Source organism: Triticum urartu, chromosome 3 (genome assembly GCF_003073215.2).
Source record: "Triticum urartu cultivar G1812 chromosome 3, Tu2.1, whole genome shotgun sequence".
NCBI classification, from domain to species: domain Eukaryota; kingdom Viridiplantae; phylum Streptophyta; class Magnoliopsida; order Poales; family Poaceae; genus Triticum; species Triticum urartu.
This window is the reverse complement of record NC_053024.1, coordinates 722929500-723001588: the sequence shown is the minus strand read 5'-3', so window position 1 is coordinate 723001588 and position 72089 is coordinate 722929500. Positions and strand designations below refer to the sequence as shown.

At 45.1% G+C, this 72089-nt stretch overlaps 1 protein-coding gene and 1 pseudogene across 1 annotated transcript; both read left to right on the top strand.

The window, feature by feature from the left end:
• The first annotated feature begins 17366 nt into the window (after positions 1 to 17366).
• Positions 17367 to 19568, top strand: LOC125546223 (annotated as a pseudogene).
• An 18417-nt stretch (positions 19569 to 37985) lies between these two features.
• LOC125549430 lies at positions 37986 to 39797 on the top strand. Its single transcript, XM_048712845.1, has 2 exons — positions 37986 to 38204; positions 38437 to 39797. Exon 2 carries the CDS (start codon positions 38470 to 38472, stop codon positions 39637 to 39639), a length of 1170 nt encoding a protein of 389 aa, XP_048568802.1. The 5' UTR covers positions 37986 to 38204; positions 38437 to 38469; the 3' UTR covers positions 39640 to 39797.
• The last annotated feature ends 32292 nt before the right edge of the window (positions 39798 to 72089 follow it).

The following is a 72089-nucleotide window of genomic DNA, read 5'->3' as shown; positions in this document are numbered from 1 at the left end:
ATCACAAGCACAAGATGATGATGGCCATATCATATCACTTATATTAATTGCATGTGATGTTTATCTTTTATGCATCTTATCTTGCTTTGTTTGATGGTAGCATTATAAGATGATCTCTCACTAAATTTCAAGATAAAAGTGTTCTCCCTGAGTATGCACCGTTGCCAAAGTTCGTCGTGCCCAGACACCACGTGATGATCGGGTGTGATAAGCTCTACGTCCATCTACAACGGGTGCAAGCCAGTTTTGCACACGTAGAATACTCAGGTTAAACTTGACGAGCCTAGCATATGCAGATATGGCCTCCGAACAGTGAGACTGAAAGGTCGAGCGTGAATCATATAGTAGATATGATCAACATATTGATGTTCACCATTGAAAGCTACTCCATTTCACATGATGATCAGTTATGGTTTAGTTGATTTGGATCACGTGATCACTTAGAAGATTAGAGGGATGTCTTTCTAAGTGGGAGTTCTTAAGTAATATGATTAATTGAACATAAATTTATCATGAACTTAGTCCTGGTAGTATTAGCATATCTATGTTGTATATCAATAGCTTGCGTTTAGCTCCCCTGTTTTATTTTTGATATGTTCCTAGAGAAAACTAAGTTGAAAGATATTAGTAGCAATGATGCGGATTGGATCCGTGATCTGAGGTTTATCCACATTGCTGCACAGAAGAATTATGTCCTTGATGCACCGCTAGGTGAAAAACCTATTGCAGGAGCAGATACAGATGTTATGAACGTTTGGCTAGCTCAATATGATGACTACTTGATAGTTTAGTGCACCATGCTTAAACGGCTTAGAATCGGGACTTCAAAGACGTTTTGAACGTCATGGACCATATGAGATGTTCCAGGAGTTGAAGTTAATATTTCAAGCAAATACCCGAGTTGAGAGATATGAAGTCTCCAACAAGTTCTATAGCTAAAAGATGGAGGAGAATAGCTCAAGCAGTGAGCATGTGCTCAGATTGTCTGGGTACTACAATCGCTTGAATCAAGTGGGAGTTAATCTTCCAGATAAAAATAGTGATTGACAGAATTCTCTAGTCACCATCACCAAGTTAGTAGAACTTAGTGATGAACTATAATATGCAAGGGATGACGAAAACAATTCCCAAGCTCTTCGCGATGCAAAAACCGGTGAAGGTAGAAATCGAGAAAAACATCAAGTGTTGATGATTGACAAGACCACTAGTTTCAAGAGAAAGCGCAAAGGGAAGAAGGGGAACTTCAAGAAGAACGGCAAACAAGTTGTTGCTCAAGTGAAGAAACCCAAATCTGAACCTAAACCTGAGACTAAGTGCTTCTACTGCAAAGGGACTGGTCACTAGAAGCGGAACTACCCCAAGTATTTGGTGGATAAGAAGGATGGCAAAGTGAACAAAGTTATATTTGATATACATGTTATTGATATGTACTTTACTAGTGTTTATAGCAACCCCTCGGTATTTCATACTGGTTCAGTTGCTAAGAGTAGTAACTCGAAACGGGAGTTGCAGAATGAACAGAGACTAGTTAAGGGTGAAGTGACGATGTGTGTTGGAAGTGGTTCCAAGATTGATATGATCATCATCGCACACTCCCTATACTTTCGGGATTAGTGTTGAACCTAAATAAGTGTTATTTGGTGTTTGCGTTGAGCATGAATATGATTTGATCATGTTTATTGCAATATGGTTATTCATTTAAGTAAGAGAATAAATTGTTGTTCTGTTTACATGAATAAAACCTTATATGGTTACACACCCAATGAAAATGGTTCGTTGGATCTCGATCGTAGTGATACACATATTCATAATATTAAAACCAAAAGATGCAAAGTTAATAATGATAGTGCAACATATTTGTGGCACTGTCGTTTAGGTCATATTGGTGTAAAGCGCATGAAGAAACTCCATGCTGATGGACTTTTTGAATCACTTGATTATGAATCACTTGATGCTTGCGAACCATGCCTCATGGGCAAGATGACTAAGACTCCGTTCTCCGTAACAATGGAGCGAGCAACTAACTTATTGGAAATAATACATACTGATGTTTGCGGTCCGATGAGTGTTAAGGCTCACGGCAAGTATCGTTATTTTCTGACCTTCACAGATGATTTAAGCAGATATGAGTATATCTACTTGATGAAACACAAGTATGAAATATTTGAAAAGTTCAAAGAATTTCAGAGTGAAGTGGAGAATCATTGTAACAAAAATAAAAGTTTTTATGATATGATCGCAGAAGTAAAATATTTGAGTTACGAGTTTGGCCTTCAGTTAAAACAATGTGAAATAGTTTCACTACTCACGCCACCTGGAACACCACAGCGTAATGGTGTGTCCGAACATCATAACCGTACTTTATTTGATTTAGTGCAAATCTATGATGTCTCTTACCGATTTACCACTATCATTTTGGGGTTATGCATTAGAGACAACTGCATTCACATTAAAAAGGGCACCATCTAAATCCGTTGAGACGACACCGTATGAACTATGGTTTGGCAAGAAACCTAAGCTGTCGTTTCTTAAAGTTTGAGGTTGCAATGCTTATGTGAAAAAGTTTCAACCTGATAAGCTCAAACCCAAATCGGAGAAGTGCGTCTTCATAGGATACCCAAAATAAAAATGTTGGGTACACCTTCTATCATAGATCCGAAGGCAAGATATTCGTTGCTGAGAATGGATCCTTTCTAGAGAAGGAGTTTCTCTCGAAAGAAGTGAGTGGGAGGAAAGTAGAACTTGATGAGGTAACTGTACCTGCTCCCTTATTGGAAAGTAGTTCATCACAGAAATCTGTTCCTGTGACTACTACACCAATTAGTGAGGAAGCTAATGATGAAGATCATGTAACTTCAGATCAAGTTACTACCGAAACCTCGTAGGTAAACCAGAGTGAGATCCGCACCAGAGTGGTACGGTAATCCTGTTCTGGAGGTCATGTTACTTGACCATGACGAACCTACGAACTATGAGGAAGCGATGATGAGCCCAGATTCCGCGAAATGGCTTGAGGCCATGAAATCTGAGATGAGATCCATGTATGAGAACGAAGTATGGACTTTGATTGACTTGCCCGTTGATCGGCGAGCCATTGAGATTAAATGGATCTTCAAGAGGAAGACGGATGCTGATAGTAGTGTTACTATCTACAAAGCTAGAATTGTCGCAAAAAGGTTTTCGATAAGTTCAAGGTGTTGACTACGATGAGAGTTTCTCACTCGTATCTATGCTTAAGTCTGTCCAAATCATGTTAGCAATTGCCGCATTTTATGAAATCTGGCAAATGGGTAAACAAAACTGCATTCCTTAATGGAGTTATTAAAGAAGAGTTGTATATGATGCAACCAGAAGGTTTTGTTGATCCTAAAGGTGTTAACAAAATGTGCAAGCTCCAGCGATCCATCTATGGACTGGTGCAAGCATCTCGGAGTTGGAGTATATGCTTTGATGAGTTGATCAAAGCATATAGTTTTATACAGACTTGCGGTGAAGCCTGTATTTACAAGAAAGTGAATGAGAGCACTACAACATTTCTGATAAGTATATGTGAATGACATATTGTTGATCGGAAATGATGTAGAATTATTCTACAAAGCATAAAGGAGTGTTTGAAAGGAGTGTTTCAAAGTAAGACCTCGGTGAAGCTGCTTACATATTGAGCATCAAGATCTATAGAGATAGATCAAGACGCTTGATAAGTTTTTCAATGAGTACATACCTTGACAAGATTTGGAAGTAGTTCAAAATGGAACAGTCAAAGAAGGAGTTCTTTCCTGTGTTACAAAGGTGTGAAGTTGAGTAAGACTCAAAACCCGACCACGGCAGAAGATAGAGAGAGAATGAAAGTCATTCCCTATGCCTCAGCCATAGGTTCTATAAAGTATGCCATGCTCTGTACCAGACCTATTGTATACTCTGCCCTGAGTTTGGCAAGGGAGTACAATAGTGATCTAGGAGTAGATCACTGGACAGCGGTCAAAATTATCCTTAGTGGAATAAGGATATGTTTCTCGATTATGGAGGTGACAAAAGGTTCGTCGTAAAGGGTTACGTCGATGCAAGTTTTGACACTGATCCAGATGACTCTAAGTCTCAATCTGGATACATATTGAAAGTGGGAGCAATTAGCTAGATTAGCTCCATGCAGAGCATTGTTGACATAGAAATTTGCAAAATACTTACGGATCTGAATGTGGCAGACCCGTTGACTAAACTTCTCTCACAAGCAAAACATGATCACACCTCAGTACTCTTTGGGTGTTAATCACATAAGCGAGTGAACTACATTATTGACTCTAGTAAACCCTTTGGGTGTTGGTCACATATCGATGTGAACTATGGGTGTTAATCACATGGTGATGTGAACTATTGATGTTAAATCACATGGCGATGTGAACTAGATTATTGACTCTAATGCAAGTGGGAGACTGAAGGAAATATGCCCTAGAGGCAATAATAAAGTTATTATTTATTTCCTTATATCATGATAAATGTTTATTATTCATGCTAGAATTGTATTAACCGGAAACATAATACATGTGAGAATACATAGACAAAAAGAGTGTCACTAGTATGCCTCTATTTGACTAGCTCATTGATCAAAGATGGTTATGTTTCCTAACCATAGACATGAGTTGTCATTTGATTAACAGGATCACATCATTAGGAGAATGATGTGATTGACTTGACCCATTCCGTTAGCATAGCACTTGATCATTTAGTTTGTTGCTATTGCTTTCTTCATGACTTATACATGTTCCTATGACTATGAGATTATGCAACTCCCGTTTACCGGAGGAACACTTTGTGTGCCACCAAACATCACAACGTAACTGGGTGATTATAAAGGTGCTCTATAGGTGTCTCCAAAGGTACTTGTTGGGTTGGCGTATTTCGAGATTAGGATTTGTCACTCCGATTGTCGGAGAGGTATCTCTGGGCCCACTCGGTAATGCACATCACTATAAGCCTTGCAAGCATTGCAACTAATGAGTTAGTTGCAGGATGATGTATTACGGAACGAGTAAAGAGACTTGCCGGTAACGAGATTGAACTAGGTATTGAGAAACCGACGATCGAATCTCGGGCAAGTAACATACCGATGAAAAAGGGAACAACGTATGTTGTTAGGCGGTCTGACCGATAAAGATCTTCGTAGAATATGTAGGAGCCAATATGGGCATCCAGGTCCCGCTATTGGTTATTGACCAGAGAGGTGTCACGGTCATGTCTACATAGTTCTCGAACCCGTAGGGTCCGCACGCTTAACGTTCGTTGACGATATAGTACTATGAGTTATGTATGTTGGTGACCGAATGTTGTTCGGAGTTTTGGATGAGATCACAGATATGACGAGGAACTCCGGAATGGTCCGGAAGTAAAGATCGATATGTGGATAGTAGTGTTTGATCTCCGGAAGGGGTTCCGGATGTTTCCCGAAATGTTTGGGCACGAGAACACTTTATCTAGGCCAAAGGGGAAAGCCCACGAAGCTTTTGGAAAGTGCAAAAGGAAGTTTTGCGGAGACCAGAGGCTAGATGCCAGGAACCCTGGCGTCTAGGGGGTAGACGCCGGGAACCCTGGCGTCTAGCCCTGGAGTCCGAGAAGGACTCTTGCCTTTCGGGTGAAACCGACTTTGAGGAGGCTTTTACTCCAAGTTTCGACCCCAGGGCTCAACATATAAATAGAGGGGTAGGGCTAGCACCAAAGACACATCAAGAAACACCAAGTCGTGTGCCGGCAACCCCGTCCCCTCTAGTTTATCCTACGTCATAGTTTTTGTAGTGCTTAGGCGAAGCCCTGCGAAGATTGTTCTTCACCAACACCGTCACCATGCCGTCGTGCTGTCGGAACTCATCTACTACTTCGCCCCTCTTGCTGGATCGAGAAGGCGAGGACGTCACCGAGCCGAACGTGTGCAGAAGTCGGAGGTGCCGTGCTTTCGGTACTTGGATCGGTCGGATCGTGAAGACGTACAACTACATCAACCGCGTTGATATAACGCTTCCGCGAATGGTCAATGAGGGTACGTAGACAACACTCTCCCCTCTCGTTGCTATGCATCACCATGATCTTCTGTGTGCGTAGGAAATTTTTGAAATTACTACGTTCCCCAACAATCAGGTGTTGGGGATACATGGAAGCATAATATCTCACCCAAAACTAGCAAATCCTACATCCAGTTGTATCCATCCTTCAACACATAAGCAAGAAACCTTCAGAAATCGTTTACGTCAACCTTCGAAAAGCATCCGTTATACAAGTTATGGCAATACTCCCGAACTCCCGCCCCAGTACTGGGTGGCGTCGAGGTTATCTCACCAACAACTGCATAAAAGAGATTTTCGATGTCGGCGAAACTCAGGTATTCCAGAATCTCAATGATAAAATTGTGATGACAACACCTCGGAGCTCAACTCCCCGGGACACTGCCACAACCCCTAAATGTCAGGAGGCACCAAGAACAATGTTCTCATCACAAATCGATCGGAACGATTCCAAGATACCCGCGTGATCCTAAATTTTTTTAGTGAAATTTGAGAAGAGAAGAGTCAAAACTCTACGTCAGGATGCCTCACCAGAGCGATGAAGGGACTGAGGAGTAAAAAGAATTCTACTCTCTGATATATATAATCCTAAATAACTCAAAACATTTTTCAAGACTCAACAACGCCAGCGATTCGATCAAGCAGGGGGCTCCTAAGGTCAGGGAAGGCTCTGATTACCAACTTGTAACGCCCACGATGCGGCTATATATCCCACGTGTCGAAGCATGACTTAGAGGCATAACCGCATTGTAAGCAATGTCGCAAGTGAGGTAATCTTCACACAACCCATGTAATACATAAGGGGAAGAGATACGTAGTTGGCTTACAATCGCCACTTCACACAATTACATGAATAAAGCATTACATCAACCAGATACAATCAAGGTCTGACTACGGAACCAAAATAAAAGAAGACTACCCCAAATGCTACATAGATCCCCGATTGTCCCAATTGGGCTCCACTACTGATCAACGGGAAACAGAACAACACAATGAACACGATCTTCATCAAGCTCCTCTTTGAGCTTGGTTGCGTCACCTGCACGGTATCATCGGCACCTGCAAACTGGTTTTGGAAGTATCTGTGAGTCACGGGGACTCAGCAATCTCACACCCTCGCGATCAAGACTATTTAAGCTTATAGGTAGGGTAAAAGGTATGAGGTGGAGCTGCAGCAAGCGACTAGCGTATTTGGTGGCTAACATATGCGCAAAAGAGAGTGAGAAGAGAAGGCAACGGCACGAGCAGTAAACTATGGTCAAGAAGTGATCCTAGAACAACCTACGCCAAGCATAACTCTAACACCGTGTTCACTTCCCGGACCCCGCCGAGAAGAGACCATCATGGCTACACACGCGGTTGATGTATTTTAATTAAGATAAACTTCAGGTTTTCTACAACCGGACATTAACAAATTCCCATCTGCCCATAACCGCGGGCACGGCTTTTGAAAGTTCAAATCCCTACAGGGGTGTCCCAACTTAGCCCATCACAAGCTCTCACGGTCAACGAAGGATATTCCTTCTCCCAAGAAGACCCGATCAGGCTCGGAATCCCGGTTACAAGACATCCTCGACAATGGTAAAACAAGTCCAGCAAAGCCGCCCGAATGTGCCGACAAATCCCGATAGGAGCTGCACATATCTCGTTCTCAGGGCACACTCAGATGAGACATCCTACAAGTAAAACCAACCCTCAAGTTGCCCCGAGGTGGCCCCGCAGTCTACTCGGTTCGGACCAACACTTAGAGAAGCACTGGCCCGGGGGGGTTAAAATAAAGATGACCCTTGAGTCTGCAGAACCCAAGGGAAATAAAAGGCTAGGTGGTGAATGGTAAAACCAATGTTGGGCCTTGCTGGAGGAGTTTTATTCAAGGCGAACTGTCAAGGGGTTCCCATTATAACCCAACCGTGTAAGGAACGCAAAATTCGGGAACATAACACCGATATGACGGAAACTAGGGCAGCAAGGGTGGAACAAAACACCAGGCATAAGGTCGAGCCTTCCACCCTTTACCAAGTATATAGATGCATTCATTAAATAAGAGATATTGCGATATCCCAACAAAATATCCATGTTCCAAACAAGGAACAAGCTCCAATCTTCACCTTCAACTAACAATGCTATAAGAGGGACCGAGCAAAGTGGTAACATAGCCAAACAACAGTTTGCTAGGACAAGGTGGGTTAGAGGCTTGACATGGCAAATGGGAGGCATGATAAGCAAGTGGTAGGTATCGTAGCATAGGCATAGCAAAAGAGCGAGCATCTAGCAAGCAAAGATAGAAGTGATTTCGAGGGTATGGTCGTCTTGCCTGAGATCCCGCAAGGAAGAAGAACGAGTCCATGAAGAAGACAAACAGACGTAGTCGAACGAATCCACACAACACGACGTTATCGGAACCAACCCGAAGAAGCAACACCGGAAAGAAGCAAACAATCATGGTAAACAATCATCACATAAACATGGCATGATGCGCAAACAAGTATGATGCATGTCCGGTTTAATGAGGCATGGCATGGCAAAGTGCACAAACAACCCTACAAATTAAGTGGAGCTCAATATGCAACTCCGTTGCATATTGACGAAACACCACGTGACTTATTTAGTTCAATCTTTTTTATGTACCCAACAATATTAAATGTTGTTAAACATGGCAAGAGGGTGAAGCAAAGTAAAATTACCTGTCTAGTCAAGTTTAAATGAGGCCGGAAGCAACGAACAACAATTCCGGTAAATCCCCATATGCATATTTTAGGTTTGGTATTGTTCTGCCCTAAACATAATTTTAGAGTTATTAGACATGCAAAGTAAGGTCACCATGTTAAACTAGGCATTTTCCACCCCATTTACATATAAAGTTTATTAAATTCTGAGTTACGGTTATTTAGTTATGAATTAAAGCATTTTAACAAGTTATTTAAGCAAATTTAAACAAACAGCGGTTTAAACATTTTAAACATGGATGAAAGTTGGATATTATTAAACTAGACAAAATTCTAGACATTTTACATATAAATTTTGTTTTAATCCGATGCACGGTTAATTAGTTAGGATATGCATGAAGTGCAAGGGTGTTTCTGCAAAACTGACAGTCTCTGGATAAATTAGCTAAATCCGACCAAGGGAAAAAACATGATACGGACCGCATCTGAGAAGGAAGCCCAACAGGGAAAGGAAAAAAAGGGGGGGCGCTGGGGTGGCCTCACCCAGTGGGCTGAGGTCCAGTCGGTTGGTGGAGAGGTCCAGGCAGGCCGCGCGCCGCTGGGCCTGGCAGCTGGGCCGATTGGTGGACCTCACGCGAGACAAGGCCCAGGTGCGGGTCTTCTGCAGTCAACACGATGACGAGGGAGCGCTCGTCCTCGACTGAAACGAAGCACAGGCGAGGCATTGATGGATCTGGGCGGTGAAGGCCGCTCCCGCCGACGGACTTGACGGATCGAGATCGGGGAAGGCCCTGGAGACCACGGCGGGACTTGGCGGCCTCTTGTGACTCTGGCAGCTCCAGGTGAAGGGCGACGAGGAGGAGGAAGGGGCGCGCCGGTTGCTGCTGCTACTGGCCGGCGAAGGCGAGCTCCGGCGGACGAGGTCGCCGACCGACAGCAGGGTCGACGGAGACGCCTGGGTACGAGGGCTCCGGTCTCGTGGAAAAGGCACACAGGCACAAGGGGAAGGCAGCGGCGACGAGAGGCCGGCGGCGGCGCTCCTGTTCTCATCGGGATCGAGCGAGGAATAGCAGCACGGTGATGCAGATCGGCCGGAGTGGCGCTCGGGCCCTAGATGGGCTCGGGCGGGCCTTGCGCGAGCCTGAGTGGGCCACGGCGGCGCGGGGAGACAGGGGAAAAGCGAGGAGAGGCCACGTGGCCGCCGGCGAGTGGCCACGGGCGGCTGCGGGCGGTGGCTGAGCCAATCTGGGCGCGCCAAGTGGCGGGTGTGAGGTGGAGGGCGCCGGAAAATGAGGAGGGGGTGGTTGGATCTGGTTAGCAGCGCGGGCTTTGAGGTTGATGTGGTGGCTGGAGGTTTGGGGAGGGGCTAGGCTAGGTTTAGACCCGATTTGGAAGGGGAAGGGGTCTATTTATAGTAGGTGGGCTAGGATTAGGGTTTGGAGATGGGCTTGCTCCGTTTTGGACCCTCGGATTGCGATCGTGTGGTCCGAAGCGGAGGGAAACTAGGTGGTCTGAGAGCAGAGAAGAGAAGAAGAGGCCCGGCGGTAGTCCCGGATATCGAAAACGTCCGACGATTTGACCGACTATATTGTCTCTATAGTTTAACGGTTGGACTATCAAACGAGTTCCGAATGCGATGAAACTTGACAGGCGGTCTATCTACACTATAATAAGACCACACGCCAACTTTCAACCCAATCCGAGAACATTTTCCGGCCACTTATAAAATACTATTTCGGACATGCCGCGGGCGCGTGCAAGTGTGGTCGGGCTCAGAACGAACAACGGAAAGAACGAGGAGACCGGGACGGATGCAAGTTTTGAAAATGTGATGATGAAATGCACATGACGACATGACAAGATGCAACACGCAAGCGAATGACAAGACAACAACAGCGAATAACTGGAAGACACTTGGCATATCGGTCTCGGGGCGTCACATTCTTCCTTCGTAGGCCACCTTCATCTCATCAACATTGGCCCTCCTCTCCTTGGCCACCACCCACCTTTCCTATTGCCAACCTCCTCTCTCTAGTCTTTCTCCTCACCTCCATTTCTTTGGCTCTCAAGGTCTTCTTTGCCTTAGCCATATACCTTCCTTATTGCCATGATATTGTCCAATGACTCTTTGTAGTCATTGTCTCCTCCCTTCTTCATCTTGTCCTTGCCTTTCATCCTACCATCGGCCCTCTTCTTAGCATCCGAGTTTGGAGTGGGGATTTTTTCGTCCATGGCACTTGATGCATCATTATCGATGTCACCTTGTGTTGCATTTCCACCGATCTCTTTGACTTCTTATTTGGAATTTCATTGTATTTGCGGTTCTTCCACTTCTAAACATCTCCACTCTCTGTCCAACAGTGGTGCAAATTGAATCTCTTGCCTTTCCTTGAACATTTTCCCTTGCATTTTCCTCGGCCCTTAAACAATTCTTGAGCAATGTTGAGCTACATACCACAAGTGAGAAAAGAAGTTAGCCACCAATCCATACATGATATGAAAAAATAATGGACGAATGCAAACAAACAATCATCTTATCGTTGGTATTTGTGCCCCTCGGGTTCATACAGTCAACTTGTGCCAGGCATACCAAACACTATTGGCATTCCGATGATATTGTTTGCCATCGACGTTGGTGCAAAATTTCCAATAGATACATGCCACTAGTATTGCGTGCCATGAAGTACTTAGAGATACACTTCCTATAACTTGGCATTGGTTGCTCGACACGGATGAGCGGTTCAAAACCAACCTTCTTTCACACGTCACAGAACATTTTTTTCCTCTTTGGTAGTGTAATTCCCACCTCTCCCCTTGGAACTGCATCAACAAAGTACTCTTCTTCCATGTCAAGAACGTGCTTTTCTTGCAATGCATATTCTTGAAAGGGAATTTCTTGGGATATAAAATCTTTTTATAGAAAATTTTGAGATGCAACACAAGTATATTGCAAAAAGGATTTTGCACTACATACATCAAATTTGAATAAAATACACTCACATCACATCATAATTGCCTACAAAATGTATCCCATTAAAATCAATGGGAAAAACGGAAAATATTTTTTTACCTCCTAGGCATTTCACCGCACACGTTGGGGACACCTAGTGGCGGGGCTAAGTTTAGAAAATGGGTGTACAAAGTTCAATATTAGTATTATCCCAGTTAATTAGAATGGACTAATATATACACAATACTAGCATTAAGATTGCAGCCGTGTGTTTTCGGGGTTAGAACGAAAATTAATGCGTGCACATCCTCCGCCCATGGGGACACCTGCAGTTGTGGTGACGAGTGACAACGGATTGTTCTCGTGTGGTGGTGGGCAAAGAGGTGGATAGGGCCTAGGCGGTGTCGGGGGAGCCACTATCACCATGGAAGGCATCGTCGGTGGCGGGGCCATCGCCATTGTCGCCACCTTCTTCTTTGCCCGAGCAGTAGCTGTGGCTGATGGATCCTGCGGCGACCTCTTCTCCGAGACCTTGTTGGTGTGCAGGGGAGCTTTGGCGGTGATGGCGGAGTCCTTTGTCGCTTCCCCGCCGACCACGGCGGTTGTTTGTGGCGTCACAAGGCATTGGCACCGGACGACCTTTGGGTTGTTGGCACCAACGCGAGAACCACGGGAGGGATTGTTGCTGGTGCGACGGGAGCGGCAGTGATTTTAACAAGGTTCTATACTTGTGGGAAAAGGAGGGGCACTAGGGCTTTGAAATACAACAAGGCGTTCCAAGATTGCTTGATGGACTGTGCATTCGAGGATCTGCGTTATAATGGTGATGCGTTCACAAGGAGCCCGCATGACCTTGTATATGATAGCTTAAAAAGTCTTCATGCATGTGCTCCTAAGAACCCGCACCCTAAAGTCATAGTCATCGCCGTTGAACCTTAATCTATCTGAAGCTCTTGACTCTAGTTTTATTTACCAGAGTGTTTCATGGTGGTGAGGCGCCCGGACCCCTACTCTTAATCAATGTGGGTTGTGAGATCGATTCTACATCCATTGTGATGGTACTCTGGCTGGCCCTTATGATGCCATTTATCAGACAAGTGGGTTGTGTTCATTTTATCCATTAGAGGATACTTTAATTACCACATGTTCCAATACTTTTGAATTTTCAATAAACATTGAAAACACCCTAACTTACTTTTAATTTATTTTCCTCTAGGCCCCAAAAGTTACTCTCAAGAAGCATATCAGAAATGTGAGCATCTCGGTCAAAAAATCATGAGATGTCCAGTACCATCCAGCGTGATAATAACCACGCAAGAGCACGTCAAAGCCTCAAAGCGCTGTTCACTGACATCGAGTATATATCATCTAGAAAAACGCTGGGGAGCTGCAACAAGCACTCACCCTTCATGTGGTACACGCTAAACTAGAAGTGATACTTCGGCATCCACACACAAAGAAAAAACGAGAAGTGCCTAAGTAATTTTCATCATCTTAGGAGTCACACTCTAGTACTGCATTAATTAGTACTCCCTCCGTTTCATAATGTAAGACATTTTCACACTAGTATAATGTCAAAAAACATCTTACATTATGAGACGAAGGGAGTACGTAATTTTAATGCAGATCTCAACATATGCCGTAACTAGCCTAGCAGTCACACTCATCGATCAGAGTGCATTCGCTGCTGGATGGACGATCACATCCGGTTCATCCCGTGGCTAAATTTCGTGTTTTGACTTTTTTTTAAACTTAGTCCAGATTTGATCCTAATTTGTAAAAATTTCAGGATCCAACCCTTTTCTTACCGTCGGAGTCTTATAACAGCCTACCGCCAAGGCTTCTAGCGATAGGTTTGCATGCCCTATCGTAAATTTTTTCTAAGTATGAAACACAATGCATGCTCGTGCCTACCGCCGGTCACCTTGGCGGTAGGGTTGTACATGCTACCGCCAGCCTGTTTGATGATAGAGGTGTTTCCTACCGCCAAGGACCCTGACGGTATGCTGTTACACCCTACCGCCATGGACCCTGGCGATAGCAAAAAAGTCAGATCTCGAAATTTTTACAAACTAAGGTTAGATTTGGACTAAGTTTCAGAAAATGGTCAAAATACGAAATTTTGCTTCATCCCGTCGTCGGCCGTCCCATGTACGTACACGTGTGGTGTGACCGTGTGAGAGTGATCTTCTCACTTCTGAGTAGGTGTGCTCTCCGTGTACGGGTGGGATTCTGGACCATGTGCGAGTAGAAATCATGACCACTTGCCAAGTAACCCGCAATGTTCTATTTTGGGTGCATATACTATCTAGGTCAGGGAGCTCAGCCACGACGGAAAACAAGTCGACTAGACAGAAGCACTCCGAGCTTCTTTTGCAAGTATATGACACCGATGTTTTTTTTTTGTGCACGTCGATGGATCCATTGATCACTTTGATGCTCGGCCGGTGGCTAAGGGATTCAAGCAACAATATGTTATGAGTTATGAGGATATATGCACTTAGTCCAATGGTCAAGCCAGTGCCAATTCAGCTAGTTTTATCTATTTCCATCTCATAAAATTGAGTATATGATAGTTCGTCATGTACAACATGTTTCTGTTGGAAATATTAGCACTTTTCCGACTAATCTAATTCACGAGTAAGCAGTAAATATAGCAAATACGGTATGCATCTCATATCGATATTTAAACATGTGAGCACGTACTGTACAAAGAATCAAAACATCTATGGACAACATATATACAGCCAACACATGAATGAGCAGATAGAGGATGAATGAATCATACCCTCCACTTGGCTAGGCCAACGCGGCGACGGCAGCAGCAGCCTCGGCATCAGCCAAGGCCTTCTTCTTGGCGACTTCGTCGTCAGCCATGGAGTCAATGTAGAGAAAGTAGTGGAAGCATAGGCGGACGAAGACCGGGACGGATCGGGGGCAGTCGCGTAGAGACGCTCCCCAAAAACCTTATTACCGTTCTCTCGGGCAGGATCTCGAACGACAGGGTCCGGAGGCACCTGCTCTCCCGACCAAATATGCACGCGACCGTCGGGATGGGGTCGCCGGAGGTAGCACAGAGTGAGGAACAGTATATGACGGCTAGGTTACGCGAGAGGGAGTGAGTGAACTGAACTAGGGTTCACTTCACTGGCCAGCGCCTTCTTAATAGGCCACCAGGTAGATGGCCCTGGGCCAGGCCCACGACCGAGTCCGTGAACAGCCCACGGTCCAATGTCAGTGGCGCTTCCGTAAGACTCGTTAAATAATTAATAATTAATTAACCATTCCTGAGCGGCAAAAATAAGCTTCAGCTCGGCTCATTCCCACAACCTGCGGCATGCGCGCGCGTCCTGATGAGGCGAGGCGGGCGGCGGAGAAGGAGGAGCGCGCGTGTACAACTCCTATTCTCAGGCTTCCAATAGCAAGTGGTAGAGCAGCCCTTATAAAGAGGTCTCACTCTTCTTACTGTAGCAGCATGGGACTAAACTTCTCACACTTTCCACCACTTGCCGTACACAAGCATGGGCCTTAGAGATTAACCATGGATTATTGTCTTATATGGGTCTAAGCCCATCCATAATCCATCAACCCCCACCAGATCTCGAGGCACATAAGTTTGTTAACCGTTCCAAACAATGTTTGATATATAGACTAAGATTAGCTACTTTGCTTCTTTAGCTGCTCCAATTAGGAACCAATCCTCTGAGTGATTTATCCTCTTAAAATTATTACTATTCATTTCGGGGGCAAGTGCAAGCAGTATCAGATTTTAGAGAACACTGCACATCATAGCATGAAGTAGTTACTATTTACCTCCATGTCCTGGTCTTTCCAGTTGGCAGCTATACAATGCATCTTTGCTACCATAGTTGCTTTATAAAACCAATGTATGCTATTATCAAATGATCACATTACTTTCGTTTAGTCTATCATAGTACCATGTAATGGGTATAAGTATCTATTAAGGGCGTGTTCTGAAACCTCCCAGCTTCTCTAAAACTTCTCAAATCTGGCTTCTCATGTGGCTTCTCACTTCATGTGACGACCGAGAAATCGTTCGGCATGACAACTTCTATATTTGGTCGCTCTACCAGGCCTCCGGCCCATTTAAGCGCATGTGGCCCAGTCTATCCGGGAAATTGTTCAGCCCGTCCGCTCCCAGCATCCATCTTCCTGTGCATCTCCCCGTGCATCTAGTCGTGCACGAGAAAAATATATCAGGGAGAGAAACAGAATGAGCGAACCGGTACGCTAGGGACTCACTTGGCGGTGGCATATGGTTGTAGTATGTCTCAACTCCCACTTCTTCAATTTTCAGAGCTGGAAAAGGCTAGCTTCTCAGTTTCCTCCGTCTTTACACTACGCGGGCAACTGGCTTTTTGATTCTGAACTCTGCGGAGACAAAGCGTTCGGCTCAGCTCCAATCGTGGAGTTGGAGAAGCTGGCTGCCAGAGCGTTGCCGAACACGCCCTAAGTTGGTTTTAAATCAATCACGTATGCATGGTTTGAATACTCGGCTCACTCTCGCCTTTTGTGCCATGGGTGTAACGGGTCATCTAGTATAGGAAAGGCTAAAGAAGACCAACTATTAAGCTAAACAGGCTAACGAGCTTCTCTATCTATATTAGGTATAGGGAGAACAAGTCTATGGATCCATGGCCACAACTTAATTAGCTAGCTCCTCCTTAATTGCCTGCCTATAAAATTGGACATCCACACAGAAGTATAAGCAGTCAGGCATACATGTATGGGCTGCTATCTAGATGTATATATAAGAAGGGTAACACTAGCTAGCCAATTCGCTCGCTTGCTGCAATGTACACCCACCCACTTGACCAAATCAACCGTCCATCCATTTCATCCATCATCGCCATGGCCATGTCGTTGCCTTAAACCTACATCTTGGCTCTTCTTGCCGTCATCCTCACCCCATATGTCCAACCAGAACCAGAACCCGGCCTGAGCGTGAAGGTTGGAAACCCAACATAGGCGACCGCTTCGGCCCAATTTCAGTGCAGTCATCTGTTCCTAGCCAAGCTGGAGGCCAGGACGCCGAAGGTGAAGGATGTAATTGGAATGTCGATCCAGGTGGGCGCCAAGGCGGCAGTGGAGGCGGCCGCCAAGAAACCGTCCAGATGCATCGTCGACTGCCTCGACAGCCTTGCCTCCACATGGAGCGAAACAAGAAGCTTCCTACTCGCTCCCATTGCATGTCACTGAGCCGTTATTAATGAAATATCCATAAGAATCAGTAAGAAGAAATATGAAAAACGACGGAACAAATCACGGTGAAGGGCATTTCGTTGATGTCCTTCACCTCCGGCATCCTGACATCCAGGTTGGTTATTAACAAATTTGGCTGAAGCGGTCGTGCTTGTAGCATTGATGGCGTCCAAGGTTCTGGTTCTGGTTTGGACACCAGGGGTGATGACGATGGCAAAAAAGGTTTAAGGCAACAACATGTCCATGGTGGTGCTGGATGGAATTGATGGACGGATGATTTGGTCTGGTGGGTGGGTGTACATTGCATAGCGAGCGAAATTTTTGAGTCGATTTGATTTTTTTGGCAAATTTTCAGTCGATTTGATGATTAATATTTTTTGAGTTGATTTGATGATTAATATTTTTTTGAGTCGATTTGATGATTAATAAGGCGTGTAACATTTGGAGGCCCATCCATCTGCAGAGCCCATCGTAGAAGCCGTACAAGAGACACCCATTTGCCTGGCAAAGAAAAAAGGTTGAGCATTTTGTAGATCCCCAATTCCCCCGCCGGCCAGCCCGATGCCGCCGCCGCATCCAGCACCGCCGCCGGAGACGCCGATCTTCCAAACCCCAGACGAGCTCCTCCGCGACATCTTCCTCCGTCTCCCCACTGCTGCCGACCTAGCCCGCGCCTCCGCGGCGTGCCCCTCCTTCCGCCGTCTCATCACCGACCACGCCTTCCTCCGTCGCTACCGCGCCCTCCACCCGCCGCCTCTCATCGGCGCGTTCGACGACGACGCCTTCATCCCGGCCCAGCCGCCGCACCCCTCCGCCTTCGCCGCCCGCGCCTTCGCCGGCTTCGACTTCTCCTGCTCCTCCTTCCTCCCCTCCACCGCCGGACGTACCTGGAGCGCGATTGACTTCTTGGACGGACGCGCCCTCCTCGACGGCGCCCCAGTCCCAGGCAAAGGCGGCAGCTCTCATCTGCGCTATTTTTCGGTAAGGGACCTCGCTGTGTGCGACCCCGTGCACCGCCGCTACATCCTGCTGCCCGCCGTCCCCGGCGACCTGAAAGCGCTGGTCAGTGAACCGGACCTCCTCCGTCTGGAGACTTTCCTTGGTCCCGGCGATGATGGGGAGGACCCGTTATCATTCAGGGTCATGTGCTTTGTGCAATGCAGAATGAATATTGCTGCTTCTCGTCTTCTCCTCTTTGGATTGGCAGTGGCATTCTCTTCCATTTGACCTGTGGAGTGCTCAGGCTACGTCTGATCCACTTGAACACCCCAAGGATGGGCTCTCAGATCGTCAGTTCGTCCACGGATGCTTCTGTTGGCGTTTTGCCCTCCTGAACAAGTTGATTCTGCTTGATACACGCGCCATGGAGTTCTCTGCTGTCAACCTACCACCTGAACAAGGATGGAGCAGCAATTTCGTCATTGTTGAGGCAGCAGAAGGAATGCTCGGAATGCTCGCTGAAGTCTATGACAGGGGTAACATGTATGAACCATGTTGGCTGAGGTATTCCATTCTGAGAAATAACCAATGGCACTTGGAGAAGGTCATCCCGTTGCCGGAATGCATCATGTTGTTCTGCTTGGTGTAGGCGGGGGATACCTGCTCATAGGAGCGATGTACATCACATCTTCAGGAGAGGAGGGTGATGTTTGGGTTATTTTCGGTGGACGTCAAGACGTTGCGGGTTGAGTTGTTCGCTGAGCTTAGCAAAATCATCTTATCTGGTCGACTATATGCTGGTTTCCCACCATCATTATGTGCACCAACTATATGAAGTGGTGAGCATGTTATCTGCTTAATTTTATTTAACATGGTCCCAGTGTTACACAGCAAAGATATATGATTCAGGTATTTATTTCATGATGATTTGCTTTTCCACTCTGCCTAGTTTGATAATAGTTCATTACTGTTAAATATTGTTAGTAATCCAGAGTTGCTATTGGCCTTGAAATTTCTACTACATGAGTTGGTCGAGTTGTTCAAGTCATTTCCAAGTTCCAGTTTCTATTTTGGCATATAACCTGTGTATGAGTCGAAATCATCTAATTACAACAGCCCCATGTTTCTGCTCTGAACAGCAGTTCTAGCAGTTTGTTTTTATGTGATTACAATCCACTACAGATTACTCCATAAATCAGTAGTATACAGCAGCCCGAAGGGGAAAAGTTGATTTTCGGTTGTCTGTTGATTTTCTGCTGTTGAACTGCTAAACAGGAAGGAGGAGGTCACATATAGTATTATTACATCTGTTCTGCATAAGTAACTTTATTCTTATAGACAAAAGAAAAACAAGACATGCAACAACAAAAGAGTTGTATACATGGATGCACCACTGAGCTTTTGGTTTGGTTTTGTCCATATGGTAAGTTCATTTCGTTTCATCTATCCACAGGTGCTGATGCGGTGTGGAAGAAAGAGTTGATTTCCTCTGAGAGCGCATCGTGGTGTAGGAAGAGAAAGTGTGATGTGCAGATTAGATGCACTTTCGCTTGTCGACAGTGAAGCGCGGATTGGATGTATTGTTTGCTTGTTCAGTGCGGACGCCCTATCGAGCGCTATGATGTGTGCCCGGTTACAGTGTTTGAAGCCTGTTACGATCTCTGAACTTTTTTGTGTTATTGCAGTGTCGATCGACTTCTTTAAGAAGGGGGTGTGCCGTGTGCCCTGCTTGGTTGGATACATGCAGTACTGTGTGTGTAACTGGATGAAATGATTTGTCCTCTTGGTTGAAATGGCGCTGGTTTCCTGTGCTCGGTCTGGAGAGGGGCTGGTCAGTATCCACACCGGCGTAATCGGTGCCGTCGGTGACCAGCACCTCATCGGCGTCGCCCTCGATCTTCGAAAAGACGACTACAACAGAGGAGCTCCTTGGTCCATCACAGTGACCTGTGGTCCCGTTGCACAGCACGTCGGCATCTCGCTTTGCACGCCTCCTACCTTATACTACTATATCTCTGAGTCTAACAACAAAATCGATTGTGTAACATGTGTCGCTTGGCGCGAGAAGGAGCGTGCGCTATAAATGGGCTGCCCCGGGTTAGTTCGTCCTTTCCCTTGTTTTTTTTCCTTTGTTCTTTTGTATACTTTTGTTCTTATTTTCGAAATTATTGTAAATAAATACGTTCCAAAAAATAAAAATAATTTGAAGAAGTCGTGAATCTGAGAAAATGTCAATGCAATAAAAAAATTTAGGCTAAAAAAATACAGGTGGTTTTGTAGTATACAAAAATGTAGAAAGCATACAAAAAAATGTTTGTGACATTTTAAAAATGTTCACGTGTTTCAATATATGTCATTAAAAAAATGTTAGTCATGTATTTGAAAAATGTTAAACGTGTATAAAAATATATTATTAATTTATACAAAAAATGTATGAATGTGTATGGAAAAAGTCGACATTAAAATACCTTAATCATGTATTTGTTTTCCTAATGTATATAAAAATGAACAATGTGTATGAAAAAATTAGATATTAAAACATATATTTGAAAATATGTTAATCATGTATTTGAAAAATGTTAAATATGAACAAAAAATGTAGCATGTGTTGCAGAAAAAGGAAAAAAATGAAAAAAAAGTAAAACCAAAGAAAATCATTTAAAACCGAAAAAATGAAACAAGAATAAACCAAAGAAACAAAGAAAAGAAATAGAAAAAAGAAAAAAAAAGAAAAACTGAAGAAACTAGGAAAAAAAACCAAACTCAAAAGTGAACAAAGACAATCACACAGAAAAAATCGGACCCAAACAGTAAAAAATCAGATAAAAGAAAACCCACAAAGAAAGAAAAACTGCCGAAAATAACTAGGCTGGCCCGGTCGCGTCGTATCCGAGGCGAGGGGAGCATAGATCTCGCTATGAGTGAGATATAGCTGACAAGGCCAGAAGATACGCACGTCCATTACATTTCGGCGGACTCGAGTGCGAGCTGATCTTGGGCTGCATGGCCTGCTCCCATTGGCCACGTCCGTGGCCCTGCGAGGGTTGTTGCGTGTGGTGCATGAGATTTTGCTGAATGGTGAAGAAATTGTGATATGACCCAGCCAAGGTTGGATGTTGTGAGTGGTGACGGTGATCAATGATTTTTTTTATCAATCTCCAACAACAACCCGATAATCTGGTGATCTGAGTTTAGGTGTGAAGAGAGAGGGTTGTTGATCACGAGAAAAGTTTATGCTTTTTTGTCAAACCAAAAACTAGTGCCCTAAAATTTGCCCTTCTCTACTCCACAATGCAAACATATTCAAAGGAACTATGACATGATAATCAAAATTTCAAATTTCATTGTAATTTGCCCTTCTAGTTCCGAAGGTTTCTTGGTTATGTGTTGAAGCAGCGACTAAACATTGTAATTCATGATAGAAAAGATCCAGTCATGATGCACCAAACATTAGCTACACACAATGCATCAGCATGACAGCAGTGCTTTCAGGTTCCGGCGCTTATTTTAGAAGGTGATGATACAACATAAAAGTAAATAGAAAGTCCCTTCACAGAGGGAAGCAGTGATTTGCAGATGTGCCAGAGCTCAAGTTTTTTAAAACAGAGGTGAAATAAATTTTGAGACATGCACCCTTCTCATTTACTGCACGACCATCAGTTATCAATGTCTTTCATGCTAAGCACGCTAGTGGCGGTTCCCAAGCGATAAAAGTAAAGATTTTGACTCCATTGGGAGTTTTTGTTTGATTATTTGGAAGCTTTTTATGTTTGCAGTTTGGGACTGGGCATCCCTATTACCGCCCTTTTCTCGTGCGATGACGAGTGAATAAATATTCGACCTGAGAATAACCCACTTAGCATGGAAGATACCGACCACCTCCTGTCGTTCCATAAACGATCCAGGCACACAAAAAAAGATACTTATTTGAAGTTTTTAGAGGTGGCACAAGCAAATTTATTTAGGACGGCAGGATAATACCACATATAGGTAGGTATGGTGGACTCATCTGGAATAACTTGGGTTCAAGGTTTTTGATGTACAAGCAGAATTCCCACTTAGTACAAGCGAAGGCTAGCAAATAGGTTGAGAAGCGGCCAGCTAGAGAGCAACAACGGTCATGAAAATGCATTATGCGTAAGTAACATTGGACACTAGCCTGAGTAGGATATGAACACCATGAATATAAATATCATAGAGGCTATGTTGGTTTTGATTCAACTACATGCATGAACATATGCCAAGTCAAGCCACTCGAACATTCAGAGGAGGGTACCATATCATCATACTACATCACAATCATTTTAATGCAATGCCGATATCCAAGATAAATCATTATCCACTCCTAGCTACTTATGCATGGCATGAGAAACTATAATCTCTAATTGTTATTGCAAACATGTTTAATTATAATGGGCTGAATCATGGATAATAGGTTAAACATGTTTACAAAAACAGAACAAGTCAAGTTCATACCCGTTTCTCTCTGCCACGGTCAGTTCATCGAATATCGTCATTATTGCCTTTCACTTGCATGACCGAACGATGTGAAAATATTAATTGTGCAAGAGTGTCGTTGACTAAGTTGGAATCTGCAAACATTTTATTCAATAGGAGAAGACAAGGTAAAATGAGCTCTTTGTTAGATCAACAATAATGCAAATAAAAGCCACTCAACATTTTCATCGTGGTCTACTCCTCAGTACGACTCAAATAAAAAGAAAAGAAATTTAGAGAAACACACTGAAATATTTTTGGAGTTTTTGGTTTTCTTGAACAAGCAAATAAAAAAAGGGAAAGCAAAAACGAGAAAAACTATTTACACGGAAAATCTCCCAACAGGCAAAAGAAGAATAAGGAAATCTTTTTGGATTTTCTTTTAAGTATTACAACTAAGCATGCAAAGAAAGTAAACTAACTACAATTAATATTTTTTGCTTTTCTAAGGTTTTTCAAACACATAAGAAGAAAGTAAGAAAATAGATTTAAGCACGAATAATACAATGAAAAAGTGTGAACAACGACAACTGAAATGATATGTGTGAACATGAATATAATGTCGGTGAGAAACACGTACTCCCCAAAGCTTAGGCTTTTGGCCTACCTTGGTAAGCAGTCAGTAGCCTGGATAGTAGTCGGCGTGGTAGCTCACGGAGGCTCTCGGTGCGGATGCCGCGGCCTGCCGTGCTACCTCAACTGGCGGGTTGTGAGCTCGGGCCTCGCTCTCAAGAACAAAATATCTTCCCTTGCTGTGATAGTCAAAAAGAGCAGGCGCAGGCAAATATGTGCACAACAGATGCTTGGTTAAACAACAAGTTTTAAGTGAAATGATGAATATATCCTTTAAGGATCTTATGATTTTTCATAGCGTCAAAGTCTAAATGCTGCGTGGGTAGAATAGGATCAAAGGGCAAAGGTGAAACACCCAGCTCTCTCGCTAAATGTGTGGCATAAATTCCACCATAGAAATAGCCACTATTATTGTTATGTTGTAAACTGTGTGCAACAATCGCCCCAAGATTATAACTCCTATCACCGGCGAGAGCGGTGCGTATGAGGCTCAAGTCTGGAGCACAAAGTGTACTACAGTCTTGTTTGCCTACAATGCATTTTCCATTAAATAAAGCAAAGTACTGAATTGCGGGAAAATGAATGCTCTTTATTCTATCTTGCGTCACTCCTCTCGTTTCACCGTAGCAAAGACTAGTCAAGAATGATTGGTACTCAGCCCTTGGTGGTTCGTCAATCGAACCCCAGAATGGGAGTTTGCATTGTTGAGAAAAACTCTCTAGTGATATGGTGAATGAATTTTCATAGAGTTTAAATGACACCCTAGGCTTATGGGGATGGAATTTAAATCCTTTGACAAATGATTCAGTGAGAGTGTGATGTTGATCGCACTTATCTAAAATGTAGGGACCGAGACCGGCATTGTGAGCATATTTCTCAAATTCCTCCTTAATGCCCACATGCACCATATAATCATCAAAAGGCCGTAAGCATGTTTTGGTGGTGCCATCTCGTATGGAACTTTCACTTGGTTCAATATAAGATTGACGAGCGGAGCTGTCACTAGAGGATGCCCCCGAGGATCTCCTCCTCGAAGAGCTCCTTCCAAATGGGTTTATCATGTTCGCGTACAATTTTCTAAAAAAAAATTAGGTGACAAAAATTTATCAACAAAACTTCATACAATTTCATAGCAACTACTCATAGGGATACATAGAGGCCTTAACAAGCATTCAAACTACTTAGAACTCTAAGAATTCAACATGCAAGCTCATATACAACAGCACCAAGAGTAGCTAATTATTCAAAATATAAACCACTAAAAAAATTAATTGGACAAATGGTGGAGTCACATACCAAGCAACAATCCCCCGAAACAGTTTTGAAAACGGAGCTTCGAGCAAAGAGATCGAAATCCATGGGTTTGGGAGCAAGAACACGAGAGAGAGAGAGAGAGCAATCGTGAATTTTTTCTGCAGGTGGGTGATGATGTGGTGTAAAGAGATAAGTGAGAGGGCCCACGTGGGGACCACAACCCACCAGGGTGCGCCATGGGGTCTTGGCGCGCCCAGGTGGGTTGTGCCCACCTGATGCACCTCCCTCTGATATTATTTGCACCAGAAATTCTTAAATATTCAAAAAAAATCGTATTAAAATTTCAGAGCATTCTGAGAACTTTTATTTTTGGGTCATTTTTTATTGCACGGGGAATTCAGAAATATACTTATCTTGGGGCATGTTATGTTGCTACACCTAAGGGCATGTACAATGGTGGCATATGGATAAAGATGTCCCATAACAAAAAATAGCTTAAGGCACCTACACTTATTTTTTTCCCCCAATGCAAGCTATCACTAGTGGGCCTCATTAAAAAATACTGAAAATAAAGACTTTACTACACATGCATCTTTATTTTTCACTGCAACATTTTCAGCTTTTGACACCAGGCCATAATTTGTCTCTCTAAACACCCGCCTCCTGTAGAGGATTCTGATTCCCTTTCCAAACCAACTTTACTTGGCATCCGATCCTACATGAAATGCGAGACATCATTCCAAGGTTGCATGGTACATGCCCTAAGGTACTTGTGTTATTATCAGCCTGACGACTATGAGTCATGGCACGAAGAGTGTGCTGGAACAGTGATGCAAAGAGCCCGTCTTTCGGCAGAAGATTTGGCAGGGTGCCTTCTGCCAATCTTTATGTTCATTCAAGTTGATACTACGTACCACTTGATACCAATGCAGGGTCAGGCCTTCCGCAATGACAGCCTTATACAGTGCTTTAAATGACATCGTAGGGGTGCATGCATGGACTCAGGACACAGCAAGTGGACGAGACTTGAATGTACTGCTACGGCTGCTGCATGCTGGTCCGTCTTGCATGTGCAAATTAAGCAGCATGGGTACTACTATTTTTGGCCAAAAAACGAAGTACATTTACGGCTTATAATTTACTATATTAGAAAGGAAGATTGAATAGTACGTCCAAATCACACTGAACTAAAATTTACAGAAAATTTATGTGTCAATCGAAATATACTATACATATGTACAAATAAGTTTTATCACTTCAAGTGGTGGAAAAGACAAGTCAATTATCAAGTCAACCTAGCTCTAAGTTAATCATTTGACATCAGCATGGCAATATATGGATAATCAAGCATGACACTTAACTATGGGTCGTATTTATTTCTGCAAAACTGCAAACCACATACACAATTGTGAATTAGCATGCTTATCCGCATGACTTGCAAATTCTTTATGAATATTCACGTGCATTATTTTCCGACATTTTAGATGAGGGAGAATTAGGGCATCTTCAACGCCAACCCTCAACCCTCCGCATATGTCCGAAACGTGTTGTTCGGACAACGGAAGCCATCCTACGCGGACTTGTATCGGTCCGCGGTGCGATTCGGACATACTTTCTCCCGCAAACCGGAGACAAACGTCGGGGCTTTGCGGGAGTCCAGACCACGGCGATGCCCGCTTCTAACCGCCCTAGCCCACCAAAAACCCCTCCCCCTCCCCGCGCACACTTCCCGCCCATCGCAAGCTGCCAGCGTTCATGCCTCCGTAGAGCGTGCCACTCCACATTGAAGGTTGCGAGGGCGCTACATGTCCGGCGGAACACGTCTCCTCGCCGCATTCAAACGCATCCATTAAACCCTGCGTGGAAGCCGAGAAACCTGCTCCGGCCACATGCCCGTTCACTAGCGGGCCGACCTTAAACGCAACACTAGGCAAGCTACTCCCATCCGCCCTTTATTTAAACAGGGTGAGACGTCGGGTAAGAATCGCACCACTTCGCCACTCCCCATCTCCTCTTTCCAGCATTTTTCCATCCGATGAGCAGGAAGAGCAGTTCTCCAGCATAAAAGCCGGCATGATGGCCCGCCCAGCCCGACGGATACGAGCGAGGCAGCTCGCTGCTTCCCCTCCCTCACCTAGCCCGATGGATCAAGTTGAGCCCCAAGCCGACGCGTGGTTCGACAACTCACTGCTCCAAGGCAACCTCTGGAGGAGTGGCGAGTTGCTCCAGACCAGCACAACGGGGAGCACGGCGGCACGGGCATCGCTCTCATCGACGACGCGTCGTACCCTGCCTGCTGTACCGTGTCGTCGACGGGCGCGTAGCCGCCCCATGCTGGCAAAGAAAGGAGACGGTTGCACAGACATCCACGAGGTGGTGGCCAGCATGTCTGTGCCCGCCGCCATCATCGAGGAGGAGTAGCAGACAGGAGGCATTCACCGCTTGGGTCCCATTAAGGCCATCGCCAAGGCAACAACGGCGTACACATCTTTGTCTTGCTTGGTTCTTTAGCGCAGACCATCATCGACCCCCGCCTTGGCTCCACGGAAGTGGAGGCACCCCCTTCCCCTCCGGATGAAGCATCAGCCGGCGGTTCTACTCCGATGAGCGGTCGGGAAGCGAGCCGCACTTTACTTCGAATCATATACCTCCGGGGCTCCTGACAGTCCGATGAGCGGGCTGCTAACATGGGTAAGACAAAGGGATCCATAGTGGTCGGCCGCAGACAAGTGTAGTGTATCTGTATCGTGTGAGTGGAGCTCCGCGTGACCATCCGTGCACATAGTTTACCTGTTTACTTCAAATATGTTCAAAATGAAAACGTTTTCGTCCGGTTTGTATGAAATTCGTCATGTTTATATGAAATCCGGCCGTGTTTGCACCAATTTTGTCCGGTTGGTTCAAACTGTTGTCAAAATGTATGCGGCTATGGTTCGATGGCGGCCTCCCACATCCGTGTCTGCGGATCCTGGTCCCCCCCTGTCCGCGGATGGGTGCGGAAGAAAATTTGCGGGTCACCATTGGAGACACCCTTAAGGCATGAAGCTACACTTTCTTCCCTATATAAGTGAATGGCATAAGGCTGCACTTTCTGTGCCGCTCGATGCCGAAACCATTCCAACTCATCGAACCACCGCGGACACCGGTCATCGAGCAGCGACATAGCATTCGCGCTTCCATTGAGAAATCATTTGACAATAATGTCGTTTGACATGCCGTGCCCCCGCTCTTGGGAGGTAGCTGCGGGAGGGAACGAGAAGCCCTACCGTCGTAGACACCATGCGGGATTGTCCGACAGCGCCAACCGGCAACGGCGAGGAGTGGGAAGGGTGGAGTGGTGGAGTTAGGGTTCGCTCAGGTCGCTTGCAGGAGAGACATGGGACTAGTTGTTTTTTTAGTTAGAACGTGAGGATTCTTTGGCCTTTCAAACTAGTGGTATTTTGACTAAATAGCATAAAGCTACCACATTTCAAGCTAGGTTTCGAGAAAACTACCACTTTTTCAAAACAAAAGTTTAAAACCTATGGAAAAACTAGTTCGCAATTTCAAAAAACAGTAACTGGTTAAAAATTATTACGGTTTATAACAGTTGTGGGCTTGTGGCCCACACGTCAGGCTGGCGCGACACAAAAATCAAGTCAGTTAGCTTGACCGTTATGACATGCGGGCCCCCCATCAGCTTTTTTTTACAAATTTACAAATATATCCTTATTTTTTAAAGAACAACCACTATAAATATTTTAAAAAGCAATCGGGGCCCTGCAATCTTATTTGAAAAAAGCCATTGGGCCATGACAAGAAAAAATGAAACACAATAAGGTCCATGTGCCCTCTCTGGTCATGGAGCATACCCGTGCTTGGCCCGCCGCTAGCGAGCTCATCCCCCACCGCCCGTTGGTGAAGCCGGCATCGCCGCCGAGCTCCGGGTCAATACTGGGTCGCACCACCACGCCCTCATCCGCCGAGGGCTTCTTCACCACCTTGTTCCTATCATGCATTCCTCTTTATGTCACGTACGTTCTGGTGATGCTTGTGCACAATCCAAGATCCTGGAAGTCGGGTCGCGCAACTACGCCCTTGCCGCCTGTTGGAAATATGCCCTAGAGGCAATAATAAAAGCATTATTATTATATTTCCTTGTTCATGATAATTGTCTTTATTCATGCTATAATTGTGTTATCCGGAAATCGTAATACATGTGTGAATAACAGACACCAACATGTCCCTAGTAAGCCTCTAGTTGACTAGCTCGTTAATCAACAGATAGTCATGGTTTCCTGACTATGGACATTGGATGTCATTGATAACGAGATCACATCATTAGGAGAATGATGTGATGGACAAGACCCAATCCTAAACATAGCACAAGATCGTATAGTTCGTTTGCTAGAGTTTTCCAATGTCGAGTATCCTTTCCTTAGACCATGAGATCGTGTAACTCCCGGATACCGTAGGAGTGCTTTGGGTATACCAAACGTCACAACGTAACTGGGTGACTATAAAGGTATACTACGGGTATCTCCGAAAGTGTCTGTTGGGTTGACACGGATCAAGACTGGGATTTGTCACTCCGTATGACGGAGAGGTATCACTGGGCCCACTCGGTAATGCATCATCATAATGAGCTCAAAGTGACCAAGTGTCTGGTCACGGGATCATGCATTACGGTACGAGTAAAGTGACTTGCCGGTAACGAGATTGAACGAGGTATTGGGATACCGACGATCGAATCTCGGGCAAGTGACATACCGATTGACAAAGGGAATTGTATACGGGGTTGCTTGAATCCTCGACATCGTGGTTCATCCGATGAGATCATCGTGGAGCATGTGGGAGCCAACATGGGTATCCAGATCCCGCTGTTGGTTATTGACCGGAGAGTCATCTCGGTCATGTCTACTTGTCTCCCGAACCCGTAGGGTCTACACACTTAAGGTTCGGTGACGCTAGGGTTGTGAAGACATGTATATGCAGTAACCCGAATGTTGTTCGGAGTCTCGGATGAGATCCCAGACGTCACGAGGAGTTTTGGAATAGTCCGGGGGTGAAGAATTATATATAGGAAGTGCTGTTTCGGCCATCGGGACGAGTTTCGGGGTCACCGGTATTGTACCGGGACCACCGGAAGGGTCCCGGGGGTCCACCGGGTGGGGCCACCCATCCCGGAGGGCCCCATGGGCCAAAGTGGGGAGGGGAACCAGCCCATAGTGGGCTGGTGCGCCCCCCTAGGCCCACCCCATGCGCCTAGGGTTGAAACCCTAGGGGTGGGGGGCGCCCCACCTTGGCTTGGGGGCCACTCCAGCCCTTGGCCGCCGCCCCCCTAGGAGATCCCATCTCCTAGGGCCGGCGCCCCCCCCCTTTGGGGACTATATAAAGGGAAGGGGGAAGGGGGCAGCCGCACCCTGCATCCCTGGCGCCTCCCTCTCCCCTGTTACACCTCTCTCCCTCGTAGTACACGGCGAAGCCCTGCTACTGTGACACCCTGCATCCCTGGCGCCTCCCTCTCCCCTGTTACACCTCTCTCCCTCGTAGTACACGGCGAAGCCCTGCTACTGTGACGCCCTGCATCCACCACCACGCCGTCGTGCTGCTGGATCTTCATCAACCTCTCCTTCCCCCTTGCTGGATCAAGAAGGAGGAGACGTCATTCGCTCCGTACGTGTGTTGAACGCGGAGGTGCCGTCCGTTCGGAGCTTGGTCATCGGTGATTTGGATCACGTTGTGTACGACTACCTCATCCCCGTTCTAGTGAACGCTTTCGCTCACGATCTACAAAGGTATGTAGATGCAATCTGAATACTCGTTGCTAGATGAACTCATAGATGAATCTTGGTGAAACCGTAGGAAAATTTTTGTTTTCTGCAACGTTCACAACAGTGGTATCAGAGCTAGGTCTATGCGTAGTTCTTCTTGCGCGAGTAGAACACAATTTGTTGTGGGCGTATATGTTGTCAACTTTCTTGCCGCTACTAGTCTTATCTTTCTTCGACGGTATTTTGGGATGAAGCGGCCCGGACCAACCTTACACGTACGCTTACGTGAGACCGGTTCCACCGACTAACGTGCACTAGTTGCATAAGGTGGCTGGCGGGTGTCTGTCTCTCCTACTTTAGTTGGAGTGGATTCGATGAAAAGGGTCCTTATGAAGGGTAAATAGAAGTTGACAAATCACGTTGTGGCTTTCACGTAGGTAAGAAAACGTTCTTGCTAGAACCCTAATTCAGCCACGTAAAACTTGCAACAACAATTAGAGGACGTCTAACTTGTTTTTGCAGCAAGTGCTTTGTGATATGATATGGCCAAAGTTGTGATGAATGATGAATGATCTATATGTGATGTATGAGATGTTCATGCTATTGTAATAGGAATCACGACTTGCATGTCGATGAGTATGACAACCGGCAGGAGCCATAGGAGTTGTCTTTATTTTTTATGACCTGCGTGTCATTGAGAAACGCCATGTAAATTACTTTACTTTATTGCTAAACGCGTTAGCCATAGTAGTAGAAGTAATAGTTGGCGAGCAACTTCATGGAGACACAATGATGGAGATCATTGTGTCAAGCCGGTGACAAGATGATCATGGAGCCCCAAGATGGAGATCAAAGGAGCTATGTGATATTGGCCATATCATGTCACGTTTATTTTTTGATTGCATGTGATGTTTATCATGTTTTTGCATCTTGTTTACTTAGAACGACGGTAGTAAATAAGATGATCCCTCATAATAATTTCAAGAAGTGTTCCCCCTAACTGTGCACCGTTGCGACAGTTCGTTGTTTTGAAGCACCACGTGATGATCGGGTGTGATAGATCCTAACGTTCACATACAACGGGTGTAAGACAGATTTACACATGCAAACACTTAGGTTGACTTGACGAGCCTAGCATGTACAGACATGGCCTCGGAACACAGAAGACCGAAAGGTCGAGCATGAGTCGTATAGAAGATACGATCAACATGAAGATATTCACCGACGTTGACTAGTCCGTCTCACGTGATGATCGGACACGGCCTAGTTGACTCGGATCATGTTATACTTAGATGACTAAGAAGAGGGATGTCTATCTAAGTGGGAGTTCGTTGAATAATTTGATTAGATTAACTTAATTATCATGGACTTAGTCTAAAATATTTACAATATGTCTTGTAGATCAAATGGCCAACGTAGTCCTCAACTTCAACGCGTTCCTAGAGAAAACCAAGCTGAAAGATGATGGCAGCAATTATACGGACTGGGTCCGGAACCTGAGGATCATCCTCATAGCTGCCAAGAAAGATTATGTCCTACAAGCACCGCTTGGTGACGCACCTGTTCTCCCTGCAGAACAAGACGTTATGAACGCTTGGCAGGCACGTACCGATGACTACTCCCTCGTTCAGTGCGGCATGCTTTACAGCTTAGAGCCGGGGCTCCAAAAGCGTTTTGAGAGACACGGAGCATATGAGATGTTCGAAGAGCTGAAAATGGTTTTCCAAGCTCATGCCCGGGTCGAGAGATATGAAGTCTCCGACAAATTCTTCAGCTGTAAGATGGAGGAAAATAGTTCTGTCAGTGAGCACATACTCACTATGTCTGGGTTACATAACCGCTTGACTCAGCTGGGAGTTAATCTCCCGGATGATGCGGTCATTGACAGAATCCTCCAGTCGCTTCCGCCAAGCTACAAGAGCTTTGTGATGAACTTCAATATGCAGGGGATGGAAAAGACCATTCCTGAAGTATTTGATATGCTGAAATCAGCAGAGGTAGAAGTCAAGAAGGAACATCAAGTGTTGATGGTGAATAAGACCACTAAGTTCAAGAAGGGCAAGGGTAAAAAGAACTTCAAGAAGGACGGCAAGGAAGTTGCCGCGCCCGACAAGCAAGCTGCCGGGAAGAAGCCAAAGAATGGACCCAAGCCCGAGACTGGGTGCTTTTATTGCAAGGGAAGTGGTCACTGGAAGCGGAATTGCCCCAAATACTTAGCGGACAAGAAGGCCGGCAAAACAAAGGGTATATGTGATATACATGTAATTGATGTGTACCTTACCAGTACTCGTAGTAGCTCTTGGGTATTTGATACCGGTGCAGTTGCTCACATTTGTAACTCAAAGCAGGAGCTGCGGAATAAGCGGAGACTGGCGAAGGACGAGGTGACGATGCGCGTCGGGAACGGTTCCAAGGTCGATGTGATCGCCGTCGGCGTGCTGCCTCTTCATTTACCTACGAGATTAGTTTTAAACCTCAATAATTGTTATTTAGTGCCAGCTTTGAGCATGAACATTGTATCGGGATCTCGTTTAATTCGAGATGGCTACTCATTTAAATCCGAGAATAATGGTTGTTCTATTTATATGAGAGATATGTTTTATGGTCATGCTCCTATGGTGAATGGTTTATTCTTAATGAATCTCGAGCGTAATGCTACACATGTTCATAGTGTGAACACCAAAAGATGTAAGGTTGATAATGATAGTACCACATACTTGTGGCACTGCCGCCTTGGTCACATAGGTGTCAAACGCATGAAGAAGCTCCATGCAGATGGACTTTTAGAGTCTCTTGATTATGAATCATTTGACACGTGCGAACCATGCCTCATGGGTAAAATGACCAAGACTCCGTTCTCAGGAACAATGGAGCGAGCAACCAACTTATTGGAAATCATACATACTGATGTGTGCGGTCCAATGAGTGTTGAGGCTCGCGGTGGCTATCGTTATGTTCTCACCCTCACTGATGACTTGAGTAGATATGGGTATATCTACTTAATGAAACACAAGTCTGAAACCTTTGAAAAGTTCAAGGAATTTCAGAGTGAGGTTGAGAATCAACGTGATAGGAAAATCAAGTTTCTACGATCAGATCGTGGAGGAGAATACTTGAGTCACGAATTTGGCACACACTTAAGAAAATGTGGAATAGTTTCACAACTCACGCCGCCTGGAACACCTCAGCGTAATGGTGTGTCCGAACGTCGTAATCGCACTCTATTAGATATGGTACGATCTATGATGTCTCTTACCGATTTACCGCTATCTTTTTGGGGCTATGCTTTAGAGACTGCCGCATTCACTTTAAATAGGGCTCCGTCGAAATCCGTTGAGACGACACCGTATGAATTATGGTTTAGGAAGAAACCTAAGCTGTCATTTCTAAAAGTTTGGGGATGCGATGCTTATGTCAAGAAACTTCAACCTGAAAAGCTCGAACCCAAGTCGGAAAAATGCGTCTTCATAGGATACCCTAAAGAAACTATTGGGTATACCTTCTACCTCAGATCCGAAGGCAAGATCTTTGTTGCCAAGAATGGATCCTTTCTAGAGAAAGAGTTTCTCTCGAAAGAAGTAAGTGGGAGGAAAGTAGAACTTGATGAAGTATTACCTCTTGAACCGGAAAATGGCGCAACTCAAGAAAATGTTCCTGAGGTGCCTGCACCGACTAGAGAGGATGTTAATGATAATGATCAAGATACTTCTGATCAAGCTCCTACTGAAATTCGAAGGTCCACAAGGACACGTTCCGCACCAGAGTGGTACGGCAACCCTGTCTTAGAAATCATGTTGTTAGACAACGGTGAACCTTCGAACTATGAAGAAGCGATGGCGGGCCCGGATTCCGACAAATGGCTAGAAGCCATGAAATCCGAGATAGGATCCATGTGTGAAAACGAAGTATGGACTTTGAATGACTTGCCCGTTGAACGGCGAGCCATAGAAAATAAATGGATCTTTAAGAAGAAGACAGACGCGGATGGTAATGTGACCATCTATAAAGCTCGGCTTGTCGCTAAGGGTTATCGACAAGTTCAAGGGGTTGACTACGATGAGACCTTCTCACCGGTAGCGAAGCTAAAGTCCGTCCGAATCATGTTAGCAATTGCCGCATTCTACGATTATGAGATATGGCAAATGGACGTCAAAACGGCATTCCTTAATGGTTTCATTAAGGAAGAATTGTATATGATGCAGCCGGAAGGTTTTGTCGATCCTAAGAATGCTGACAAGGTGTGCAAGCTCCAACGTTCGATTTATGGGCTGGTGCAAGCATCTCGGAGTTGGAACATTCGCTTTGATGAGATGATCAAAGCGTTTGGGTTTACACAGACTTATGGAGAAGCCTGCATTTACAAGAAAGTGAGTGGGAGCTCTGTAGCATTTCTCATACTATATGTGGATGACATACTTTTGATGGGAAATGATATAGAACTCTTGGACAGCATCAAGGCCTACTTGAATAAGAGTTTTTCAATGAAGGACCTTGGAGAAGCTGCTTATATATTAGGCATCAAAATCTATAGAGATAGATCGAGACGCCTCATAGGTCTTTCACAAAGCACATACCTTGATAAGATATTGAAGAAATTCAATATGGATCAGTCTAAGAAGGGGTTCTTGCCTGTGTTACAAGGTGTGAAATTGAGCTCTGCTCAATGTCCAACCTCGGCAGAAGATATAGAAGAGATGAGTGTCATCCCCTATGCCTCAGCCATAGGTTCTATTATGTATGCCATGCTGTGTACCAGACCTGATGTAAAACCTTGCCGTAAGTTTGGTAGGAAGGTACCAAAGTAATCCCGGCAAGGAACACTGGACAGCGGTCAAGAATATCCTGAAGTACCTGAAAAGGACTAAGGAAATGTTTCTCGTTTATGGAGGTGACGAAGAGCTCGTCGTAAAGGGTTACGTCGACGCTAGCTTCGACACAGATCTGGATGACTCTAAGTCTCAAACCGGATACATGTATATTTTGAATGGTGGGGCAATAAGCTGGTGCAATTGCAAGCAGAGCGTCGTGGCGGGATCTACATGTGAAGCGGAATACATGGCAGCCTCGGAGGCAGCACATGAAGCAATTTGGGTGAAGGAGTTCATCACCGACCTAGGAGACATACCCAATGCGTCGGGGCCAATCAAACTCTTCTGTGACAACACTGGAGCTATTGCACTTGCCAAGGAGCCCAGGTTTCACAAGAAGACAAGGCACATCAAGCGTCGCTTCAACTCCATTCGTGAAAATGTTCAAGATGGAGACATAGATATTTGTAAAGTACATACGGACCTGAATGTAGCAGATCCATTGACTAAACCTCTCCCTAGAGCAAAGCATGATCAACACCAGAATTCCATGGGTGTTCAATTCATCACAATGTAACTAGATTATTGACTCTAGTGCAAGTGGGAGACTGTTGGAAATATGCCCTAGAGGCAATAATAAAAGCATTATTATTATATTTCCTTGTTCATGATAATTGTCTTTATTCATGCTATAATTGTGTTATCCGGAAATCGTAATACATGTGTGAATAACAGACACCAACATGTCCCTAGTAAGCCTCTAGTTGACTAGCTCGTTAATCAACAGATAGTCATGGTTTCCTGACTATGGACATTGGATGTCATTGATAACGAGATCACATCATTAGGAGAATGATGTGATGGACAAGACCCAATCCTAAACATAGCACAAGATCGTATAGTTCGTTTGCTAGAGTTTTCCAATGTCGAGTATCCTTTCCTTAGACCATGAGATCGTGTAACTCCCGGATACCGTAGGAGTGCTTTGGGTATACCAAACGTCACAACGTAACTGGGTGACTATAAAGGTATACTACGGGTATCTCCGAAAGTGTCTGTTGGGTTGACACGGATCAAGACTGGGATTTGTCACTCCGTATGACAGAGAGGTATCACTGGGCCCACTCGGTAATGCATCATCATAATGAGCTCAAAGTGACCAAGTGTCTGGTCACGGGATCATGCATTACGGTACGAGTAAAGTGACTTGCCGGTAACGAGATTGAACGAGGTATTGGGATACCACGATCGAATCTCGGGCAAGTGACATACCGATTGACAAAGGGAATTGTATACGGGGTTGCTTGAATCCTCGACATCGTGGTTCATCCGATGAGATTATCGTGGAGCATGTGGGAGCCAACATGGGTATCCAGATCCCGCTGTTGGTTATTGACCGGAGAGTCGTCTCGGTCATGTCTACTTGTCTCCCGAACCCGTAGGGTCTACACACTTAAGGTTCGGTGACGCTAGGGTTGTGAAGACATGTATATGCAGTAACCCGAATGTTGTTCGGAGTCCCGGATGAGATCCCGGACGTCACGAGGAGTTTTGGAATAGTCCGGAGGTGAAGAATTATATATAGGAAGTGCTGTTTCGGCCATCGGGACGAGTTTCGGGGTCACCGGTATTGTACCGGGACCACCGGAAGGGTCCCGGGGGTCCACCGGATGGGGCCACCCATCCCGGAGGGCCCCATGGGCCAAAGTGGGGAGGGGAACCAGCCCATAGTGGGCTGGTGCGCCCCCCTAGGCCCACCCCATGCGCCTAGGGTTGAAACCCTAGGGGTGGGGGGGCGCCCCACCTTGGCTTGGGGGCCACTCCAGCCCTTGGCCGCCGCCTCCCTAGGAGATCCCATCTCCTAGGGCCGGCACCCCCCCCTTTGGGGACTATATAAAGGGAAGGGGGGAAGGGGGCAGCCGCACCCTGCATCCCTGGCGCCTCCCTCTCCCCTGTTACACCTCTCTCCCTCGTAGTACACGGCGAAGCCCTGCTACTGTGACACCCTGCATCCCTGGTGCCTCCCTCTCCCCTGTTACACCTCTCTCCCTCGTAGTACACGGCGAAGCCCTGCTACTGTGACGCCCTGCATCCACCACCACGCCGTCGTGCTGCTGGATCTTCATCAACCTCTCCTTCCCCCTTGCTGGATCAAGGAGGAGACGTCATCCGCTCCGTACGTGTGTTGAACGTGGAGGTGCCGTCCGTTCGGCGCTTGGTCATCGGTGATTTGGATCACGTTGTGTACGACTACCTCATCCCCGTTCTAGTGAACGCTTCCGCTCACGATCTACAAAGGTATGTAGATGCAATCTGAATACTCGTTGCTAGATGAACTCATAGATGAATCTTGGTGAAGCCGTAGGAAATTTTTTGTTTTCTGCAACATTCACAACACCGCCGTGACTGGTAAGGTCGGGTCACATCCTCTCTTGCATGCCTCCCCCATCAGGTGGAAGAGCTGGAGGAGACAGGGCAGCATGCAGTTCCTTGTTATATTTGGGAAACAGTTTAATAGGTGATTTTACTGTGGCTGACATGTGGGTCCCATGGGTCAGCAAATAGACAAACTGTACTGTTGAAATAAGGTTAACGACTGTCATAAAACAGTTCAAATTTAATCAAACGATTCATCAGTGCAACACAGCACTTTATTGAAACAGCGAACGAAATTTGTGGTAGGTTTCTAGAAATTGTGAAAAAAATGATAGTTTTTCCGGAACCATGGCCCCAAACGTGATAGTTTTAGTATTGCGAATCAACCTGTGATTGAGTTGGTTAGGTGGACAGTGATATCCCCAACCCATCAAGGTTCAAATCCTGGTGCCCGCATTATTCCTGGATTTATTTCAGGATTTCCGGCGATACGCTTTCAGTGGGAGGAGACGTTCCCGTCGACGACGAGGCGTCTACGGTGACTTCGTCGGAGGTGCTCATAGGGGTAGGGTGTGCGTGTGTGCGTTCATAGGGGTGAGTGTATGCGCGTGTATATGAGCGCTTGTGTCTGTATTGATGCTCAAAAAAAAGTTTTACTCTGATATTTTCGAACCTTTTGTTTTCACTAGTAGTGTTTCACTATTCCCTCTTTTAAATTTGAAGATGCATGTTTAATTGTAAAATGTGTACAAAAAGCAGAAACTTAAGAGTACGGTGAACTGCTCGGTGCTAGAAAGTGGAGGAAAACAAACTTATGTGTAGCGACATCGTCAAAGAAACTTAAGAGCGTCTTCAAGACGGAGGCCGGACGTCTGGCAGGCAGGTAGGGTAAGCAGAACGGGTGTCAAGCAGGGTAGGCCGGACGTCTGAAAAGGACTACTCTCTACAGTCTGAATCGAGCTCGTTCGACTCTTCTCTACAGTCTACGCTTCGCGCCATGGCCTCCCCTTCGACCTCTCCTGCTGCTGCTGGCCTGGATGCGCGCGAGCACGACCCCTGACCGGCCGCCTCACTCAACTCCGGGACCTTCTCTGCCACCTTCTTCCCCAACGTAGGTGAGCAACTTCGCGGCCCAAAATCTTGTCGGATAATCCCTTATTTTCGGTTCTATTTGTATCTACCATTGGCGCATCCACACCCGGCCCTTGCATTCGTGTCTAGAGGTAAACCTGTCTTGGCGCATCCACACCCGGCCCTTGCATCCTACGTGCTTATGTATTCTACGTGCTTGTCTTATTGATTTAAGTTGGTGCCAAGGATTTAGCAGTGGATGTTGTTTCCTCTTAGGCACTGAAGCTTGCCGGCCACGAGGAAGGGAGCATGATGCCGGATAGGAGAGGCGCGACCCTGCTAGAGGACCTCCCCGAGGATATCATCCACAAGATACTCGTCCGGTTGCCGTCCAAGGACGTCGGCCGCTGCCGAGCCGTCAGCACATCATGGTGCACTGCCACATCGACGCCCAAATTCATGCTCGACCACCACCAGCTCCAGCCCTCGCTCCCCATTATTGACGGCCGGGGGCTGCCCACTAATTTCGTCCTCTTCCACTCCGCCGGCACCAACCAACAGTTGTGGCCTTTCTCCCGGTGCTTGAAACACCACTCCGAGGTTTGTCTTCATGGCGCCTGCGATGGCTTCCTCGTCATCTCCTGGCTGCACCAATTCTACATCTGCAATCCGGTTATCCACACTCATGCTCTCCTACCCCAGCCTCATGTTGAGCACGCCCTCTACAACACCATAATTGGTTTCTACCAGCACCTTCCAACTCAAGAATACAGGGTGCTCTGGGTCTCGGAACCATGGCACCCGTATAAATCCAGCTTGCACGTTCTCACAGTGGGATCCAATGTGATGAGGCATATCAGCGTCAGAATGGAAACACTTGCACCGCCATCCATGGAAAAACAACAGCAGTTACTCAAGGGATTGCGCTCTAAGTCCTGCTGTCCACCATCAGTGCATCACCGTGGCAGCTTGCACTGGTGTCCTTATGATGCCACTGAGATTGGGGGACACAGCTCAGACATTATTGTGTTCGACACAGAAGTCGAGTCATTCCGGTGGATGCGCAGTCCCACCCAGCTGTGCCATCATAGAAAGCTGTTCGACATGAACGGCACACTTGCTTTCTGGGGCAGCTTGACTCCCAGCTTGACCGCTATGGATGTCTGGGCGATGCAGGATGACGTCTGGACATTCAAGTACCAGATTGACGTGTCAACGCTGGAGGTAACACGACAACTTTATTCAACCTCTTTTAAAAAGAAAAGGAGAACACCACTTGATTCAACAGTGCAATGGCTCGATGATATGGTTGTGTTGAACGACCGTGAGCTGCTGATCATGTTTAACAGTAAACATGTATTGCGCTGTGACATTGATGGCAACTTCTTAGGAATGGTGAACATAGGAAAGAGTCAATATTGTATGATGCTTAATCACTGCCGCCTCAAAGAGAGCATTATTCCAATTCCATCCCACTAGATTGAGATGCAAAAGGAAGATGAGAAGTTTTCACTCTCCACAAGGCGTGTCTCAATGTTCAAGATTCCTGGTTTGCTTCCCCCCTTGGATTTAGAGCATGTATTTTCTTCGTAGCTCTTATTGCTATTTATCTATCAATATAACACATGCTTTCAATACCTGGTGCTTACTGTGATATCTTGAATGTCTGATCCTTATTGTGATGTCTTGTTAATTAATCGTCTGAAATATGGAGCATCTGTTGGCACTAATTAAGGATAGTAAAACTGAGCCTAATCCCTGCTCTCTTATGAATTAGGCATTTCTGGCCATTTGATTTCGTTTGTTAAACATTTCTGACCATCCGATCTAAATTTAGCGCCACGTTAAGCGCGAACTGGGCCTAACGTCGCAGGTGCAGCTACTCCCGTAACTATTTTGGAGCCCAGGGGTTAATTGGGCCAGTTTTCCTACTCGGCCCAACTCAGCGAAGCCCGCTTCAGCCTTAAAGAAAATAAAACACAGCGAGCCAGCACCGGGAGCAACTAGTTAACGAGCGCTCCTTCGGGAGCCTTGCAACGATCAGCGCCACTTGGCGCGCTCTCAGCCATTCACCACGTGTCGCGCTCTGGGCTCTCCCTCCGGATTTTATTTTATATTTTTATTTTTCCACATGCGTTTTCAGCATTTTAAATGTTTTTCCGGGTTTTTTCGACGTTTTAGTTTTCCACAAGTCTTCCTTAGCTTTTCAACAAAAAAAATTCTGAAAAAAAAAATTGCGCGAAAAAACGCATTTTTTTCCTTTCGCGAGAGTCACGGCCATGCCTCTTGGAAACGAAAAAACAACATGTTTTCTGTTTTTTTTTCTTTCGTGAGAGTTACGGTTTTTCTTCCACGAGAAGCACGGGTGTGCTTTCACGAGAGTCACGGCCGTGCCTCTCGGACTGGGCAGGCACGCAGTCAGTGTTGCAGCCCACTAACATGCTTGCATGCTTGCATGTAGCGATTAGCTAGTTAGGATGGTAGATTAGTGGGAGCTAACTATAGGTATATGTGCACTGGGTATAAAAACTCAGGCTCGACGGAGCGAGTGGGCTTTTTGGCCCGCTCATGACTGGACCATACGGTCCTGGCCCGCATAAGAAATTGGCCGGTCCGGTTACAAAATATCGGCCCAAAATTTGCTTGGTCCGGTCCTATCTTTGACCGGTCCGACCAAACAGACCGAAGCGCGCTGCAGGAACGAGAGAAAAAAATGGTTCAATCTGACAATCATTGTGACATCCCACGACTAACTTCACATCAGAATTTATCTATCAATTATGGCAAGGCTCGCAAATAAAGTGGTTGGATTGTTAGGTGGAAAGTGGTATTGCCAGCCAACCAGGGTTCAAGTCCTGGAGCTTTTATTTCAGAATTTTCTGTGATTTGTGTTTAGTGGGAGGAGACATTTTCATCGACTATGAGACACCTACGATGACTTCGTAAAATCTCAAAATAATATGACAGCTCATTCTCTTGGAAGTGCTCATAGAGATATAATGTGCGTGTGCATGTTTATATGGATGAGTATATCCGCGTACATATGAAATTTTGTGTTTGTACTGTGTTTAAAAAAATTTACAACAAGGCTCGTACACAGAAAATCATGGGCTCATGCAGTGCTGCACATTATAAACTAGTTGCATGGTACAGAAAAATCTGCTAAGGAACACACATGCAGTCGTGCCATTCCGGCTGCCCAGCGCACTTCCTACAGCACATGGTCCACCCCGCCATAGCACCTGCACACATCGCGCATTGCACCGCCGGTGGTGGTTGGTCGGTCCGCACGGTTCGGCCCTGGCTTTGACGCCACTGGTCCGGTCTTTGAAAACAAAATCGTCAGGCGGGTGTGTCTGTCCCGGACCGGTGGTGGTTGACCGGTTCACTCGGTCCGGCCCGGGCATCGACGCCCCCGGTCCAGTCCCTGAAAACAGGACCGCCAGGCGGGTGGGTCCGGTCCAGTCCGAACCGCCGGCGGTCGGTTCAAATGATGGCTCGGTCAGGGATCAGACCGGCTCGGACCGTGTCTACCCTGAATAAAAACCACTCTTCTTTCTCCTAATCCGTGAAGGTGTGTTGCCGGGCCACATTTTGTTCTGAAAAAAGTGAGGCCGGCGTGGCGCCGTTTATGCGGCAAGGCATTCGTCGCCGGAAAAATCTTGTGTCAAATGTGCTCCTTCTTTCACATTCGCCTTAGAAAGAGAGACTGGAGCACACCCTGAGTACACGGCGAGCGCGACGGATGTGGAGGCCGCGTCCCGTGACATCATGCATGCGGTGAGCGCGGAGGCCACGAAGGCGTTGTGTGGTGGCACAAAGCCCGTGGACGCTCTGCACAGCGTGGCATCATGGCGAGGTATGGTGCAGCGAGCACACGGCGATGTGACGGCATTGAGGTGCTGCGGGGCGGCGGAGGCCGCAGCGGCGCCGTGCGAAGACTGTTGAGGCGCGTGGCGCGGTCGTGTATAGAGGCGCGCGGTGACATGGGATGGAGTCGTTCATGACGATGGTCGACAACGAGCTGTGTCAAGATTAGGAAGAAAATTGTTAGCACTAGTCTTGATCATGTTAGTGGAGTTAGGGCATCTCCAATGGAAGGCGCTAGTACCAGGCGCCGGGGTAGAAATCCCGTCCGTTTCATCAGATTCCCACCCAAATTCTGACTTTTTGTTAGCGCCGGCGCAAAATTAGGCATCAAGCGCCCCAGCTTTTTCTCGTCGCCGTTCTGTTTTATTTTGAACTAGCATAGCGCCTGTCCTTTTGCGGTTAGCGTTGGAGAGGCAGATTCTAACACGAACGCTTAGCCAAAAATCCTTCCCTTAAAAGCTTATTCAAGCGCTTGGCACTGTACATGCCCTTAGTCTCGAAGTAGTTAGCCTGGACTCGGCAGGTGTGCAGTCGGTGCTGCGTCATGTAGCCGGGTCGCACCACAGCTCGTGGGCTGCATGCTTGCATGTCCTCCGTTTCAAAATAGATGACCTAATTTTATACTAATTTTAGTGTAAAGTTAGGTCATCTATTTTGGAACAGAGAGAATAATGATTAGCTAGTTAGGCTGGTGATTTAAAAAAAAAGCTAGTTAGGCTGGTTAGTTAGTTAGCTAGATTAGTGTGTCCGAGACAGTGGCGAAGGCAGAATTTCTTTATAGGTGTGAGGGAGCTCACGAAGGAGGGAATAAAACAATGTGTTAATATAATTATGTGCCGCTCATTGCCTTAATACATAGATTAGAAAAACAAATTCACTAGTCGTATACAAATAATCAAAATTAATCGGTCGTAGACAACTAATTAAAATTATAAAAAAGATTGATGTTTGATAGTTTATGGACTTGAAAAATTGGACAAAAGAATTACAAATTTTAGGGCTAATACGGCTGTAATCCTTACCAGAGGTCGCTGCTTCCGGCTCGCCGTCACTGGCACATAAGCTCATCGTTTCGCGATTTGCGGTTTGCGGCGTGGTGTTTCACCCGCCACCGAGTTCCCTTGAGCGCCACACGCCGCGTGAGTCAAGCATCGTTGCGGGTGCCCGATTCGCCCTAACTGAGGTTAGACGTGCCGCCATTTCGTAACTGCGGCTGTGTGTACGTGATTTCCAAGTTCTTTTTAGACAACGTGCGCAATTTCCAAATGGTGAATAGCAGCGTAACTGGACAGCTCGAGCTGGGCTACAGACAGCTAGGTGGGCTGCTGGGAGGATAACTGGGCCATTGGAAATTAAGTTTGAGGCCCCTGCGAGTCTCCTGCTCCTCCAAACTGATGAAACCAATACAACTCCACCGACCAACTCTCTTTCTCTCAAATATATATTATATATATATATATATATAGGAAATAAACGTAAGATTACCTCGGGTGAAAAACAAATTATTCTGTATCCTGGGTGATTAATAGTAATACTACAGAATAATTTGTTTTTCACCCGAGATAATCTTACGTTTATTTCCTAAATATATTGTGTTTAGAATATAAATAGTGATATGCATATTGATTCAATATGTAAAATTTCATATAAAAAAATACGGTGCATTGATGACAAAATAAAGAGGGGTGAAGAATAACTATTCCTCACCCAGGGTGACGAATAGCGTGACATATATATATATATATATATACACACACACGGTGGCGTTAAAGTGAGCCTGAGCGCAGAATGCTAATTATGCGCTCCGGCCAGATCGCATGGGTCACTCGGCCTAATCAACAATTTTTTATTCCACCTGATCGTAAACTCTTTTGGTATATATGGTAATAGAATTAAAACGGTTACTATGTGCAGACACGGTCCCCGCTCCGCCAAATCGTGCCACTTTTTTCCCACCTTGATAGTAAAACCTTTGGTGAATATAGTAACAGAATTAAATTAATTACTATATGCATGGTCGCAGTTCCTGATCCACCAAACCAATCCACTTTTTTGCTTGTATGAAGAGTGTCCGCTTGTAGTAATGGTAATGGTGTTACGAGCCAATTGCAAGTAGGTAGTTTGTGATGATTGTATTACTATATGGTAATTAGAACTACTATGGCCATGTATAGATGGATATCACCACAATGTGAGTGTTTTTACTGTCTGTCTGTCTAACTTAGAGACGGTAGTAAATTCCTAGTCAGCATGTAGTAACCTATTTGTAGCTTTTACTACAACTGGTAGATTTTACTAATCCAGGAGACATGTGGATAGGATCATACGAGTGGTGTTTTTGTTACCATAATTAATTACTACGTAGTCAAAGGCTTTTTAGTCGAGCATAGGATCCTGGGCTGGTAATTACTAGAGCAAAGGCACATGTAGTAATTTTTTGCGTCTGTTACGATGGCTTCAAGAGTTGGTTACGATTAGACGATTAGGCGGATGGCACCGGGCCTAGTTTCGCGGGAGTTATGCCCGTTGCTTGACCAGCGCGCAGAATAAAGAGTATGCGCTCAGGCTCAGTTTAGAAAATACCGAGGGTATATATTTTCCCAGCTCCAAAAATTTGAATTCAAATTACGTTTAAAAAATTCAAGCAGTTTTTCCTTGAAATTTTACGGTAACCGCTAGTACGTTCTCGCCCACCCTCGGTATTTTCTTGGACTCGGTAGCCAAAACGGCGAGGATGGCTAAATTGCTGTGAGAGTCAAACATCAAAAAAGGATACATATGATTGCCCTGTATAGACATACCATATCGCTAATTACTTATCGTAGGCAAAGCTAAAGACCAGCCCTTTCCTTTATCTACGTTTGCGGGATCTATGGAAGTCTAATCTTTTCTGCATCCCCACCGGCACTTCAAAGAAGGACAGAAGAAACATCAGTAAGCTCGTCAAAACTGAATTTATCAGAACTAGCCGACCTCTATAAGACATTAGCTTGCCCTTCCAGCAGCTTAGTCTTTTTTCAAATCTATCTTCTATACATTTCCATTCATTGTTCGTTAAACGCCTATGATGGATTGGGATCCCTAAGTAACAGAACAATTCACTTTTGTTAAAATTTAGTTTTAGTCCAGACGATTGCTCAAATAGGCACAACACGAGTTTCATATTCCTGGCCTTCGCGAGGTCGTGTTACATGAATAATGGTGTCATTAGCGTATTGTAGAATGGATACCCCCCTCTACTAGGTGAGGAACTAGTCCTCCTACTTGGCCATTCTCTTACCGACAAGGACTGCTAACATGTCCGCTACTATGTTAAACAACACAGGAGACATGGAATCTCCCTGTCTTAGCCCCTTGTAAGTCTGAAAATAATGCCGCATGTCATCATTTACTTTTATCCCAACACTACCTTTTTGTATGAATGTATCCACCTGAGATCTCCAAGACTCATTGAACCCTTTCATACGTAAGGCTTGCTGGAGGAAGGGCCATTTGACCTTACCATAAGCTTTCTCGAACTCCACTTTGAATATAACACCATCAAGTTTCTTCGTGTGGATTTCATACAGATTTTCATGTAAGACGACAACCCCTTCGAGGATGTTCCGTGCTGGCATGAAAGCTGTTTGGGTTGGTTGAACTACCGAATGAGCTATCCATGTTAACCTATTCATGCCAACCTTGGTAAAGATCTTGAAGCTGACATTGAGAAGGCAGATCAACCTCAATTGCTCAATGCAAATTGCCTCCACCTTCTTTGGCAATAACGTTATTGTTCGAAAATTTAGGTGGAATAACTGTAAGTGACCATCAAATAAGTCCTGGAACAAAGGCATAAGATCTCCCTTGATGATATGCCAACATCGCTTATAGAATTCCGCCGGGAACCCATCCTGTCCGGGAGCTTTATTTTTTTCACTTGTGATATTGCATAAACACCTCTTTCTCAGTGAACGGAGTAGACAACACCTCATTCTCATTGGAGCTGAGCTGAGGTATATCCCCGATCGCGCTCTCATCTAGAGACACAAATAATTTCTTTGGGTGCTCTGAAAAGCTTCTTATAATATTTAGAGATGTACAGTTTGAGGTTTTCATGCCCTACAATTGTACCCTCATCTAATTCAAGTTGAATAATTTTCTTTTTTCTATGTTTCCCATTAGCTATCAGATGAAAAAATTGGGTATTATCATCCCCTTGGACGATCTTAGATACCTTCGCTCTAAGTGCCCATTTCATGTCCTCTTCTCGCAGAAGAGCTTGTAACTTCTTCTCCGCCTCATTCTTAATATTTCGGTCAGACATATTAAGAAGTGTGGTTTCTGCACTCAAATCGAGCTCATTAATAATTTGTAGCAGTCTCTCCTTTTCTAATTTATATAGACCACTTTGATTCTTGGCCCATCCTCTCAAGAATTGACGCAAGTGTCTAATTTTGGTTTGCCATCTATTAATATTTGATATCCCACCCGTATCCTTGGCCCATTCGGCTGCAATGAGATCAAGGAAGCCTCCCCTTTCAAACCATCCGAATTCGAAAGGAAAATTATTTAATTTATCCACATGTGTCGCTTCCCCAGGATCGATCAACACTAGAGTATGATTAGAAATATCCCTCTGTAGGGCATGAACCGCTTGGGCTCTTTTTGGCCCCTTTTTCGGGTTTTTTTATTTTCGTCAGGAGTCTCATCCGACTTATGGGGGAATCATAGTCTCCATCATCCTTTTGTCACTTGGGACAATGTTCTAATAATGAGTTACTTGGACAAAGTTAAAGAAATTTGACTTCCTACAAAACTAATATTCCTTATATTTTGGAACGGATGAGACATTTAGTGTCATGGGTGGGGGAGATGATAGAGTGTGCTTTATTTTTATTTATAACTAGTTGTGCGGCTAGCTCCTTTTGTTTATATCTTCATACTATATTATGCATATAAAATTTGAATTTCCAATTTGGTTTCATTTGTTACTATAAATGTTATAATTTTTTTCCAGTAATTTAGGTTTTTTGGAAATCATTTGAGAACAAAAATTCTATCTGGGTCTCTAACGTATTTCAGTAGTATAGTTTGAGAATATGGTTTTCCATTAAGAAATGTTTTTGTGTGTCCAAGCCAACATAGTATATCATAAATTGTTGTTAAAAGCTTGTTAATGAACATTAGTTAACTAATCATAACCGATAAACTGTTAAGGTACTGTAAAGACGAAATTTACCATTTTTGTTAACAAAAACTCACCTATAGTTTATAAGGTATAGGAATTTTAGTCTTGTTGCGATGAAAGAACTATGGCTTGCCTTTTTGTACTCACCATATCATATGTACATTAATTTTCAATTTGTAATGGTTATTTCTTAAAATTTTATATTAGTTCACATTGAATTATTACTTTTTGGTCATTTGTCCTTTTGCATCAACTTTATATCTGGTTGTGGCATGCTTTTTTGTTTCATTGTAGGTTGTAGAAAGGCCACCACACTCGCCCGCAATATTTTTCATATTCTCTTACAATAATAACATGCCCTCGTTTATTCACCTGTTCTTTCTAAAAACATGTCATGCATGTGGTGTACGCAGTACTTAGACATATATAAACTATTTCGTTCTTCCTAGTATATCACCATACTGGTCTAAGCTATTGTGAAACCTATCTCTCATCAGTAACTATTTCTTTAGAGACTGGCCACTAATTCTGCATGACCTGGTTGGTCTTAATTTCTTTGAAGATATAGTTTGAGTGGAAATTTTGTTTTGGAGTCCTAGTTCTTGAAAAAATGTAAATATATTTTTTGAGTGTCAAAAAATATGAAAGCCAGTCCACACGTATAGATACATGTATTCGGCTTGTTTGTAAATCTTGTCATAATGAGATCCTAAAATAAGGTTAAAATCCCTTTTCAAAAAAATTTCACATTTTTAATATGCTTTTTATGCATATCTCAATTTTTTTAGCTTTGAGCTCCAAATTTGCGTGACTCGGCTTGTCTTTCTCTTCCTTCAATTTTTTTGCTTACAAAAGATAGAGTATATCTTGCTGGAATTGCATTTTGTGAAGACTCTAGTGACCCTAGTTCCATATTTATATATTGATATATTCAACACATGTATACATTTGTCATTAGGCAATACTAAAATACAGTAAAAATTTCACAGTATTAAATTATTTTTAATGTGAGTTTTGAATATATATATTTTTTCATATTTTTGTCTCATTGTAGCATGAGGTCCAAATTTATGAACGACTTGGTTCCAATTGACATTGTGGCTCTGCAGAATGGTTGCCTTACATCATTCAGGTGTTACACACAGCCTCCTGCCACAGTCCACACACACGCTTGACGACTTGTGTGGTTGAGCTTTTTTTTTTTTGGGGGGGGGGGGGGGGGGGTGTTAGGCTTAGATTTTTTAGATGGCCTGGCCGTTGTTCAGTTTTGATATATTGGCCAGTGTTTTTTTTTGTGACATAACCAGTTTTCAGTTCTGGTATATTAGCAGACTACCGCTGTTACGTACTTCTGAAAGAAGGCTACCTCTTTGGTCGTTTGAATTGCCAAGACCGATTGAAATAGTGCACGTTCTCTTGTTGTTTTTTTAAAATTATATCTCCTTGTCGTTAGGTGGACCTAGAAACGTGAAAGGTTTTTGGTGTGAGGAAGAAACGTGATGGATTATGGTTCTTAGTTTCCTATTTTGTACAGATAATTTGGCGTACGTGTCCGGTAGTCTGCTATAGTTTCTACCTTTTTTATTTTAATTCTCTTTGCCTTGCATATGCATATACGTGACAACTCAATGTGTTGGCACATATACATGTTAAATATGTGTTACGTGAAAACTATTAAATCTAAGCCGTTACTGTTCTCATCAAACGGTGCAAATAATATTAGCATATGTGGACAAACGTAATAGCTTGTTTGCCTCTTGTCTTAATTATATAATAATAGATAGAAGATAGATGCGGTAATTTGATCGGCCTTTCGTGTTGTGATTTTGTGTTATCCGTGAGGAAATTTCTATGTCGGTAGTATCTTGTGGGATCTTTAAAATTAAAGAGCTTAGTGTTATAGATGATGGATTACAGGCTGATAATTGTAGTATCTTGTACAGGTTGTAACATCCAGTCTAGCCGCTATTCATCTAGCCAGCTAGCTATCATCCAATGTTTTAAATAATGGGCTATGAAAAATAGCGGTGGGCCTCCAAATCAGCTATAGCGGGCTATTTGTAAAGGCGGCCATTTAACGGCACTCTGCTAAAAAGGCTATAACAGGCTATAAAGAAGCTATAGCCGGCTATTTAAAACTATGCATCCAGGTCAAAGTTTTTATCAATCATAAGAGCTTGAGATACATTTTCACTTAGCCAAATCTGGCTTTGATATGAACTTGTAACACCCAAGATGAATTCATCACGTGATCGGGATAGAATTGCATTATGGGTGTCACATGGGCCGTTGATGATCTGTAATGCGTCAGCCGAGGGGCAGTACGAGAGGGTCCTGAAAACATCGGTGTCGTGTGCTATGCTCGACAACAAGCACGTCTCTGGGCTCTTCGTGCCGGTCCACTTGTGCAACGACTTCATGCTCTTCCTTAAACAGAATCCTATATGGGACACACTATTGGTTCTCCCCAATTAGGGCATGTACAATGGTGCTATCTTAGAAGTGCCATATAGGATAAATAGTGAGGTGGAGGAGAGAGATCTCGTAAGAAAAGGCTTGTCTTCTCTTATTTAAGATAAGACAAGAGATGATCTTTTAGCACAATTTGTCTCACCATGTTTTAAGGAATTGCTAGTTATTGAAGATAAGACTAAGATATAACCCATTGTAGACATATTTTTTTGTCATCTCTAAATTACATGTAAGATTTAAGATAAGACTATCTTATCAACCATTGTACATGCCCTTACTGGCGAGACTCAGGGATTGCCGGATCGGGACCCAAAGGGTAGCTAGTACAAGAGCACGGAGGCCATGCGCTACGTCTGAACCACGAAATAAAATAAGGCGTTCCAATTCTACTTCCAGGAAAACTCAGGTATCGGAAAACGTCATCACCATGGGCGCTGGTAGAGACGGACAAGATCGATCGGCCGCATTTAGGGTCTACCACGGCATGACCATGCACACATTGTTGGAGAACTCTACATCTTCACAGAGCCTCAAATGGCAGATATAGCACCAACTGCTTCTGGTACTCGACATGGAGACCAAGGCGTGCCGCAGGTGCTAGCCCTGCCCCATGCAACTGAAGATTTCCTCGTGGATGTGTTCGACTTGCGAGGTCAGCCGGGCTCACTATGCACGAGGTCATCCTCAAGATCAGCTTCATGGTCGTGCGGCTAACAACTTCATGTGTCAGCCATGACACAACTTCAATATGTCCGCTGATGCCGTCCTCAATGTCATCTTGCGTGGCTGGGCCGTAAAGGGCTCCGGTAAAAGCACGACCATGCCATATACACATATGACATCACCACCGTGGAGGCCTCATTGCCACCGAGCTATGGCATGGAATGGTGCTCCCTTTGCTCCTAGCCAACTATATGTTGAACATCTTTGGTGGTTATTGCGCCAACTGCCTTTCACCATGCCTCCTCTATGTCACCGCACATGAGAAGCGCCAATTTGGGCTCGACCTGGTACACGCTGTGTGCCACAACCCTCACACCTTGTCTGAGGACGAAGAGATGCATGACACTAAGGACGAGGACGAAAAGAAGTATAAAACTTAGGACAAGGATGAGGAGATGTACGACACTGAGGACGAGGACCAGGAGGAGACGACTGACATCGTGTCTGTGGGACATAGAGAGGAAACGCAAACTGAGACACAACAAGATTCTTGTAAGATGAGCAATACTACTGATATGGCTCCGGCTCCGATGGTTGGCATCTTGCTGCATCTTGCCATCCATCGCATCGGTACGACTATGGATTAAAAAGACCTCAGTGATGTTCGTTGTAGAAGTTGTATTAATCTTCTGCACTTATTTGACAATCATGTATAATTTTTTTACCTACTGTATGTATACCATACAAACTACCTTGGTGCTGATCATACAAGCTACGTCAGGCACACGGTCGTGAAACAAAGATTGAGTCAGCTCTCACTCCAGGAGATTCTACAATTTATTCTACTGCAAAATAGGGAGCAACAAAAACATATCCAAGTTAATATTTGCACATTTCTTTAGTTTCTAGAAGCGCAAAGGAATCAATAAGTCAATGTTCTTCCTATGAAGAACTTCCGTTATCATACCAAGTCTCTGTTTCTACTTAGGAGAATTCAGGCCACCTGATCTGCGACTAATGTCCAAGGTCCACTTGAAATGAAATGTCATTTCTTACCTCTAACATCATCATTTTGCCTTGCTATTGTAATACTTATGTCTTTTTAGGGAATGTAATACTACTATAGATAGAAAAGACAGATGATAGACACATATCAGCATTGGCTCTGTTGGAAGTTCCATCGACCTCGTGTACTTATTCGAGAACTGAATTGCAGGCAGCAGAGGGCATGAAACTCACTCGCCAGTGTAGACACACACGCGTAAAGTGATGTGGAATTTGTATGGCACGAAGCATGTATACATACAGAGTGGCAAGGGAAAGAAAGCAGAGTAGAACAGATGCTGAAATATATTTCACTGATGTTGGTAGGAGTTTTAGCTGACAGCAGCAAGATAAATATATTGCAGACAAAGAACGAATGATGTGATCGATGCTGAAATTGAACTATGAAGCCATGAAGTAAAGGAAGAGCGTCATCCAAGAGATCTTCAAAATTTTTGAAAGGATAGCCAAACATACATTTCCTTTAAGATGTTGTTTTGTAAACACCGGATGCTGTCTCAAAAAAATTCAAAGGATAGGCTAGTCTCAAAAAAATTGAAATTGAAATGATGTTGTCGCAAAAACAAACAAAAAAACAAAGCAGATGCTCTGTTTTAGTGTATTATGTTTCCAATCAACAACTATCCTACCAAACAGATGTACACGTATGTTACATACAGTTGCTTCTCAGTATAACGGACATACAAGCATGTCACATACAGATACTTGTCATTACAGCAGGAACTTGCAATTTAGCTGATCTTCCAAATTGTTAGTGCATTTGAAGTCTTCGGTCTTCCAAATTGCTTAGTTATATGAGCGCTTGCTCACAGTTGACACATGTTTCTTCTTCAAACTTCCTTACCGCTACAGCAGTGTCTGCATTTTTCTTCAGATGTTGCAGATATTTGGTACTCCTGTTGTTATGGTTGTCTGAAATCTGCATGTTGCCGCCTCTGATATCAGGTTCAACCGAGAGAACTACCTGGTACTGTCCCTGAGTGCTGTTGCTGCTGCTGCTGCCAAGTGGCTCCATGTACTCAAGGTTGAAGTTGCTTACCCGGTGGAAACACTTGTATCTCTGCCTTCTAAGTGCTGCTGCTGTTGCTGCCAAGCTACACAACTGGAGTGAGGTGGGGCTCAGTACTGCCCTGCTCCAGTATGTTCTAGGGAGTTTGAGTAATCAAGTTTATAGGCATGTGCTTTGACCAGTTAGTCAGGATGTTTGTTAACAGAGTATATTTTCTCCACGTGGAGACAGTAAGTAGGCAGTACCACAGGAGCTTACCTAGCTAAGATGATGTTCTTTTTGAAAAGGGAAATATATTAATATTAAGTAGATAACAATTACAACCAACCTTTGCACCAATAAGATGTTCAAAAACATCCAAAATGCACACTGCCAAAAAGACAATAAAAAAAAGGACAGACCCAGTGCATAGAAGCTCCCACACAAGGTGGGGTCTGGGGAGGGATTATAGGAACCTAGTCTTACCCCTGCAAAGTGCAATGCAGAGAGGCTGGTTCGAACCCAGGACCTCTTGGCACAAGTGGAGAGGACTTCACCATTGCGCCAGGTCTGCCCTCACACTGTCAAGAAAGACAATGAAAAGAAAAAAAAGACCTTACCACGGTGATCAATCACCCGCAGTAGCAGCACTCTAAACACCACCAAAGACAACACCCGAATACAAAAAAGGTTCTCCAACAGCAATGCCTATAGGAAGGAAACAATGCATAAGCGTTGTTGTTACCCGATCAAAGATCATAGGTTTTCACCCTGGAGAAAGGCCGCGATCCCAGAACAATGCCTTCAACAAGGCCATTGCGAGGCACAACCAATAAAGGCTAGACTTTGGGTTTCCACCCTGGAAATCATGACTCGGTACTGAAAGGAGCACCACCAACAAAGAAGTCCTCCAATGATGTCGCCCCCACTTGCAAAAGCTACTACTACAAGTCACGTACCACCAAGCGCAGAGGAACTTGTACCCGATCTGGACGGGAACATATCCCGGAAGCCAAGTCTGAACAGCTGCCTGTGAATTAAAATCTTCATCGCATCCAAGATGTTGCCTTTATCACTTGCAGGCCCTCCAATCACGCAATGGCATTCTTCACATATGTTGATCCTTGGAAATCTTGGTGCAGACATGCATGTCCCAAGATGTCAACAAAAACAGAGCTTCGCAGTACCCTGGTGAATCTGGTTATGATGATGTTGTGCGTGCACCCGACCGCCCCCTCCCCAATCAAGGTGTTTTCCTTGGAGACTCACTACACGAAGCACGGAACTCGCTGATGGGTAGATCAAAGACGGCTGATCAACCACCATTGCCTCGACATGCTGCCACACCGGAGCCGCCACCGTAGCTCGAAGGGAGGAACCCCCAAAGACGAGGAGACTCACTGCACGAAGCACGCTCGAAAGCCCAGGCTAGCGTGACCGCAACCCATGCGTCCACATGTCCGCCTAGTAGCAGTAGCACCAAAAGCATGGTGGGCTGCGCATGCATGAATGGGCCAAAGGACCAGCGCCGAGGCACGCAGCAACACCAGGGGTCATGGCGCATCAGCCGGAGAGGCCCCCCTGCCCTGCATCAAGAGGGACCTCGCTGGAGGGGGGGTGAGGGCCACGCGGTGCCGCGACGAGGATGACTTCCAAGGACACCGCAGCATTCGCCGGACCGGGCGCAGCCGCCGGAGAGAGCCACCGGAGCCACAACACGATGGGATATAGCGGAAAAAGAGGGGAGGAGGCACAGTGCTAGACGGGGATGAATCCGCCCCATCGCCGCCATCCCAGGGCCTGGCACGACTTCGACGGCCAGCCCTCCAGCGGCGGCGATGAGAGGGATGGCAGAGGGAGGCCTCCCGGCGGCGCTGCGGCAAGGGTTCCCCCTTGCCGTCCAGGGAGGACGACGCGGGGGTCTCGCTAAGATGATGTTATCAACAATGGTTTCAGTTCGCAGTAGTTTTGTTACTGAAGCCATTTTACTTTGGAAAAAATATCAGATAAACGTATAGTGTACAAAATGGTAAAATCATCTACATGGCTTGTAAACAATTGAATGAAGAAAATGAGGGAACGGTAAAGAGTGCATTTTGAGGCACAAGGAATTTGTCACGAAACAGAAGAGTTGCACCATTCATTTATTCAATCAGGGAACAGTGTACAATTCCCTTCCAAAAGCAGCAGAGCAGCACGCCTTACCATCATTTTTTCAGTTGGCATAACTCGGCGGGAAAATATCAGGTGATACCATGCTTTAGATGCTCCCATGATACGAGCTTCTGGTCCATCGGATCTCAGATCCAACGGCTCCTAGTAGGTTCTGAAAGGTTGCCGTACTTGTTCGCAATTTTTAGACTTCAAAAGGTCTTGTTCACAAAATGTTGAAAGCCTTCTGGGAGCCGTTGGATCTCCCAGGAGCTCGTATCATGGGAGTATCTAAGGCTCTGTATCACCTTCGGCAATGACGGACACTATTTATTCAATCAGGGAACAGTTATGAGGATGTGAACTTTGCAGTAGGCAGTAGCAGTAGCTTGGAGCAGATTTTTTTTTTGCGCAAAGCTTGGAGCAGAAATTGACCTTGATAAAATTCTGCATACTTTTTTTTGAACAATAATTTTTTGAACAATAATTCCGTATACTGAGTAACTTAGTAATTAATGTGTAATTTAGATAGTTTTTTTTAGAACGAAGGCTCGCGAAGAGCCCGGCTTTGAATTAACAAAGCCATCAACCGGCCAGGATTACAAACTCTGGAGTACAACCTGGACACAAAACCATAAAAAGAAAACACGGCAAGATACAATGGTGCCGGGAGCAGCTCACATGCCAGACATACAACAAACTGAAAAAAGGATCTACATGAAGCACCAAGCTTGAAGATGACAAGGCCTCTTGCACGCGCGGAGCCTAGAAGAAGGGGGATGCCGGCGAAGGAGATGAAGATCAGATGACCGAGAAGAGGCAGCCATTGCCACAACATCTGGGACCAGCCAGGAAACACCACCATCCAGATCCATTGTCGAAGAAGGCCCCTGCCTCCTCGCCTGACTCGAAAGGCGCCGAACCGTCGACAATGAACACGTTCACCCTAGAACCTGGATGAGTGGCACCGATGGCATCCACATTGTTGGGACAAGGCAGACGCGACCTGTCGTCGACTTCTCACCTAGAGCATAGCAACACCGAAAACTAAAGACTCGGGCATTCAAGAGGAGAGCTGCCAGGATGAACTAAGGAGCAGCAGCCAAGGCCATGGCCTGAACCAGGTGGAGCACTACCACCGCTGGAGTTAACTGCTGCCACCGACACCCACCGCACACCTCACAGCGAAGTCCAAATTCCCACCTTGCTCCCAAAGCAGCGCCTTCAAGAAGGATATGGCGCCAAGGGCGTCGCCGCCGCCCAACATCGTTGGGGTTTTCACCCGGGAGGACAAGGGGGAGGGGGTGGGGAAGGTATACCTGACCAACGCCTCCAAGAAGGTGCGCGGCGCCCACGGGCGTCGCCGCCGTCACAGCCAGCAGGACGGCTAAGGATTTCTCCTGGCAATCTTCCCGTCCCCACTCCCACCCGGCGAAGAACCGGCGTCCAAGACGGAGCCGGCCAGATCTGGGGGGAGGACTTGCGAATCCGCCGTAGAGGGTGGTAGGCGGCCAGATCTGAAGCCGCGGAGCCGAAGCCGCCGCCGCCACGCCCTGGCTCGCATCCACCAGCTACCTCACCGTCCACACGGCTGAGGGGCACCGGCCCGCACCTGCGCCACCATGCGCCGAGGATCCGGTGGCGCCATTCCCGCCGGGGCCGCCGCCCCGGGACCCGAGGCCCCCCGCGAGAGATGCAGAGCAGCAGGAGAGGCCCCGCCGCCACCATCATCAGCAGCGCCCCGGGCGAAGCCGGCGACTGCCTCAGGCGGCGGCGAGGAGAGGGTTGGAGGGGGAGGAGACAGCGGCGGCGGGCTAGGTTATCGGCCCGCGAGGGAGAGAGGGGGGAGAGTGATCTAATTTAGATAGTTTGACTTATCCGGGCCACAAAAAATCTAGATAGCACAACCTTACCTGGCTGCTACAGCAGGAAACAATAATCAATTTATCTCCGAGAGCTAATGTGTTTGTTTCTAATTAAGAAACTCGGCAGAGAAAACCATACTGAAATTATAGGAAGCTAGCTCAACAATTTAGAAGATGACCGACAGTACCACCAGATTATCCAGTCCAAACTCGTACGACTGCAAGCCGCATAAAAAAAATCATCATAGTAACAATTGTTCTTTAGTGAACCAAATTAACACAAGCTGAATTCACAGGTTCGTCAATCACACAACACTAGGTTGATGCACACAGGCACACCCTCTTATTACAAGCAGACAGCAAATCAAACCAACCCAGCTAGGTTGTGGACACCATACCAGGCTGGAGAAAGCTATAGCAATACAGTGCTTAACACACCAATCCAAGCATACAATTTATTGGCTGTGCAAGTAGCACCATAACCTGCACGCACGCCACACCATAGAACTTGTATCGAGCAAAGCAAACACACAGGCAATGAGAAACACCTTGAGAGCTGCGAGATCAGAACTTGCGATAACGCGCGGTAGACTGATGCTCCATATAAGCTGCCATCCTGAGAAGTGCACCCGATTACCTGAGACATGAACAGAGGAAATTAAGAAAAATATTACTTGGAACGGAACTCACTCAATCTATCTATATTCATGTACGAACTCCATGTAGTACGACAAACCTTAGAACGGAGACCCTTGGAAGGGTCTTCTTGTAGTAAGCTGGGTGGCGTGTTTGGAAGAGCGACGGGTCATGGTTGGCCTCCAAGCCATCCCACTCCAGCTTGTCCCACCAATCCTTCTCACAGTCCACCATCGGCAGCTTAGAGCCTGCAGCCCGGAGCCGTCTTAGGGCATCTCCAGCCGTTGCCCCTCCAGGACGCATAAAAATCGCCCCCTGGGGGCGAGCCGGCGATACAATCGGCGCTGGGGGCGGTTTTGCGTCCAATCGTCGCCCCCAGGCGCCGAAATTGGCTCACTTTGCAGCCCAATTTCGGTGAATAAAGGGCCCATATGGGCGAGAATAGGCCCATATTCGGCATGGTTTCGTCGTGTCTCGGCGTTTAATTATCAACACAATTATTTCTTATCACATATTTCATCACAGAAAAATCAAATACTTTAACAAAATAATACAACAACAAATAGTTCAATATAAATTATATAGTTCAACAAATAAAAACTCGTATTTCATCACACGGTATTCCCCTTGAGCCTCCATAGGTGCTCAATCAGATCTTTCTGCAGTTGATGATGCACCTGTGGGTCTCGGATCTCCTGACGCATACTGAGATAGGTAGTCCAAGTTGCCGGTAGATGGTGATCAACTTTGGCTAGAGGACCCTGCCTGTAGTATGGTTCAGTGTCAAACACTGGGTCTTCTTGCTCAGTCTCGATGATCATGTTGTGCAAGATGACACAGCAAGTCATAATCCCCCACATTTGATCTTTGGACCAGGTTTGAGCGGGGTACCGAACAACGGCGAATCGAGATTGGAGCACACCAAATGCCCGCTCGACATCCTTCCTGCAAGCCTCCTGAACTTTCGCAAACCAGGCGTTCTTGCCTCCTGCCGCAGGGTTTGAGATCGTCTTCACAAATGTCGACCATCTCGGATAGATGCCATCTGCTAGGTAGTACCCCTTGTTGTATTGGTGCCCATTGATCTCGAAGTTCACCAGAGGAGAATGGCCCTCAACGAGCTTGGCAAAAACAGGAGAGCACTGCAGCACGTTGATGTCATTGTGAGTTCCTGGCATACCAAAGAAGGAGTGCCAAATCCAGAGGTCCTGTGTGGCTACCGCCTCAAGCACCACACTGCAACCGCCTTTGGCGCCTTTGTACATCCCCTGCCAACCAAATGGGCAATTATTCCATTTCCAATGCATGCAGTCGATGCTTCCAAGCATCCCAGGAAATCCTCTTGCTGCATTCTGGGCTAGGATCCGAGCAGTGTCTTCCGCATTGGGTGTTCTCAAGTATTATGGCCCAAACACTGCCACCACTGCCCGACAGAACTTGTAGAAACACTCTATGCTAGTGGACTCGGCCATGCGCCCATAGTCGTCGGCGAAAGGGGGATGTGCTGCAAGGCGATTAAGTTGGGTAACGCCAGGGTTTTCCCAGTCACGACGTTGTAAAACGACGGCCAGTGAATTGTAATACGACTCACTATAGGGCGAATTCACAATCCTGAGGAAGAGCTTTCGGCTCATCCGATAACGGCGCCGAAATGTTTTCTCGCCATGAAGTGGAGCATCGGCGAAGTAGTCGGAGTAGAGCATGCAGTAGCCTTCGAGACGATGCCGGTTCATTGCTTTCACCCGCCCCGGCGCCGAGCCACCTCGCCGCGGCTTTTCATTGCTCGCCAGCAGCTGGGCGAGGGCGGCGAGCACCATGAGATGCTCTTCTTCCTGGACGTCGGCTGCGGCTTCCTCCTCCAGCAGCGCGGCGAGCTCTTCCTCGTCATCCGAGTCCATCGCCGAGTCAGGCAAAACGCCGAACACCTTGCGCTCGGTGCGCGTGTACCCGCCACTAAACCGCGCCTCCGCGGCCGGAAACGCCCAGCTGCTGTGGGAGGGGCTGCCGCGGCGAAGCGCTGCTATTTTCCGGCGGGGAATGGTATCTAGCGGAGTAGGGCAGCGGACGTCGCCGGGATATAGCTAGTGGTGGCCGAGGGCGCGGGGGGTGCGAGGCGAGTCGGGGGAAGAAAACCTTGACTTTTCCCCTGTCGGTGTGGGCCAGGCGTGCTTTTCCCTAGCGCCGGAGCCCCCAACTGCTCCCCAGCGCGCCGGGTTCGGCCTGTGATCGCCGGGCGGAAAAAAGGTCCGAACCGGCGATTTTCGGCGTCCTGGAGGCGCGACTGGGCCGTTTTTTCGGCGCCGGCGCCGAAAAAATGGCCTGGGGGGCCTGTTGGGGGCGCGGCTGGAAATGCCCTTAGGCCCCAGCAGTCCCTAAGGCTGATGGTTTCCAACGCCGGCGCGGTCAATCTAGCCTCACATATCTGCTCTAGGTTGTGGAGATGCTATAGCTTGATGTGCTTCAGGTTATTTACACTTCTTCTTCGGTACAACCCTCATGAACACATCAATGGACGAGATCTGTCCATATCCCTTTATAATAAATGATAGGATGGTCTTTTCAAAAAATACGTCGCGAAAATCTGTCCCGTTCTGAGTCCGCCTTGGGCCGGCCCATTAATGGATTATGTACGATAGCACTAGCACCGATCGAAAACACATCAATGGACGAGATCTGTCCATACCCATTCATAATAAAGGGTAGGATGATAAAATACGTCGTGAAAATCTGTCCATATCCCTCTATAATAAATGATAGGATGGTCTTTCCAAAAAATACGTCGCGAAAATCTGTCCCGTTCTGAGTCCGCCTTGGGCCGGCCCATTAATGGATTATGTACGATAGCACTAGCACCGATCGAAAACACATCAATGAACGAGATCTGTCCATACCCATTCATAATAAAGGGTAGGATGATAAAATACGTAGTGAAAATCTGTCCCGTTCTGAGTCCGTCTTGGACCGGCCCATTAATGAATTATGTAAGGTAGCACTACCACTGATCGAAAATTCAAAAAAACCAAAAAAGTAGTGCTACTATTAGACATCGAACACACGACCTCCTAGTTTGTGAAATTGCTAAAAGCCACGAGAACCATCACCGTTTGGTGATAATTAGAGGCATGGACATATGAGGTATCCATGTCAGGTTTGAATGACTTTCGATATTGTTTATATGTTGCGACACATCTGACCACTAATCAGCCTATTTTCATCGAAAAAACTCTAGAAAATGCAAAACTTCTCAAAAATCTAAACAACTTGGCATAGTGCCTTGAATTGGTCATAGAAGCCGGTGGAAAATATTGTGGGTTGTTTGACGGATGTTGAAAAACAACGAGCTTTCAAATGGACCCTTCTAGCCTATCCGAACACTCTGGTTGAATATAGTCTATTTTTGGACATCCTTAAAATGAACCCCACTTTTGCAAGAAGGTAGGCATGCCCATGGTAGGCACATGCCTGGTTTGTACGATTTTCGACACCATATGCAAGTAGTGAGACATTCGGTCATTTTATCGGCCTTCTTAACCACGAAAACTTCAAAAAATGCAAAATTAGGAGAAACCCCAAACAATTTGGCATGGTGCCTTGAATTGGTCATACAAGGCCATGAAAAATGGGGCAATTTAAGGGATGTCGAGAAATGAGGTGCTCCCAACCCTTCTAACCTATCTGAACACTCTCCATTGAACATGGTATTTTTTGGAAATATTAAGACTGCCCCCAACTTCTGCAAACAAGTGGGCATGACCATGTTAGGCATCCATACCTAGTCTGAATGATTTTCGATACCATATGCACGTTGCGACATGTTCTGTCATTAATTGTCATTTTTTCACCGAGAACACTCTAGGAAATGCAAAACTTGTCAAAAACTCAAATAACTTTTCATGATGCCTTGAATTGGTCATATGAGGCCCTTGAAAAAAATTGAAGTAATTTCAAGGATGTCGAGAAATAACATGCTCTCAGACGGAGCCTCATGGCCCCAGAACATACTTCGTTCAACGTGGTCTATTTTTATACATCCTTAAAATGATCCTAACTTTTGCCACCAGGTGGGCATGCCCCTCAAAGGCATTCATGCCATGTTGAACAATTTTCGACACCGTATGCAAGATTAGGGATGGCAATGGGTGGGGTATGGGCGGGTACAACTTCCTTCTACCCAAACCCATACCCATAGAAACTTTTTATACCCATCCACTTCAATACCCATGGGTATAAACTGACACCCATGCCCATACCCATCGGGTATCCTATACCCAATGGGTATCCATTGGGTACAATATATAGCATTCAAATTCTTAAGAGGTAGAGAAATGAGTTCAAAATTCAAGTGATCATGGTAGAGTAGTATAGCACGCATGTGGCCTCCTCCAGTGGGTGGCCTTTTGGAGGCATCAGGGGAGTATGAGCAACGGTTGGTGGAAGGCCGACGTAGTGGAAGGCGGTGGTGGGAATTGGGGATCGCTGGATCGAGTGTTCGACAAAAGTCTGGTAGTGAAGAGTCGATATTTCATCTTTTGGAGGAGTCACATAGGACGTATGAGGAATGGCGAGCAGGTGACTATGAGCCTATGAGCTATGACTTGTTTAAGGGATATGAGATTTAGGGTTGGACCATATGAGTTGGATGTTAACCCCACATGTTATAGGAGTTATTTTCATTTATTAATTTTTTCTGGGTATTCATTGGGTTACCCATAGGCACAATTTCTTACCCATGCCCTACCCATATATTTTGTGGGTATGGGTACCCATTACCCGTGGGTAGAAAATCTCTTCAAGTCTTGCCCATACCCTTGTTTTTGGGTAGGGTACCCGCGGGTACCCATACCCATGAGCAAAACTGCCATCCCTATGCAAGATGCGACATGTCCAGCCTTTTTCTGCATTTTCTTACCGAGAAAAGTCTAGAAAAATACAAATCTTGTCGAAAACCAAAAAGCTTGTCCTGGTGCCTTGAATTGGTCATACGAGGCCATGAAAAAATCAGGACCATTTCAAGGATGTCGAAAAATAATGTGCTCTTTGACAGACCCTTCTGGCCAACCCGAACACCCTCCATTGAACATGGTGTTTTCGTAGACATCCTTGAAATTACCACAACTTCCATCCACAATGAGAAAAATGAAAAATAAAACAGGAAAGAAAATCTTAGGCCTTGCCCAACTAAGCGACGGCTTCGGTCCTGTCAAGCGACTATTGAAATTTGTTCGGGATTTAAATTTTTTCTCATTTTCACAAAAATTGTTCACAAATCAAAAAAATGTTCCGTAAAATTTAGAACACTTTTTATATCATATATTTAGTCTCATTTTCGAAAAATGTTTTGGAATTTAATTTTTTGTCTGTCCTCTCAGAAAATGTCTGTTTTCACAATTTTTTTGTGCTGTCGAAAAAATTATTCGCATTTTGAAATTCTGAAAAAAATTGAAGACACAAACATTTTTTGAAATTACCTTACAATTTTCAAAAATGCAAATAAGTTTTAATTTGTGCAGAAAATTTGGAAATAACGAAGCTTTTGAAATTTTGGGCAACATTTTGAAAGTGTGACAATTTTTTGAAAAAGAAAGAAAAAACGTAACAGGCAATGGAAAATAAATAAATAAAAATAAATTATGAAAAAATGACCAGTTCACAAAGTGCTCATAAAATCTTTTTAAAATTCCCAGCGCGTCACTTACTTAGTGCGCTTATCTTTAGATAATCTACCAAAGGCACGCTGCTGCAGTGGTTGTGGACGCACGTAGCGTTTTAAGTGGTCGTGGGTTGGCGCATACGTTACTATAAAAGTAGATACAAAGTGCGAAATGTCCATATTACCCTTTATACGTATTGCAAGGGGGTTGTACCGAAGCGGGACTCGGTTATTGAATATGACACCGGATGCTATTTCTTCAGAGCGCTCGTCGTCCAATGGGAAAACATGTTGGAGCTTACTGCAGTATGCTATGTGGAGGCTCTCCAAGCTTGGCAGGGGGGAGGTGGAGATGGGGATGACGAACACCAGCATGGGGCAATTGTGTAGGTATATGTGCTATAGTGCATTGAAGGTATAACTCCTGAAATTACGAATGCCACTAACCAAGATGCAATAATCCATCGGGAGATCAGACGCGGAAAGAGTCCTTAAAGATTGGAAGTTCTGAAATCTAGAAGTAAAGAGAGCCAGCAGTTTGGGGCACCTCTCAACATGACACCATTCTAACCTGAACCAGCTTGCTGGAGTTTTAGGGATAGACGTGACTGAGAAATTGTCATGCACATGCATTGACTGAATGATGAAACTGAAAGAACCACTGTCCATCAGAGAGCGGATTATCTACCGTGCATGGTATATACCGTGCATGCATCACGTACACACCATGTCAGATGCACTCATGAAACTGTGCCTGACAAAGTCAGGTGAATAGTCTACCTACTCCTACCTATCAGCCTATCTCTTTTCTTCTACTCAATAGAATATTTGAATCCCACATATATTATGAACGACAATTTTGATTTATGATTCGTTTGCACATTTGGGTTCCTTGTGACGAGGCCTTTTAAACAAGACCACACATGAATATACTTTAGTGACTTTTTAAGCGAGACCATGTTTAATGGAGTTCTGCCGTGTTTCATAATTTGATTTTTAAAACTTGCGAAATATTCTAGAATGGTCTTGTTTGAAAGGTCTCGTCATTAGAAGCACAAATATGCAAATGGATCTTCAACTGGAGTTTTGGTTTATAAGATAAAATGATTTCCAACTTGTAAATATTGTGAAAAAATATGTGAGAGTGGAGCTTGACATAATACAATGGATAGAGCGTCTGTGCAATCTATGGTCAAGTTATTGTGGATGAAGGATAGTAAATGATCGATGTGACAAGAGTGATCAAATATGGGAGAATAAAATTCAATTGAATAAGCAACATGCAGCTAGCCATATCTGCATGTATCCGAATCTTCAAGAAATGGATGGCTTAGCCATGCACGGGATATCCCATGCATGGTACAACATCATTTCTCCTGTCCATCAGCATATTCTCTAAATCATGGCTTCCTTCACCAATCTTGATATGGCTACCCAAAGGATGAAGCTACACCAAGGACGAACATCTTACATCCCTTGCAAGGACGATAGCATTGTAATTTAACAACGGTTTTGCTATTTTTCATCCGACTAAATTCAATTGGCTTTCATCCGTTTTTTTAGCCGTGCGATCTCTGTGCCGAGATTCGTGTTTTTTTGTCCCGCTGTTGCCATTTTTTCTTATCGGGCTCGCTTAATTTCCTGGAGACCCGATACGCTTCCTTTGCTATCTCCCGCGTAGTTTGGTTTGCCCGTTCCCCTCCTCCTCGTTTCCCCTTCTCATTTCGAAGACGCAACTGGAACAGAGTGAGGGAGAGGCAGTCATGGCGATTTGGAGCTCTCCTTGCCGCCCGATTCAGTAGGTTGGTGGTCCGGCGTCCGGCTGCCCCCTCCATCTGCCACGCTGTATTTCCCACCGGGTCTGCAGCATCCCCCACCACCGTGCCTCCTATTTTTCTCCGCTGGCGCTTCCGTTCCTCTGATTCGGTATTCCCGTCTATTTGTGCCATTCCCAGATCTGTTTGTTAGCTGCGTGTAGAGTTTTCTCGGTCAGATCTTGTTGTTTCTGTTAGTTGCATGTATTACCTGCAGATATTTTTTGTAGATGTATGTGGTTTGTGCTGTTCCTTGAGTAGATCACTGATATTCATATTAAAATTAGAATAGAAGTACACTAATCCCTTCGGTGTCTGCTAGTTTGGTAGGTTGCTGTTCGTCTGGTCTGTGTTTCGTGATGTGTAATTGGTGGACTCAATTTATTCAGTTTATTAGCAATGATTTTGGACTGTAAATTTTAGTGGTTTTGGTTAGTGATTTGGACCGCAACTGTGAATGAATTGGACAGTGATGTGTCCTGAATTTTTCCAGTTAAGTAACAATCATTTGGCTGCAATTTTCAGTGTTTTGGGTAGTGATTTGGACTGTAACTTGTGAATTGGACAGTGATGTGGATTTAATTTTTTCAGTTAAGTAACAATGATTTGGACTGTAATTTATAGTGTTTTGGTTAGTGATTTGGACTGTAACTCTGAGTTAATTAGACAGTGATGTGGACTGAATATTTCAGATAAGTAATGGTGATTTGGACTGTAGTTTCAGTCTTTTATTAGTCTATCTTACACTGCAATTTTTTAGTGTTTTGTTCCATTGGCTTGTAACTTCATGAATGTGTAAGTTACAGTAATCTACTCTGAATTTTCCACTTTTCCAGCACACTACATTAAACTGAATATCAGTGTACTTATAGTCTAATTTTAATGTGAATTTAACCTTGTAACTTACTACTCTATGTTCTAATATTTCCATTGATCAACTGTTTAGGAGTGAATTTTCCATCTGAATTCCGTCTGCCATGTGAGAGTCGGATTAGGGTTTTTCTGTACGAGTTTTTTATTTGTTTGTGTTTAGGTTGGGTGAGGGCAGATGGTCATTTTGATCTGTTTGGATTGTTCTAGGTGTGTGAGTTGGGCGGGTTTTGTGCTCTTTGTACTTCTGAATGTGTCAAGTCTGGCCATTTTGGGATCTGAACATCACAATTTTGGGACTAAGTGTGATCTCTGTCCTAACTTGGGCATTTATGTTGCTACTGGAACTGCAAATCACAATTAACAAGGAGATTAGGATTGTGATATTGCACTGAATGTCCTCATTATCTGGTGCCGCTGTAACTAACTGCATATCCGTTATGTGATCTGAAATCTTTTTGATTGTAGTCTGGTAATTCTTAGTGGATTTCGTAGTGTAATTACTTTATTTTTTAGTGTAATTACTATAGTGTAACTAGAATGATTGCATCTAATCTTTTTGAATGTAATCTAGTAATCCTAGTGTATTCACACTGTAATTCTGAACGGATTTTCACTCTAATTCCCAATGGATTTACACTATAATTCTCACTGGATTTTACAGTGTAATTCCTAGTAGATTCTATAGTTTAATTTCTAGGGGGTTTAAAGTGTAATTCTTAGTGCATTTACACTCTAATTCTTAGTGGATTTGGTATGTAATTCCCATTTTAGCATGTAAGTGTTTATGCTTTTTCCCTTTTTTAGCTACATGCGCTAGTTCGACGTTGGATTTTGCATCCTTCAGTTGTAGCTTGATGTAAGATCGTTCTGCCCTGTATGTGTGCTTTGATCTTCTCAAGTTTGGGTATGTCATTTTAGGAACTAGAGATTCAGTTGCTTTGTGTTTTCGTTGTCCCCATTGGTGGGGATAGTATATTGCCCTGATCATGTCGTAGTGTCATGATTTTCTTCACCATTTCTCAGTTGCTTGTAATGTTTATTTTTATTGTGGCTTGTATATGAATTCACGGTGCATTCCTTGGTGTAATTTTAGCTGTATTATAGTGTAATTTAGAGTAAATTAGTTGTTACCAGTTATATATGTATTCTTGCTTGATGCTAATGTTAGTTTCTGTTTTTTTTTGCAGCATGTTTTGGGTAGTTTTTTATTTGTCATGCTCTTTAGTTAATCTTCTGTAATACAATTCTAATGAAGTAGGTTTAAATGTTACAGCAATATTTTACTGTGATTTTTATTATATGCCCCTGCACCCACTTCAAATGTAATTAGATCATTTTTGTGCCTGCAAGCAACACACTATAATTGCTTTATTTTGTGTACCTACATTTGCTAGGTTCGAGTTTTATTGTATGTTTTGTATGCTTACTGTTTTTCTGTTCCCCATTGGTGTTAGGAGGTGTTTCTACATATTTGAATTCATTGTTCTGGTCAGTACTCTGCCATTCCATGTAGTTTGTCATGTCAGGCTCAGGCTCCACATACTGTTGCTGCACAAAGTAAATCAATGTTATATCATTAGCTGATGAAATAGTGTCGGTAGATTTTCACTATTTTAGTTTTCTAAGTATTTTTTGCAGAAAAAAATTCGGCGGATTCTTCTCCCCCTGCGTCGTCTCCTCCGAGGCGACCCGGGGGCAACCCTAGCCGCCACAGCCGCGCCCCCTCCTCCCCCCTTCCTCTCCACCGCCGCCTGAGGTGTGCTCCGGCGCGCGCGCTCGACACCGATGAAGGTGGCGGCGGGGATTCGGCGGCTGCTCGTCTCGGGCAGGGCCTCGGCACGCGGGGCGGCGGCCCCGGCAGGTGAGGGTGGGGTGGTCCTGGCGGCGGGCCGCCCTGCCGGTGCGAGCTAGGCGCCTCCTCGGTCTCACGGGTGACGAGGTGGCGGCGGTCGACGGTCGCAGGTGTGCATCCCTCCCCGCAGGTATGCCACTGATGAAGTCCATCCCCTCCGCCCCGATCTGCTCCTTCCTTGGCCAAATCTGGGTCCTGGTGGCTTAGGCCGCTGCTCTCGGTTATTGGCTGCGCGGATCTCGTCGGGCGGGGCTGGATCCGGGGGAAACCCCTGGCCGGCGCGGCGGTCACACCAAAGGCGACGCCTTGGGCGCCGCCCCCCCCCCTTGGAGGCTGTGGTGTGGATCCTCCCCCCTCCTTCCGCCCCCTGCTAGGTGAAAGCCTAGGTCCCCTGCTTCGGGCGGCGATAGCACGTCCGTGTCGTGTTCCTTCTTGGAGGCACCGTCCGGGGATTGCAGGGGCGGCGAGAGAGTTTGGTTGTGGACGTGATGGTGGCAGGAGTCAGCTTGGTTTCTTCATAGGTTGCTGCTGGAGGGTCCCTGACGAGGTCGCCGGTGGGTCGACGCCCACGAGCCTGGGCAAGAGGGGATCGGGTTCCCCTCTTCGGCGACAACGATATACCTTTGGGTGGGAGCATTGTGCTCCGGCGAATCCAGCGCTGGCCTTTGATCTACTTTTCGCTGCTTCCCTTGCTTCTGCGAATGTGGCCGGCAGCTCTCGCCCTTTGGTGCGGCTGAGCCGCAGACGACGATGGTGCTTGTTTGTAGTGTGCCATGGGCTTGCGTCCTGCTCTAGTCTCTTCTCCTTGCAGCTTGGAGGCCATCCATTTGGGTTCTGGGGTGAACCGAGCCGCCGTCTGCCGGTACGGCATCCTTCGAGCCAGGATGAAGGGGTAGGGGCCCTTTGCAGAGGCAGTAACAGGTGGTGGTCTGGTCCATGGCTGGTTCCGAGGGTGGCTGTGATCACGAAGCTTGCGCGGCGGTGCATTCCTCCCAAGACCCTAGTTTTGTTCTGTTGGTGTAGGTCGTCTAGTAGGGTGTTGGTAGCAGCGTCAATTTGTTGCTGCCTTGAGTTGTTTTGCTTGAGTACCTTGTATCCGTCGCTCGGTTCCCTTTTCTTTGCGTTGTAAGCGGTTGTCCTTGTAATCCTGGCCGGTTGATGGCTTTGTTAATTCAAAGCCGGGCCCTTCTTGAGCCTTCGTTTCAAAAAAAAAGTATTTTTTGCAATGCAGCTACACCTTGTCATCATTTCCGCTTGAAGTAGCTCAGTAAAAGAGTATGATCCACTTTGTTATTTGTCAGGAAACTAGTTAGAGAAAGCATGTTTTTTGTTTTCAGCACTGTTTTCTGCTATTAGATAGCCATATGTTAAGGAAATCAACTTCATCTTCCTCGAGGTACATCGCCTGTCCTTTGATGCTGCATTTCATTGCATTTGGTTCGATTGTAGGCACCTGCACTCAATATTTTCAGTAAATTATCTGTTAATGCAAACAAGTATCCAGTTCTGAATTGTAAATAAACACAGAGTATAATTTTGCAAAGAAGGTCCTAGTAATTTTATCTAACAGTCACAAACTCTTCCTTTTAGTTCTGAACTGTAAATATGTTATCAGTTTTGTTTGTTGCTACTAGTACTGTGAGTGCCTTCCAGTGTTAATGTTTTTAGCCTGATTTTGTTCGTCCTTTTTTCTGTTAATTTCAATTTTTAGTGCTTATGTTAATGCCTATCAATATTTAGTGTGAGCAAGCATCAGATCATAGTAGTTTACACTTCCAAAGTTACTTAAATTCAGTCCTTCAATCACAGGTACTCCCTCCATCCGAAAAAGCTTGTCATCCATTTGAGGGACAAGCTTTTTCGGACGGAGGGAGTAGTTTTTAAGAACAGGTAGAAAGTGTCTAAAACTAGTAGATCAAAGTTTCTTAACAGTGTTTGTCTTTCAGGTTCCAAAGTCTGTGAAAATGGCCATATTTTCTCTCAACTGGAGCAATCCTCCATCTTGCATGTTTTTAACTAGTTTTCTCAAAATGGAATTGCTAGCTTCCTGAGCATGTTTTGATCCCTGTAGTGTGTTTATTTCTGCAAATTTAGAACTCTATGATCTGGGCATCTAGTTCTCAGTTTTGTTCATGCGACCATATCCTAGTTCTTGCTAGGGTTTCTCTTGGTTCATGCTTTTGCGTGATTATGTTCCTATTTTCTATCTGTGTAGATTTTGTGCTTAACTTAGCCTATGTTAATGATCCACTACAGGTCTGTTCTTTCTTCCAGATTTGTTCTGGCAAGAGAGAGAGACGACAGGAGGTGATGAATGCACAGGAGGGGGGGGGGGGTTTACCTTGTTTTTTCTTTGCTTCTCCAGCCATGTTTGTGTCCTAGATCATGGACGAATCACCCTCTTTGGTGGTGCTTCTCTGGGGGTAAATTTGGTACTTTCTCAGTGGAATTGGAATGTAATTCTTTTGTGTGTTTTTAGTGGAATTACTGTGCATTTTCAGTGCTTTTTACACTGTAATTGTTAGTGGATTTTACACTGTAAATCTTAGTGGGTTTACAGTGTATTTTTGCTCTGTATTTGCAAGTGGCATTTTTAGTGGAATTACAGTGTATTTTTAGTGGAATTACTATTCATTTGCAGTGGTTTTTACACTGTAATCATTAGTGGAATTACAGTGAAATTTACACTGTATATCTTAGTGGGTTTACCGTGGATTTTTAGTGGATTTTTGCTCTGTATTTGCAAGTGCCCTTTTTAGTGGAATTGCAGTTTATGTGCATTTTCTGTGGTTTTTACACTATTATTATTAGTGGTATTTTAGCCCTTTGTATAGTTGATTCATAGCAGCAGCAACTGTAATTTCTCAGTATTTTAGTGCTCAGAGTGTTATTCGGCTGTGTGGTTAGATGTCATCAGTTTTGATCCTTTTCAGTAGTTAGCTTAGTCCATGTTTTGTTAGTCTTTAGCTGCTTTCTGTACGGGTTTTAATAGTTTGGGTTGTGGACCTGTTTATAGTTTGGTGGGCAGAAAGAATAGGTGAATAGAGGACACGAGACATGTGACACTTGTCATCCTTTAGTTGGCTGAACAATACGACTGAAAGCGAATTAGATTTCATCCGGATGTAGAATAGACAGTCCTTTTAACAATGACCCTGTTGGAGCCACACCCTCCTGGCTTGGGCCAATCTCCTCTATACTTTTAGTGACGTTGACTTGGCTGTGGATTGTAGAAGAGATATGGAGGTGCATTTTATGGGCGAGGGCGACCAAATAAACCTTCCATCTGTACAACAAATACATGCCTCAAAGTCAATGAACCTCCGCTCCCCAAAGCAGACCTCTGATCCCGTCTTCCCCCGATTAGTGTCTACATACAACACATCCAATCTTGGGTATCGTCCCTCCCAGAATAACCAACGGAGTTGCTCACAACCCAGTAGGAATAGCTTCTTGAGCTGGGGGACATCCATTGCATCAAGATCAATTGTTTTGATGGCTGTACCTGACAGGTCCAACTCCTTGAGATTAAACAATGCACGCAAGAATATGCTACGCAGTCAAGCACAACCCTCTAGGGAGATCTTTGTCACCTTGGCTTCTTCAATTCGATCGACGGGAAACATTGGGCGCAATTCCTTTCTTGGCAGTTGTATGGGATGAGTCCAATGCTCTGCCAGGCCATAACCGTCAAAGCTAAAACTCTCGAGCAGCTGAGGAGCACTTTCAAATGCAACATGCTCCAAGCTGGAACAACCATCAAGAACAAGAACCTTCAAGCTTCTTGCTGATGACATTTCAGGCAATGATTCCATGTGAGTGTTGCGAGAAAAGTCAAGGAGCTCCAGATTCATCATATCTACGGCAGAGCAATTGTCCACTGTGATCACATCTGAAGATTCAGTTAACCGGAGCTTGTGAAGATTCTGTAGCTTTTTCCAGGCATCACTTCTAGTCCTCCATGAGACTCCCTTTGTATTCAGCTCCCTGAGATTGGTCATCAGTTCAATCATCTGTGGAAACAGGACATAATTTGTGGAACAATGCTGCTACACACACGACACTCCACGCACGATTTGTGCACGATGGTTCACATCCAGCCATCGAATCAAGGAACCAAGTGCATCACATCCATCAGATGGTCAATCGTTCATGCATCGTGCATGGTGGGTTGGCGGTGAAGTAGTTTCGTTTGTGGAACGTATGTCAAGCATCAACAAATCTGGGAAACATGCCCCTTCTCCCTGCTCCTTCGCTGTGTTTGTGCAATTATCAAGCCATAGGAATCTTAGGTTTTGGCAGCAGCGGAAAGACGGGGATGAAAAATCAAAGCTGCACTTGCAGAGCTTTAGCACACGGAGGTTGGTGGCTAGTTGAAACAAATCATTTCTTAGATCTTCTCGCTGACCATCGTCTTCAAATGTTAGGAAATAGGATGATGCCTTAACAGAAACAATAGAGATATTTTGTGCTGCTTGTTTGCTCGAGGTGATTGATTTCCAACAAACTTCGTAGGGTTTTATGTTTCCTTCCAACAAAAGTACAGAACTTATTGTTTCATGTGAAAAATAGCGCAACGGTGGTATCACTCCATACAAGGCGTTGCCAACCTCCCAAGCTCTGTTCCCTTCAAGAATTCCATCACATATCCAGTAGTTGCAAGCATGAGTAGCCCAACCATAGTCAACACTGCTAGACTTTTCACGTCGTTTTTTTTGTAAGGAATAGTGAGTACAAAAAGCAATCCACAACTCTTGATGGGTTGATTTCATCCATGAAGCTGTAACCAATTACTTCAGCAGCTTCTTTAAGCAATAAAGGAAGCACTTGTGACTTCCTCAATTTCCACGTATATTTGCC

Excerpts from the sequence above, each read along its gene's own strand:
- LOC125549430 (XM_048712845.1), top strand. The coding sequence starts at position 38,470 with ATGATGCCGGATAGGAGAGGCGCGACCCTGCTAGAGGACCTCCCCGAG.